This window comes from Lactuca serriola, chromosome 1, assembly GCF_051521515.1.
Source record: "Lactuca serriola cultivar US96UC23 chromosome 1, Lser_US96UC23_V15, whole genome shotgun sequence".
In the NCBI taxonomy this organism is placed as follows: Eukaryota; Viridiplantae; Streptophyta; class Magnoliopsida; order Asterales; family Asteraceae; genus Lactuca; species Lactuca serriola.
In genome coordinates, this window is record NC_136408.1 from 12,419,490 (window position 1) to 12,491,578 (window position 72,089).

The 72,089-nt window shown below is 35.8% G+C and overlaps 3 protein-coding genes and 1 pseudogene across 3 annotated transcripts; 3 read left to right on the top strand and 1 right to left on the bottom strand.

Moving 5' to 3' along the window:
* Positions 1-14,008: 14,008 nt before the first annotated feature.
* On the top strand, positions 14,009-17,344 carry LOC145102120 (Pentatricopeptide repeat (PPR) superfamily protein). Its single transcript, XM_079039513.1, has one exon. It carries the CDS (start codon positions 14,119-14,121, stop codon positions 17,161-17,163), a length of 3,045 nt encoding a protein of 1,014 aa, XP_078895639.1. The 5' UTR covers positions 14,009-14,118; the 3' UTR covers positions 17,164-17,344.
* A 125-nt stretch (positions 17,345-17,469) lies between these two features.
* On the top strand, positions 17,470-18,585 carry LOC145102205 (uncharacterized). Its single transcript, XM_079039616.1, has one exon. It carries the CDS (start codon positions 17,572-17,574, stop codon positions 18,286-18,288), a length of 717 nt encoding a protein of 238 aa, XP_078895742.1. The 5' UTR covers positions 17,470-17,571; the 3' UTR covers positions 18,289-18,585.
* Positions 18,586-22,832: 4,247 nt separating this feature from the next.
* Positions 22,833-23,425, top strand: LOC145051663 (uncharacterized; annotated as a pseudogene).
* A 358-nt stretch (positions 23,426-23,783) lies between these two features.
* On the bottom strand, positions 23,784-25,903 carry LOC145102297 (Pentatricopeptide repeat (PPR-like) superfamily protein). The gene has a single exon (XM_079039713.1). It carries the CDS (start codon positions 25,726-25,728, stop codon positions 24,079-24,081), a length of 1,650 nt encoding a protein of 549 aa, XP_078895839.1. The 5' UTR covers positions 25,729-25,903; the 3' UTR covers positions 23,784-24,078.
* Between the last annotated feature and the right edge of the window lie 46,186 nt (positions 25,904-72,089).

Here is a 72,089-nt window from a genome sequence, read left to right on the forward strand (position 1 = left end):
TTTTGACTTTTCTAGAGTCACTTTACGATTAATCTTTATATTAAATATTACAGTTTAATGACCTTTGTCTATTTATTCACATGTTTTTACATTTTGATTTTTGAATATATGTTCGTCAAAAGCTTTTAAAAATGAAGTTGGAAGCTTGAAATTTTTAAAAATTAAATTGGTTTTAATTCTAATTAAATCAGTTTAATCCTATTTTTTTTTAACTTGAGAGTGGTAGTTTAGTAATATCATATGATATTTTGGATTTTAGATAATTTTTCAATATTAAATTAGTTTAATCTTTAATTAATTCATATATAAGTTTAAATTTTTAGGGAATTAAAAATAATATTTAAAGATTGCAAAATATTAATGAAATTCTGCTATTTTTTATCTAAAGATATGAATGAAAAGAAATGCGTCCTTATCTGCTACAAAGATCTACAAAGATGAGGATGCATAAACATTTTAGGTTTGCGCTCTTTAAAAAAAGACAAACAACAACTTAGAGGGTTAGATACATCAAAAATACATAAAAGAAATGTTACTTGCCGTCAAACTATATATATATATATATATATATATATATATATATATATATATATATATATATATATATATATATATATATATATATATATATATATATATATATACTAGCCATTTACCTGCGCCAAGCGCCGGGTGCAGATATTTTATTCAAAAATTAAATCGTAGAGACGATTAATTCTTTTGCACAAATAGTTTACTACATATAAACAATTATAAGTATAATTAAAATAATAATATATAAATTTACACTCTTGATTACAAATCCGATTATGTCAAGCTGTGCAAATGTTAAAATAATAATATATAAATGTACACTCTTGATTACAAACCCGATTAAATATTTGTTTTTTTTAGTATAATTATGATTTATGTTTTTTTTTTTTTTTTGTCACAACAGATAGGTAACAGATAAATCGAAATTTAGGTAACAGATAAATCGACACTTAGGTAGCTAATATATAACTCACAGGAGCTCCATCCACTTTCTCTTACCTTTGACTTTGACTCTGACTCATTAACAACCCCTAAAATCCCCCTTTGTCTCAAACTCTCCTAAGAAACAACTGCTTTTCATGAAGTGCGATTTGGGTCGTATTCGATTCGTTCAACTACACCTACTGATGAAGTGTTGCGTTTTAGGTCAATTGTTCTTTGTGACCGTTTTGCCCCTCTCCCTTTGTGGAAAATTGTGATACGACCCTTTGAATTTCTACCTGTTGACTTGTCTTTACCTGTAACGAATTACCTAAGTGTCCTTTCAGAGCTCACATTTTGAGCACCTGTAGGAATATGATAAAGTCAGTAAAACTGTTTTTTGTTTGGATAAATTATAGATGAATTTCAGATAACAATATAATAAGTAATGTTCAAATCCTAAGCACCACATCTCTATAATCAAATTAAGAAAGCTGGAAATGACATCTCTCTGGTACCGATTATCCATCTTGAATTGAAAATATGCAGCTTTAAATACCAATTTCTTTTTACTTTATCAACATATGATTCATTCTTTCAATATATTTGCATTTTTACATGCACAAATAAGTGTTTACTAAAATGTACATGAACAAAATCAACTCTTTTTATTTAAAAGAGTATACCAGGGTCTAGGAATGCCAAAGAAAGTTTCACTTCTGATGTCAAAAAGGTTGTTTCTTATTGTAAAATTGAAGTTAGGGTTCAACAAGAAGAGCAACAAGCAAACAAATTCAAAAAGTCACATGTTTCATCAGCAATTCATAAAACACGTGTTTTCGACATTACTATTACCAAATTAACACTCTGAGAGAACCAATATCCCAGCAAAGCTGAAACCTCAAAAATAGAACTTTGCCTTGGGTGACTACCGATACCCTTAAGCATTTTGACCTTATACAGGCGTGGGTTTTGAGGATAGAGACACACAGACGACACTCAAACATGTAATAATTTGAAAGAGCTAGGTTTGACATCAAAATTGGAACAAAGATCTGTATTTGCACATTAATTTCGACATCAAATTCAATTTTCATTGAGCCCTTTTTTCAGATTCATTTATCTTAAACATGACAATTTCAACTTCGAATTTGCATTTAAAAAAAAAAACTTACGGCTGATAGAGTGCTTGGATCTCATCTGAAAGCTGCTAATCCTCGAAGTAATCTCAAGCGAGTGGTGTGAGTGTAGAGGACAGAGGAGATAAAGAGAGAGCGTGGTGGCTTCCTGTCACTGAAAAAGTGTTGCGAGAGCACAATAGGTGGCGACGACGGCAATCAGATACAGATACAAATACAGTGAGAGGTGCGAGGTTGGAGAGTGGGTGTTGATTCACTACCGATGGTGATGATGACGATGAGTTAGGTGGATGAGGTGCGATGTCGGCTTTTCAAAATAGGGTTTTTGCTATTTGTTTGTGGGAAAATGCGAGTGTAGAAGACAGAGGAGAAAAATAGTATGTTTACTTTTTTGATTCAATTTATGAAATGTCAATGTTAATGCTATTAATTTGTCAAACGAAAATGTGAATATTTAATGCAAATAATTTGTAAAACGGAAATGTGATAGCAGTATTAAAAGGTATGAATAAATTGATTGTATATTATGCAGTAGGTGTAGTACCTCTTAAATTTCAAGAAATGAGCAATATCCTTAATAATATAGTAAAGATATATATATATATATATATATATATATATATATATATATATATATATATATATATATATATATATATATATATAATCTGAGAAATGTGTATCTAGCGGGTCCAAGGGGCGGCAGCCCCTGGTGGTTATATTGTTGTCTTGAAAATGCATCAGAAATCCAAATTTAGAATATTTGACCTGTTTTTGGCGTGGTATTAATCCTTATAGAAAACCTAGATTTATGACAGTTTTTGACTGTTGCCAAACTGTTTTATGACAGTTTTGACAGTTTTCAGACAAAGGAGGTATTTAACCAATTTTGGTCAGTTTTTTCTGGTACTCACGAAATTCATATCTCATTCTCTGTCTTTTTTCTTCTGAATCTTATCCAATCAAAGATTAGGGAGTACCACCCAATACTTTGATTTGATAGTGAAGTCACAATTATCAGAATTTCCAAGGCTATTATTATCCTATTTTCTAACAGCTAGTTGAATATGTTACTTTCATTTATTGTGTGCTAGAATGCACCAATAGGAATGTAGTAAAATTAAATGATTATTTAATTAAAAAAGATGGATATTAAACGATTTCCATAATTATAATCCTCTGAAACTAATTAAAATAATTCATTAATGTCAGCAATAATATTTTTTTCAGAATGAATTCGTATCTAGGTTTTTATGTATGAGTTCGTTTTTTTGTTTCAAGACTCACTCATTTAAAATACAATAAAGTTGAATGAAATATAAAGAATGAGAGTGTATTCTACTAGAATATACTTTCATTCTGCTAGAATACACTCTCATTTTTTTAGATACAAATTCATTCTGAAAAAATATTATTGTTGACATTAATGACGAATTTAATTAGTTTCCATAAAAAATACTTATAATTATGGACATCATTTAATATACATATTACTTTTTCTAAAATCTTATTGGTGCTTTCCAGCACACAATAGAAGTGAGAAACATTTGAATCTACCTCTTTCTTTCTCTCTCTCTCTCTCTCTCTCTTTATATATATATATATACATATATATATATATATATATATATATATATATATATATATATATATAGGGAAGAGTTATATGGAAAATGAATCATTAGGGCAACACATATTTGAACCAATGAAAACATGACAACACATCATTTCTACAATAACTTCCACAATACATTACTTGTGAAGAAAGAAATGGACACGTGTCATTTGATTATTGGTTCCAGTAGATGTTGCCCTAGTTATTTGTTTTCCATAGAACTCATTCCTATATATATATATATATATATATATATATATATATATATATATATATATATATATATATATATATATATATAGGGTATGGTTATTTGGAAAACAAAAAAACCCTAAAAATCATAAAAATGTATAAAAAATACTTAGAGATTACAATTTTTTTTTAAAAATTCTTTTATTAAAAAGTCGCAGATTTTTTAATAAATTCGCTGAAAAAAATAAAAAATCAATTTTTTTAAAATTAAAAAAAATATATTTTTTTCAAAAGAAAATCAACGAATTTATTTAAAAACCTGCGGTTTTTTCATAAAAAAATTAAAAAAAAGTTTTGTGATCTCTAAGTATTTTTTATGTATTTTTATGATTTTTAGGGTTTTTTGTTTTCCACAGAACCTAAACCTCTATTTTATATATATATATATATATATATATATATATATATATATAAAGAAAATAGTTATATTATTGATAAGTAGCTGGCTTTTTGAAAAATCTTAAACAAACACTTGTAGATATTTGTTATATGTTTTATGCAAAATAAGGTATCCATCGTTTTTTAGGTTTGTTATTTGTTTTTTCAAAACATTAAAAAAGAAATTAAGTATTAATTTTTAAATTGTATTCAAAAACACTTATAGTATTTTAAACTTGTAAACTATGATTGGTCATCTTGTTTATTTTATAGCTATGGAAATGACTTATGTTTTTTTTTGCCGAACAAAAAGGATACCTAAATCGTTGGCAACATCATTTAATGAATACCATAGTTGGAGGGATGTAGTTTCCAACAATATATATATATATATATATATATATATATATATATATATATATATATATATATATATATATATATATATATATATATAGAGAGAGAGAGAGAGAGAGAGAGAGAGAGAGGGCAACCCGGGCGACCGCCCAGGGCCCACGTCTCTAGGAGGCCCAAAATTTCTAGGCTATGTAGTGTATATATATAAAAAATGTATTACCTAAATGATTTTTAAGGCCTAAAGTTTGTTCAAATTCAAAGCATCACAAAAGATAAACAATTTGGTTTGCTTGTTATTGCTAATTAAACAAGTCTATAGTGAATAATAAATGGTATTTTTTTTAATCTTTATTATATTTGTCTTTGAGGGACATTTTTTTTTGCCCCGGGCCCCATATACGTTTGGACCGGCCCAGAGAGAGAGAGAGAGAGAGAGAGAGAGAGAGAGAGAGAGAGAGAGAGAGAGTATTTCAATTTATTTTATTAAGAAATATAAAACCAATAATAAAAATAAATACAAATAAAATTATAAAATATAAAAGAAATTTAATATTGGTTAGAGACGAAAAACACAACAGAAAAATTAATTCAAAGTAAAAGTTAAAAGAGTAATTTAGCCTCAGGCAAGATGAATTCAATAATCTTCTTTAAACTGTTAGGGGGTGTTTGGTACAGGGAAATAAAAATAGAGAAAATGAATTAATTCCTTTTCCCATGTTTGGTTAATAAAAAAATAAGGAATTGGAAAATAAATCAATTCCTTTTCCATCCAAATAATTCTCTATTTTTAAAAGAGAAAAGGGGAGAAATAGGATCGCTACTCATATCGTGCGTGGATAGAGAATAAAAAAAAAGCGGAGAATTCATCGTGTCCCCCATTCGATCCCCGGTCCATGCAATTTCTGAATTTTTTCAACGATCGCTACTGGATATCATGGAATCGGCCCACGTAAGTGATCATAAGAATTCCCGTTTGCCCTACATATTCCTTGCTCCTCTCTGTTTTCGAAACTTCCAAGTCACGACTTCACTTTTCTTGGTCGATTTTGGCATCATCGATCCTCTTCTAGTTGAAGGTATGAGTTCATGTTTCTTTGTTATTCTACTTGTTGGTTGATTCTGTGTTAATTTGCTATGAATTTTGATTTTGAACTCCAATTCAAGAATATGTTAATCTTGCTAGGAGTTGTTTCTTTTTACATGTTTGAATCTTCTTATGTTGAAATCGATCTTGGTGGTTAAATCATGTAGATAAGTGTTCAATGATGATCAATTGCTATTTGTTCATTGTTTATGATTGAGTTGAATGAACAAAAGCAATTTTTTTTTTACAATTTCAGATTTTTTTTATTTTTTTCTCCAATTTGAACCATCATAAAAGCTTCATACCATGATCGGATTGATGCGATTTTTTTTCCAGATTGCACTCCTCTGTCTTGTCTACGTTTTAGTATAAAACAACAGCTTAACTGATTATGTTTTGGTTGAGTTATACAGCCCCAAACAGGGGCTGTTATGATTGTTTCATAATAATTCTGCACTTTTTATAAATTTTGAAAAACTTTGAACCCTCATAAAAGATTCATGCCTAATCGGAATGATGCGATTTTTTTTTCCAGATTGCATTCCTCTGTCTTGTCTATGTTTTAGTATAAAAAAACAGCTTAATTGGTTATGTTTTAGTTGAGTTATACAGCCCCAAACAGGGGCTGTTATGATTGTTGCCTAATAATTCTGCACTTTTATAAATTTTGACAAACTTTGAACCCTCATAAAAGCTTCATACCTGATCGGAATGATGCGATTTTTTTTTCCAAATTGCACTCCTCTGTCTTGTCTACGTTTTAGTATCAAACAACATCTTAATTGGTAATGTTTTGGTTGAGTTATACAGCCCCAAACAGGGGCTGTTATGATTGTTGCATAATAATTCTGCAGTTTTTATAAATTTTGTCAAACTTTGAACCATCATAAAAGCTTCATACCTGATCGAAATGATGCGATTTTTTTTCCAAATTGCACTCCTCTGTCTTGTCTATGTTGTAGCATCAAACAACATCTTAATTGGTTATGTTTTTGTTGAGTTATACAGCCCCAAAGAAGCTCACATGTTGATGTGGAAGGGTTGGAAGATATTGTTGAAGAGACGCAACAAATTGCTCGTGGCAATAGTAAACGCAAAAGACCTCCAACAGATGACACCGAAAGCTCTTATAAGGAAGCTGCAAAAGAAATGAAAGAGACTTTCAAGGAGGTTGGTGAAAAACTCAATGAAACAATATACAATATAGGAATGCATGAAAATAAAGAAGCATGTGATATGATAGATAAAGTTATCGAATATATACAACACATGCCAAATATCAATGTCAAACAGCGAATTAAGGCGATTGACATGTTTAGCAAAGATCAATTTCGTGCCCGGGCATTTTTTAAGATGACAAAAGAAGAAAAGATTTGTTATATGGAAATGATTGGGGATGGCTCAATATCATGATTAGGTTATTTTAAGTTATGTTTTTTTTTTTTTTTTTTTTTTACGAATATTGAAGTTGACTCTTTGCACATTCTGTATTAGACATAGTTATGTTTTTTTAGTTGTTCGGAATATTGAATTATATTTTTTGCATATGCTACATTGGATATAGTTTTTGAATAGTATGATTGTCATATTTCTTTAAAATCTATTTGTATGTTATTCTTTCATATTAGAAATATGTTTTCCAATACAAGATATATAAAAAATAATATTAATTAATTAGAAAATGAATTACTTAGTAACAATTAATATTAAAATAAAAAAAATAAAATACATAAAAGATGTATATTTTGATTAATTAAGATATACATCATAATGCATTTTTATAAAAGAATGTTGTTTGAAAATGAATAAACAAGGTAAAAAAAACTCATTTTCATTTTACTGATTAATACAACCAAACAAGAGAAATGATTCTCAAAAATATTTCTCTAGGGAATTCTCAGTTCTACCAAACAGGGGAGTCAATTCTCTTTCTCCAGCTTAATTCTCTTTCTCTGCATTTCCATTCTCTGCAACAATTCCATTTCTCTGTACCAAACGCACCCTTAGAGTAAATCACTAATTTCTTTTTCTTAATTCCCTCGTGTAATCAAGCGGACTCTATTAATTTTCTTTTCTATTCATCGTTTTTAATTTTGAGACTTTTAATCTCTTGAATTGAAAGATGGATAGTAAAAAAGGCGGGACTTCTTATATTATATATTACAATATTATATGTTACAAAACATAATATAGAGATGATCGTTTAAAAGGGTAAGTAATTATATCTTTTGAATATATACCTGTTAACTCTTAAAAAAATTTTGTTAAAAATATACCAATATTACGTGCAATAGCAGGTAAAACTTGTTTTGGGGATTTGAGTTCAACCTCCGATAACATTTCCGACGAACGTAAGCTTCGACGGACGCCTAAAATGGGTTTCGTTCAAAGACAAAGGTCTTTCACAGCCTCCACTCACCGACACCTTTCTCCTCCTTCATATCCCCTCTCCACCCTTTGAACAGTTGCCATGCCCTGTGGATGCGATGCAATCATGCCAGACTCTTCCCCTTGGAACCCGAAGAACCTGAAATACTTAAATCATAAAACTGTAATTATAAAGTTTAGTGAGTTCCCCGAAATACCCATACGTAACGTGTCTATTTCAACCCAAAAAGGTGTTATGGGCTGAATCATAGTCTTACCCCTACCATGGGCCAAATCATGGTCTTTACTTATATAAGTGTTAGGGGCTAAATCATGGTCTTCCGTACAATTGCTAGATGCCAAACCCCGGTCTTTCATGCAAATGCTAGGGGCCAAACCCTTGTCTTTCATAAAATGTCAGGAGCCAAACCTTGGTCTTTCATACAAATGCCAAGGGCCAAACCCTGTTCTTCAATGCAAGTATCACAAAGACAACTAACAACATACATAGTATAGTGAGAAAACTCAGCTTACAACAAAGTAGTCAACTAGTAAGCTCACACAGCTGAAAATCGGGTGCTACATACCTCCTACGGAATCATAAAAGGTATACCTTCAGTCCACCCTCCAAAAAATATCAATTTCACTAAAAGTCAAACCCAGTTAAAAGTCAACGTCATTTGACTTCCACGTTGTGGTCATCCCTTGGCCATGTCGTGGGAACTTCTCGACAAAACAGTTGTGATCTCCATTTTCGCCATGTCGTGACACCCAATTTGTCATGTCGTGGCAATAAGCTGAAAACAACTTATTTCCTCAAGCTCTTAATCGGTTAAGTCGTTAGCCCATACTCTCTAGATGGCTTCTAGGGGCTCAAATAGGTCATAAAATTAAACTTTATGGACATGCATGCCCCATGCATGTTCTTCCCCAAACTAGGTCAAAAATATGAGAAAAGGGACCTAAAGCTCATACATGATTACCAAAACTACACCAAATTCTAGATCCAAAAGGTATAATGACCTAGGGACCAAGGTAACCCATAAAGTTGCAAACTTTATCACTTTCGTCCATTAAAAACTCAATTATGGTGTAACACTCGATTTGTCACGTAAACCCTTAGTAATTATTGTAAATTTTCTTCCTTGGACCTTAGTATGTTAGGCATACGTAAGGTACGCCGGGCGTACTAGTGAGCGTGCATGAGCCGAGACAGTTCCCCTAGTACGCTAGGCGTATCCATGCGTACACAGGGCATGCGTGAGTTAGGGGCAAACCCTAATTTTTAGGGTTTGCACCCTATTTAAGCTCATTAAGTCCCTCAAGTCCTTCACCCTATCAACATCTATTGCCTTTTTGAGCTAATATTAAAACCCTAGCCATCTTGAGAGTGTTCTTGAGCTTATTAAGAGTTTTTGGGTGTTCTTTTGTGATCTTGAAGAAGAAGGACTTGGTGGTGGAATATTGTTGGAGTTGGAGCTTCAAGATCTAGGGTTATCTTCTTCATTGCAAGCTTTTGGAGGTAAAAAGTTCTTAACTTGATGGTTCCTTGCTTAGATCTCTTTTGGTGGGTAGATTTAGAAGTTTTGGTCCCATAATTTTGGTCTTATGGAGTATGGACTACTCCAGACCATTTGAGTTGTCCTTTTGAACACTTAGGAGTGCATGAAGTCATAAAAATTGGATATTAGAGGTTAGAACTCAACCATGCATGAGTTGGGGACCACTTAAGGAAGATAAAAGGATACATCCATGATTTGAGTCCCATTAAGATATGCAAAAGCATAAAGTTTGCAACGTTATGGCTTTATATGTTTTAATAAACTTAGATCTAAAATTAGACATTAGGTCTTAATTGATTAAGACCTTAAAAGGAGGAATTGGACAACTGGGACGTACGTCGAGCGTACGTAGCTGTACGTTGAGCGTACGGACCTGGGGTCTCGATATGGTGAAGCGTCCGAGTACGCCGGGTGTACCGAGGGTACGCCGAGCGTACTCATTTTTGGGCTTCTAGTTTCGGGTCATCTTGGGCTTTAGGGTTTTGGGCCCTTGTTGTACCATAAGTTTTCTAAGCCGAGCCTTTATGGATTTAGGCCCATATTGGACTTGGAATGTCTTTTGGACTTTTGGGCTAGTTTGGATTTGGGCCTTGGTATGTTAGGCCCAATAAGGGAAGGGTAAAACAACCTTTTACCCTTACAGTCAGGATTTAGGGTTTGGATTCTCGGATTGGGTTATTAACCTAATTTCTAATTAGGGTTTTATCACTTGTGATTTAGTAAGAGGATTTCACTAATCAATAGCTCGAGTGTGATTTGATATCTTCAGTCTGAGGCGAGTTTCTTCACTGTATTCATGGGTCGAAGGCACCAATGCCAACCCACTAGACTATGTATGTAGGATGATGATTATCTTCGTGACAATTACCTGTTATGCATGTATATGCTTGATGTCTCTGTGACTCTTACTGTTATGGTTATATGTGTTAGTTGTAGGGGTGAACTAGACCCAATACCGGTTGAAAGAGACCGAATGGGTTGAAACATACCCAATACCGTTTGAAAGAGGCCGAAAGGGGTTGAAATAGACCCAATATTGCTTTGATTGTTATGTATGTATGGTATGAGGTTTTTTTGGGGGAGCTCGCTAAGCTTTGTGCTTACGGTTTTTAGTTTATTTTCAGGTATTTCCAGCTCAAAAGGGAAGGGTCCGACTTGATCGCTCAACATCTGCCCATGTTTTCTGCAATTACGTGATTGTGAGATTTGTACTATGATATTATTTTTGTATGATACACTTTTGGTTGTTTTTTTCATGACTATTGGATGTTTGAAATAAAATTTTTTATCTGTAATTTTTTTAGGATGTTACATATGGACCAAAACATGTCAAATAACCTAGATCTAAAAGGATGACATCATTAAGAAGAGAACTTGAGAACTCACAAGTGGTCCATAAGATGCACACAAGGAGTAGGGCTGAGTAGCTTGCTTGATCTATGCACAAGAGATCCTTTTTCTTCCTTCTAAGGCCAAACAAACACCAAAATAAGCTCTAAAACTTGCAAGGAGGATAGGATTGCTCAAGAACACTATAGGAGGTGATGGAGGCTGAGAGTGGAGGAAACCCTAACCATCACATCCTTTAAATAGGGCCTTGAGCCCGGAAAATTAGGGTTTATGTAACGACCCATTTTTCACGTCCAAAAATTTCATTTTTCAATTAATAATTGATAAAATCATTTTCAAATACACATTGTCTGATCAAACCATTTCATAACATATACTATGTTTGAAAACCAAAACATGTGATCTATCAAAATGTCAGAGTACGAATCCCAGAACAATCCCATGAATGCGGAAAAACAGTGTGTGTGTATGATGTGCCGCTACCGCGCCAGTTCCTTCCCCTTCGACGAAGAGGTACCTGAAACCAAAACTGTAAACTGTAAGCACGAAGCTTAGTGAGTTCCCCCACTGTACCACATACCATATAACCACATAGCATACTTATATTGTCAGACATATCTGGGTGCCCGACCTACCCCTTCGGTCCTCTCGACCGGATACTGACTAGCATATCTGGGTGCTGGCCTCCCCTTCGGTCATCTCGATCGGATACTGACTAGCATATCTGGGTGCTGGTCTCCCCCTTCGGTCCTCTCGACCGGATGCTGGGGACTATTTCACCCCTACTACTACCACATAACACATATCACATAATCTATCTAGCATGGATGGGCATGACCGCCCCTTCGGCCCTATCGACCGGTAATCTGGGGACTATCTCCCCTACTGTCACTAGCACATAAACATATCACAGGTAGTAGAAACCCTAGATGAATATCACAGAGACAATCATCTAACATACAACTCCTACTGGTGGGCCGGCATTGTGGCCGTAGACCCACCACTACTAGAAGGTAACTCACCTCGAAGTAGCTGCTGATTTGAGCTGGAACTGACTGTCTACTGTTGCTGCTGCTGTTCCGGGGGTCCTCCGGCTATAATTCCCACAAAACGTTCAGTCAAACACTGCTAGTCGTACTTAGGGTAAAATGACCATTTTACCCTTGACCAAGTCAAAGTCCAAGTCAAAGTCAACTTCCAGTTGACCCGACTCGCCGAGTTGGCTTGCTAACTCGTCGAGTCCCTACCCATTCGATTGTCCTTAATCCCTTCTCTACTCATCGAGTTAGGCATTGACTCGACGAGTTCTCCTTCTAATTGATGTCAAAAGTCCTTCATCCTACTCGCCGAGTTGTATGAACAACTCGTCGAGTTCATCTTCATCCGACGAACACTCTATGCTTCGACTCGCCGAGTTGTATGAACAACTCGCCGAGTCTGTTCTTGAGGTAGGAAGATTGCCTTGGACTTCCAACTCACTGAGTCCACCCATGACTCACAACTCCACTCAGCAAACACGAAAAAGGGGAAAACTCGGGGACTCGCGACTCGACTCGCCGATTCGTTCACATGCAATTACTATATACTCGATTTTGCTTGAATCCAGCTCATGCTATACATAGATCTGGGCTCTTAGGGTAGGTTTTACACGTAAAGTTTCCAACTTTACGTGTACACATGCATAGGATAGGGATTTAAGGCTTAATAAAGGCTAAAATGGTAGATCTAGGTCATTCAAGCAATTTACTTCCATAAAGGCCATGTATCTGAGCTTCTGGAGCTCAAACATGCCTAGATCTAGAGGTTAATCAACTCATTACAACCCCTAATCCATAATCAAGCTTGGAAATGGTTCAAGAAGGACTTTAATGGTGCCCTAAGGGACTTTAAGCATAAAAAGGGAGGAAACTGAGTTATACCTCAATGAATCTATGAAATATCACCAAGATATCGGGCCTCCTTCTTCTCCTCTTGATCTACTCTCCTTCTTCTCTCAAAATCTTCAAGAAATCACACCAAAACACTTCAATCTCACAAGAAGAGGGGTTAGGTCGATATAAGGAGCTCTGAGGGTGAAGGAGTCGGGCTTAGGGCGCATAAGGTTGCTTTCAATAGTGTGCAAACCCTTGAAATTAGGGTTTCATCCAGACAGCGGGGACTCGCCGAGTCCAGAATATGGACTCGCTGAGTCGCCAACTTAAGTGTGCTCAATATCCCGGCTCTACTCGGCGAGTCGGGCCTACAACTCGCCGAGTCCAAGGCTAAAAATGTAAATTACTTAGATAGGTCCTACGTACCAGGAACCAGTTGCTACAGTTTAACCTCGACCCGTCATCGCGTCGTGGCCACTAAGTGCCCATGTCGTGATGGTATAAATGAGATATGTGTCTCATGCAGGTCATGCCACGTCGAAGCCATCCAAAGCTTATAAACTACTTTAAAATTCATACCTTAAAGGTCTGAATGTTACAAATGATGATGGAGGTTTAGAGGTGGCAAGACTGTGGACGTCCGACGAAGGATATATTGTAGAAGGAGTTGCGATAGAGAATATGATTTGGAAGATGTAGTTTTCATGGTTAAGAGCATCCACGACTTCCAAAGCCTTTGCAAGTGTGTTCAAGATCTGATGTGGTAGGAGAAGATGACCAGAGATGTCGCCAGAGGTAAAGAATGTCGGAAATGTCGCCGGAGGTGGAACTAAAACTCTCGCAAAATAGATTTTATCTACTATTGCAGGTAATAATGATATATTTTAAACAAAAAACAAGTTTAAAAGTTACCAATGCATTAAAAAAAATATTAAATGACAAATTTATATAAAGGAAAAAATTAAATTATAAACATGTATGAAGAATATAGTTGATTAGCTTTCAAGTTATTATCCGTATAATATATTGTCAAATGACATACAAAGGATAAAAGACATTTTTATTTTAAGCAGTTTGTCGGCGTCTATAGTTTATATCACCATAAGATTGTAGGTTGACAAATGAATCGCACCTTTTTATAGTTTATACTCGGTAGTGCCTTACAGAGTCATGTCCAACTCGCCCGAAGATGCGTCACAAAAGAACATATATCAAGTTAACGAAACGAACTTTTTGCAGCCCCGGTGTTCCAAGTTTGCAACAGTTAACCTATCGGCGGAGATTCTGCCAACCCATTTTGAACCTCGAAGATGAGGCATACACCCGTCTTCTAAGAATATGTCTACAGAACTGCAAACAAATTCAATCCCGCAGGCTGTTCGACGAATTGCCTCAAAGACTCGAACACGCCTCCAAAGCCGTTAAACTCATCCATGCCCAAAGTTTGCTACTTGGTTTCGATTCACAAGGGAAACTTGGCAATGCCATTGTCGATTTGCATTCAAAATGCGGCAACATGGCCTTTGCTCAGAAAGCTTTCGAGAGGTTGGAACGAAAAGATACACTGTCTTGGAACCCAATTTTATCAATGTACTCGAGGCGCGGAATGTTAGAAAAAGTCGGACAACTATTTTGCGATATGCAGGTTTCTGGGGTGTATCCAAATCAGTTCACTTATGCGATTGTTTTATCGGTTTGTGCTAGATTGACGGACATCGTGTTTGGGAAAACAGTACACGCACACGTTATCAAAACAGGGTTCATGTGTGACTCCTTTTGTGAAGGATCACTTATCGACATGTATTCAAAATGTGGCCTTGTTCATGATGCATGTGAGATATTTGATGGGTCTGTATGCCCTGACACCGTTTCTTGGACAGCGATGATTGCTGGTTATGTTCAAGTTGGTTTTCCTGAAAAGGCACTAAGATTATTCCACGATATGTTGAAACTGGGCCATATACCAGACCAAGTAGCATTCGTAACTGTCATAAGCGCATGTGTTGAATCAGGACATCTTGATGATGCACGCCATCTGTTCGACAAAATGCCCAATCCAAATGATGTAGCATGGAATGTCATGATTTCAGGGCATGCCCGTGAAGGGTATTACGATTTAGCTATTGATTATTTTCAAAACATGACTAGATTTGATCTGAAACCCACAAGGTCCACTCTAGGAAGTGTTTTGAGTGCCATTGCAAATACATATGATCTTGACTGTGGTTCACAAGTTCATGCTCAAGCAACCAAACGAGGGTTATCTTCCAGTGTTTACGTGGGAAGTGCCTTAATCAATATGTATGCAAAATGTCAAGAAATGGGCTCAGCTAGGAATGTCTTTGATGCATTAGATGAGAAAAATATCGTTTTATGGAACACAATGCTTGGAGGTTATGCCCAGAATAAAGATTCTGATCAAGTGATTAGTCTATTCATAAACATGAGACATTCTGGTTTCCAACCTGATGAATTCACTTACACCAGCGTTCTAAGTGCATCTTCTTCTCTAAAAAATCCTGAAATTGGGAAACAATTTCATTCCCTTGTCATCAAGAACAAGTTGCATATGAACTTATTTGTGGGAAATGCATTAGTAGACATGTATGCGAAGTCTAACTCTTTACACGATGCTATAAAACAGTTTAACATGATCAAGAACCGAGATAACGTTTCTTGGAATGCAATTATTGTTGGGTTCGTTCAGGAAGAAGAAGAAGAGTTGGCTTTCAGTATGTTTCAGAGAATGCGAAATGACGGGTTTGCCCCTGATGAATACTGCTTTGCAAGCATACTCAGTGCTTCTGCAAACATTCAATCTTTAAACAAAGGCAAACAGTTGCATTCCCTATTAGTCAAATATAATATGGAAACCAGTCTTTATGCTGGAAGCTCTCTTCTTGATATGTATTCCAAGTGTGGGGTTGTTTCCGATGCTCAAAAAGTTTTCGATTCCATTCCGGTGAAAAGTGTAGCTTCTATAAACGCTTTAATTTCTGGATATGCTCACAGTAACATCGAGGTATCTGTAAATCTTTTTAGGAACATGCAGTTTCAAGGATTGATTCCATCAGAAGTTACATTAGCAAGCATATTAGATGGATGCAACGAGCCTTCCAAATTAAATCTCGGTAGACAAATTCACAATTTAGCGATAAAATACGGTTTTGAAAATGAATTCTTTTCAGTATCTCTTCTCGGAATGTATTTCAAATCCCGGGCGGAATCAGATTCCATGGTGGTGCTCTCGGAATTATCAATTCCCAAGAGCACGGTTTTATGGACCGTTGCAATATCCGGATTTGCCCAAAACGATTCCGGTGACGAGGCGCTCGCGATATACCAACAAATGAGAAGACACAATTCAATGCCGGATCAAGCAACTTTTGTCAGTGTCCTGAAAGCATGTGCCACGTCAGCGTCTCTACCGGATGGGCGCGGGGTCCACTCACTTGTTTTCCACACGGGTTTTGACTCGGATGAGTTGACCGGGAGTGGATTAGTCGACATGTATGCTAAATGCGGAGATATCACAAGCTCTTCACAAGTGTTTAAAGAAATGGTCACGAAAAAAGATGTCATCACATGGAACTCGATGATTGGCGCGTACGCGAAAAACGGGTACGTGGAAAACGCATTGGAAGTGTTTGACCAAATGAGAAAGTCAACCGTGAAGCCCGATGATGTCACCTTTCTTGAAGTGCTCATGGCGTGTAGTCACGCGGGAAAGGTGTCAGAAGGGCGTGAAGTATTTGATACAATGACAAGTTTTTATAAGATTAAACCGCGTATGGATCATGTTTCTTGTTTGATTGATCTTTATGGGAGATGGGGTTATTTGAAAGAGGCCGAGGAGATAATCGATGAACTTGAGTTTAAACCGAATGCGGTTGTTTGGGCTACGTTTCTTGGTGCGTGTAGGATTCATGGGGATAAAAGAAGGGGGAAAAGGGCGAGTGAAGAGTTGTTGAGTTTGGAGCCTGAAAGTTCGGCTTCTTATGTGTTGCTTTCGAATATATATGCGGCTTCTGGGAATTGGGAGGAGGTGAATTTAGTGAGGAGGGAGATGAAAGAGAAGGGGGTTAAGAAGCATCCTGGATGTAGTTGGATTAAATTGGGAGGAGAGACTCATTTATTTGTTTCGGGAGATGAGTTGCATTCTAGTTCAGGGGAAATATATGGGGTTTTGAAGGAATTGAAAGGAGTGATGAAGGATGAAATCTGGTGTTCTTGATGCTATGGCAGATTAAGGAGTTGAAGATCACTATTTTATGTAAAAGACTGGAGATGAGGGTGTGATGGGTTTATCAATCCAATCCAACCCAACTTGATCCATGTTAACCCTGTATTATTTTATTATTTTCAACATTTTAGTTTAATTACTTAAAAGAAATAGAAGACTAGAGTTTCCCTTAGGGTGTCATTGTTCCAAGATTTAAAATATTCAAACCTTAAAATATGGAGAAGTGTTTTGCAAAATAAGCGAAGCTTAAAATGTGCACCAAGTCTTTTGATACTTGCAAGTAATAATCTCCTCGATCGTCTACTACAAATACCAACCACTCTACCCTTTGCTACACATCAATTCAATTAATCCATTATCCATTTCACTCATCTCTTTTTCAAATTGACGAATTACAAAATGGCTTCTTATCAAACTCAATATTACTTCCCTCATTTTCCTCCACCGCCATCTCCTCATTTTGCATCACCACCACCTCCTGCAACCCCTACACCTTCTGCACCGCCTCCACATACTATCCCACCACCACCACCACATGCTGTGCCACCAACACCACCGCATGTCATCCCACCACCACCATCTCCTCCACATAAGATCCCTCCACCACCACCACATGCCATCCCACCACCACCTCCTCCACATAAAATCCCTCCACCGCCACCACATGCCATCCCACCACCGCCTCCACATAGGATCCCTCCACCACCACCACATACCATCCCACCACCACCTCCACCTGCTCCGGGGAACCATACCACAATCATTGTGGTGGTGTTTGTCTCGTGTGGTGGCGTTTTCTTCTTGGCATTTGTTGTGGCGGCATTGTGGTGTTTTCTCAAGAAGAAGAAGAAGATGGTTCGCAAGGCGGAAAATGTGCACATTGATGAACACCGACATGTGGCAGAGAGAATGGTACAAGGACCAAATGGGACTGAAAGTGTGATACTTTCTGTGGAAGATGATATACACATTGAAGAAGATATAAGGAAGAGTGAGTTGGAGAATTTCAGAAAAGGGTTGCATTTGAATTCCGGCAATATTGCTGCAGGTGTGGTTGATGCTGGAGAACCATCCTCTAGTTCCGGCCATCACCTCCTACCTGGTCAGAAGTCTTGAAATCGGATTACAAAAGTTTCTATGGCAGCGCAAGCTATAATTAACTCAAAACAAATTTGTAAAAAATTGAAATAAAACTTTGTATTAATGTTGTGTGAGATTCTTTTTATTGTTATGTACATGTGTATATGAATTTGCGGTTGACTTTCTTTGGCAATTGACAACGAGGTTGACTAGTTGAGGGTTTCAAAGAAACGTGTATTTGAGTTTGCCCGAGTATTGTTGGTATCTGGTCCTTCGGGGTCGAGCATAATATTTCAAGAATTTCGTTTTAATGAATCTACGGTTTCTTGAAAACATTCTTTTAATTAACATAAAATTGTGATTTTTTTAGAATTAAGAAATAAAATAAGTTATATGGAGTATATCTTTTTATTTATCATGTATTTCTTAGTAGCCTATGGCAGGATATATATCACAAACCAGGATACATGATCAACCACGAGGTGGCACTTCATGTTCTTAGGCACAAAAAGTTATGCAATAAACTAAAACAATGCATGCAACGTTCAAATTCCTAAGAGACCAAATGTCTAGTATGTAATTATGACATCCACAATACATTAAAAATGGGTCGTCCGACCACCCACAACGACATTCCTGATTTGTGGGGTTATGGACGGGGGGCTCGCCATGGAGAACTGCTACACAAAAAATTGCTTCACACCCTTCTTCTAGCCGTCTATGATTGCAACCCCATGATTTGGACTTGGGTCACTTATTGGGAGGTGCTTACAAAGTTTTACTCCAGTTTAGTCATCGTTATCAGGTGGGGTTAAGACATCCAAAATACATTAAACTCTATAAAGTTAATAAATTACCATATTAGCATTCTATTTTTCATACACCCTTATCAATTAATTCCTAAAAAACTTTTAACTTAAAAAAATTCAATGAAAAAATATTTAGAAAAAAACTAAACAATTTTACCATTAAATGTTAACTTGGCATCTCACTAACGTCCGGTAAAATCATTGGATACCAAGTAAACTTTCTATCTCATTCAACCATTCCGTTAAATCATAATTATGAATGTCCTTAGTATACATACATGCATGACCCATAAAATGGTATAAGGATAATAAAATTATGGTGATTTGAAAGCAGTGACAGATCCAGCCTGGAAGTCAAGTGGTGTGCACAATTGACCAATTGAACATTGACATCCCAAAATGGTTTGATAATGATTACCCCAAAATCGATTTCGAAAACATCTATTACAATTACCCCGGAATGCACAAACGGAGTACATTTCATGTTGAAGTGAAGAAACTTTTCTCTTTAACCATTCTAGCATACACAATATCTATGCAACAATTTTGTTATAATCTTGATTTGACAAAACACCACAAAAGATTGGATCCTACAAAATGATCTTGAGAATTAAAAAGCACTTACTTTTAATAAACAATAAATCCAAAATAAATATGCAGATATATATGCAACCACCATATTTTCTAGTAGAGGAGAGACAGTTGCTTAACTTGTTCAACTTGCACAGAAGACTAACTATTAAGGTTTCTCCCAACCCATATCCTACATTTATCATTTCAAACCCATTTAATACAAATTACCCAGTCGAGAGTATCAAATCAAAGAAAAATCATTTTACTGTTAGATTTTGGAGTCTTAAGAATATCAATTTACTTGGATATTTCTAGGATCGTGATTGCAATTATTTTTCAAAAATCTATGATTTCAACCCTATTGGGGTATCACGAAATCAGATTTAGGATAATCCAAAGAATGACCATTTAGAAGTCAAACTACTTCTAAATTCGAAATACAGAAAAATACCTTATTTTTGGTGTTCTTGAAGAGATAGATAAAATCATAAAAATGATTTTCGAGAGTATCTATGTTCCAACCGAATTTGGAACTTCAATCATCCTTAAATAGATGATAAAAAATCGGTTGAAAGTTAGTTGATAGAAGTTACATGCATTTGGCACGAAAATGAGTTGGTTATTATGACATAGCCAACTAATGACATCATCATGATATCACTACTAGTTTTGGCGGGAATTTACATGACATAACCAACTAATGACATCATCATGATATCACTACTAGTTGGTTATTATGACACCACCACCAGGGGCTCTGCCCTTTGGACCCTGCAAGGGGCGCTGTCCCTAGACCTTGGGCGCAACCCTTTGGAACACTACACCCATGGGCTCTGCCTTTGGACCCCCGTATTCATAAGTTCATATTTATCACTCCGCGTATGCACCCCGCACCTCATGTCTCGATTAGTAAATGGAGTTTAATCTATCTCAATATTATTAATAATAATTACACTAAAATATGACACTAAAATCACCAGCATTTACAAAGCAAAAACTAGTTTAGAAATAAAAAAAGCAGAACATTTCAGTTTAAAAATGGAACTAACATCAAATTTCAAAGTATTAAACCCATTTCTGAAAATTGAACACAAAATAAAATAAAATAAGGGAAATAAAATTACAAAATTTCCAGAGACAATAGTGGATCGTGTGCGGAGACAAATGGTGTTAGTCAGCCAATGGTGAGCGTGAGCAACGTCAGGACTTAGTCCGTCAAGCCTCAGCAGTGTTGCCGTCGAGTTGTGCAGATGTGCTAAGTTTCCAACGACCGTGGTCGATGGTTGTGGAGTGATAACTTTCGACTGTTTCTAGTTCTTGTGGATTAGTATACTAGGTCAATACTCAAAAGAAAAAACGGGAGAGAAGAATAAAAAAAAAGATGAGATGTTGGAAGTGGGGACCAATGCTTAAAATTAATCTTTTTTTTTTTTTTATATTTATATTTATTCTTGATAGGACCCATTTTTACGTGGGGACCATGCACCCCACTCATCCGGAACAAGATATGCCACTGTTTGAAAGTAACAAATACTTATTCAACAGTTAACATCGAACCAATTTGACCATTTTCTAAAATTAACATCGAACCAATCAGACCAACTTTTAAAGTTTTCAAAAGACACCTAAACATCAAAAGTTAAGAAGTCTACTAGGCACTACGGTTCACAAGTCCTCAAGTCCACAAGATGAAGTTAAACTTAACTTCGGATGTTGAAAAGATGAAGATGTTTATCAAGAGTTTGACTTAGTTTGATTTTATACCGCTCAACCTCTCCATTTGACCGTTCGGTGGGACCACCATAGAGGCTCTACCCTTTAGCCCCCACCATTCATCGTCTCCAATACTAATATAACTGTATAAATTATGAACCATTAGATAATAAGTTAAGACTTCTTTGACAATTATATAAATTTCAATTTAAGTCTACTTTGATACTGGTATACATTTCAATTACACAAAATGATGTAAAATCAATTACACAAAATGATATAAAGCACTATCACGGGGAAGAAACAAGACAACACTAGTCACTAGTAACACCTTCTTTTCTTCTTCTTTTTTTTTTTTTTTTTGATAATGAGACCATCGAAACCCTTTTTGATCTAGGTTACGTTGTAACCACTAGGTAGCTTCTAAACAAAGCCGTGCTATTTTTTGAACAAAAAATAATTATAGATAGAAAAATCAACTTATAATATATCATTAATCTTAAATTAAATGTTAGCAACAATATCTTTTAGCTACGATACATTGTCGTTGTACCTCCGGGGTCTGGAAATTTTATGTTAACAGAAACTGGAAGGTAAAAATTCCCGCCTATACCACGCCATGTTGCGCGTCCATGAAAGTTCAAAATAATTCAAAATCTTTTAGAAACACCACAGGGAAAACATGTGTTCATTGCAAATCATATATACATTGACGACTCGTCCCTAAAGATCTTGTCAGTAAAACAACATTTTCTTGTAGTGTGTTTAACATATTGATCGATCAAACGGTAGTTTAAAGGTTTGGGGATTAATCAAAAGAACCAAAAATGTTATAAATCCATGAAATAAAGATAAAAGTTACAAAAAAGATTCTTTTCGATCGTCGACTGTAAAATAATATTAATCTTAATATTCACAACAAAACGCATATTCATCTCCACTAAAAAAATGCAAGATTATATTCTGAAAACAGGAGTAAGCTCCAAATCTAAAAACAAATTAAAGGGAATAAAAGACAAAAACATTAACAATGTCAACAGAACTGAACAGGTCCTAGGTCCTTCCTATATATATGTTCTGCATGTCATTATGTATCATTGATGTATGCTATCTGCCAAATTATTATATCGTTTCCATATTTTATCAAAGATATTAATGGTGTAATTCAATTAGAGTCTGAAGGGTATGAATGAAGGAGTAACACCCAAAGGACGAATCATGCATGCATATAGCATAAATGGCACTTGATCTCTACAAATGACATTTTATAGGTGCATCCAAATGTCCAATGGGTTTTGCTGATGAAATGTTGTCCTGTCCTTCCTTCTGGCAAGATGTATGTCTCTTTGACAGACATATTGCATGGTACCTAGCTAGCTACTTATAATATTGTCCATTATTGTGATACTTAATTTGGACAAGTGTTTTGCAATACATTCAAAGCTTAAAATGTGCAGCAAGTCTCATGATACTTGCAAGTAATATTTCTTCCCACATTTTCCTCCACCGCCATCTTCCACCCCAACACCACCATCTCCACCTCATTTTGTATCATCACCACCCCCTACCATCCGTAGAACTTCTCCACCGCCTCCACATACCATCCCTTTCCCACCACCGCAGCACATTACCATCGCCTTCACATATGATTCTCCCACCGCCACCCCATACAATTCCACCACCACCACCACCACCACCTCCATCTGCTCCAGGTAAGGGCACCACAATCATTGTGGTGGTGTTTGTCTCATGTACTGGTGTTTTCTTTGTGGCGATTGTTATGGCGGCACTGTGGTGTTTTCTCAAGAAAAAGAAGAAGATGGTTCGCAAGGCAGAAAATGTGCACATCGATGAGCACAGAAAGGTGATAGAGAGTAAAGTACAAGGATCACATGGGACTGAAACTGAGATACTTTCTGTGTAAGACGATATAGGTACACAATGAAGAAGATATAAGGAAAAGAATTTCAGAAAAGGGTTACGTTGCATTTGAATTCTGGTGACAACTACATTGTTGATCACGGCAAGAAATTAACCCTGAAATTGCATTTTTGAAGTTTCTATGGTGGCGCAAGATATTGGTGAAATGAATAAAATAAGTTTGTACTAATTAATGTTGTGTGTAATCTCTTTTCATTTTTATGTACTGATTTATATATGAAGGTGCGTTGACTTTCTATGCCAAATGATGACTTCACTGGTCGGTGATTCGGGGATTTCAAAGAAGTGTGTAGCTTAAAAAAGTTTGCCGGATTATTGTCACTTCAGTAAATCGTGTTGCCGTATCTACCATTTCTCTTCCTTGATCACATTCTTTAAATATGAAATCGTATTTTTTATTTTAAAAAAAAGGTATGTATCTTAAAATGTTATTATTATTACATATTGTCTCAATCCAATGCACATACGCTAAATGCAACACAACTCAAGGAAACAGACATGGAAAACCAAAAATATTAGAGAAAATAATAAGCACGTATACTGTATACATGTTGTAGCCAGTTGCTCCTGTAGTAGAATATGAATTTCGGTAATTAAAGACTATCCATATATATAACATATGGAAGGCATCTTGCCTTACGAAACGCCATACCTTCTAATCATATAGCATCATGACCAAAAAAAATAAAAAAATAAAAACTTTAACAAGGCCAAAGCCCAAATGCCACAAATATAACTCACCTGAAGCCATATCTATAATCAACTTATAGATTTCACTTCCCATGATTTTCTAGCTCCGGTTCCCATCATAATCATTCAAGTGAACTGAACTACACCCGACTGTTTTCTGAACCCTTTCACGAAACATCAAATCCCTCAAACTTTCTGCCTTTTCCCATCTTTCTGAAGCAGCATACATATTCGACATAACCACATAACCACACCGAGTTAACTCAGCATTCACTTTCTCAACCACCCGGTTTGCCATTTCCATATCCGAGTGAACTCGACATGCACCAAGCAAAGCCCCCCAAACCAACTCATTCGGTCTCACGGGCATCTCGGTCACTACCCGATACGCATCTTTCAACCTGCCCACCCTGCCCAAAATGTCAACCAAACACCCGTAATGCTTCACATTAGCCACCAAACCATATTTCCCCATCTTATCAAATATTTCCAATCCCTCTTCAACAAATCCTGCATGTGCACAAGCCGATAAAACTGATAAAAAAGTTATTTCATTTGGTGTCACTTTCGATTTCTCCATTCTATCAAAAAACTCAAGAGCTTCTCTACAATGACCATGGATTGAAAATCCCGAAATCATCGCGTTCCAACAAGAATCGTTTCTTTCAGATTCCATCATGTCTTCAAATATTAATCTTGCATTCATCAAATCCCCACATTTTGCATACATATCGACTAAACTATTCAAAATAAAGATATTCACTTTGATTCTTTTTTGAATAATCATATCGTGAAGATCTTTACCTGTTTTTAATGACCCCAATTGGGCACAAGCCGATAAAGCGCTTGCAAACGAGACTTCATCTGGTTCAAACCCATCGGATTCCATTTTGGCAAATGCTTCTAGAGCTTTCTCACAAAGACCATTTTGAGAGTACCCGGAAATCAACGAATTCCAGTTCACAAGATTCCGGAATGGAATCTGATTGAAGATGGTCTCCCCGGATTCCACATCACCTTTCTTGAAATACCCTGAAACCATTGATGACCAAACGAAGAAGTTTCTTTCTGGCATGGCCTCAAATACTTTTTTAGCAGCTTTCATGTCCCCATTACTTGCGTACCCATCAACCATAACAGTCCAAGTCATCACATTTTTCAGTGGGAATGGAACTTGATCGAAGAAAGACCTTGCCATCATTGTATCCCCTGTTCTTGCATACCCTGTGATCATTTCGATCCAAGAAACTGATGTCCTGTCAGACATCTTGTTAAATAACCGTAAGGCAGGTTGTGTTTCTCTATTCTTCATGTATCCACCTATCATGGCATTCCATGTGACGACGTTCTTCACAGGCATTTCATCAAACACTTTGCGGGCGTCGATCGCGTTACAGCATTTAGCATACATGTCCACCATTGAGGTTCCCACCACTACATCAGACAGCAGTCCAGCTTTGATTGATTCGGAATGCAGCGACTTTCCGTAGTTAGTCAGGGAAAGAATTGCACAAGCTTTGAAAACCAAAGGGAGTGCACTCAGTAGATTAAGTGGGTTTCGACGATTTTGGGTGTAAATTAAAAGGGCTTCTTTTGGTGCACCATTAGAGATGTGATCTCTAATGGATGAATACAAGTTTGATGATGGGTTTGGGTGATAGATCCTGTTGCAGAAAACTGATGTTTTTTCGACTAACTGGGAGTCCGTTTGGATATTAATTTTCAAATCTAAGCAGGTTTCACTGCACATTTTGCTACGTCATTCCTTGATCGCATCGGAGTCTCTTACCAGCTCCTCAATGGAAGCGTCATCACCTTCAAGCTGTTCAGATGTAATTTTCACACATTTTGTTTGGTTGTATTTTACGTTCAACTGGGTCATGAACCATTGGTTTTGAAGGAGCAAGTCCTTGGGAGTGCGAGTAGATTAGTTAAAAAAAAAAAAAACCTTCTAAATCACGGTTGTGCTGTAAGTACCCTTAAACCATCTCCGACCAATCTTATTTTTTTTCTCCATCGTAAATAAAGTAAAAAATAGAGTAAATAGTGTTTCATCTCCGACTCTACTTTATTTTCTACCCTATTTTTTATTTCAAAAAGTATATTCCTAGAATATTTCATTTTTATAACTTCTATATATTGTCAAATACACCCATCTACTAACTAAACTTTATATTTATGATTAATTAATATAAATTAGTATATAACATGATATTATAAATATTAAATATTGCATTTAAATTATAATTAGTAGATAAAATAAACTAAAAATGTATAAAATAAAAATGAGAGAGACTAAAGTTGACAATCAAACTTCACCTCCATTTTTGGAGATATGAATAATATTTCACCATATATGGGGGAATACTATTCATATCTCCAAAAATAGAGGTGAAAATGGGATAGGGTTGGAGAAGATTAAAGAAAGAAATAGAGGAAAAAAATGGAGTTGGGGGTAGGTTGGAGATGCCCTTAGCTGATTTTACCCTCTTACATCATCAATCTAATCAAACTTTTACATTTGATTTGACATCATTTTTTTCCCTTTTGTTTTTTTGTTATTTTTTCTTTTAATAATAATAATAATAATCAAACTTTTACTTTCATGTTTAATACAATTTTTTTTACGTTAATAAAAAGTACATGGTTATAATAATAATGATAATAATAATAATAATAATATAAATTAAAAAAGAACTAACAAATAAAAATATCGTCCGAATTTTAAAATTTTATACGAAATTTATAATAATAATAATATAAATTAAAAAAGAATTAAAAACAACTAAAAAACAAAATAGAAAAAAAAACAAAAAAAAATAACAAAAAGACAAAAGATCAAATCAGGAGATGAGATTGGAAAAGGAGTGGATACTTATAGAAAAACCCCTAAATAATCGTGGTAAGGCACAAAAAGGCGTGCTTTTTTGTGTAACACTTCGGTGGTTCTGACATGCTTTGTTCGATGACGGGTGAAGCTCTCTGGCAACAAAGAGGCTTTTGTTCCTTCGTGGATTTGATCTAAGCACGTCACATGTTTTTGTAATGTTCATTGACTTTTCGAAAGATGATATTTTTGCAAACTTTTAGTATGATTATACATCGGTGACTATATATGTTAGACTAAATGTATATTGAAATATGAAAATATTAGTTTTTGTTAATATACAACTTGTTTATATAATTGGATGGTGTGTGTATAATGTTATTCTGTGAGAATTATAAAGAAAATATGTTGTTTGATAATATGAATACGTTCAATCTTATATAATTATTTTAATTATTAAGCATTTTCACTAATTAAATCGTCTATAAGGTTATTATATATTTTTTTTTAATTATTCTCATTCTGCCATAATGTTATCAGGATGTTTATTGAATCGTATGATGTAAGAATTAAAATAAATAAAAAACGATGAGTGAGAACAAAAATGAATTAGAATTGGTGAGAATCTATTAAAATAACAATAGTTCTGTGAGATTAAACGTATTCACATTACTAAACAACATATTCTCTTAGTAATTTTCATAAAATAACATTATTCACACGTCCACACAATTGTTCTTCATCCATATTATAACCTAGCCTTATATAAATAGTATACAAATATATTAAAACAATGCCTTATTCATACAAAAATGGACTAATTCATTCACTGATCATATATAACAAAAAATACTCAATTAGATAATCAAAATGCTTTGTGAAAAGAAGATCGACTGCAACATCGTACGAAGGTGATAATTTAAATAGCGAATATGAAGAATGTGAATGTTTTTTCGATCTTAACTCATTTCTTGATATCAGCTTAGATTATTCGCACTTCTATTGTGATTGATCATATTAACCTAAGATGACTTATACATTTGAAACAATTGAAGGCATTAAAAAAACCAAGGGACTCATAAAAGATTTGGGATAGTTAATGCAAGTAAGGTTGCAAAGGAATAGAACGTTCAACGAATTATTCGTAAACCATTCGGCGGGAAGTTCATGTGTATGTTGATGATTTGTTTCACTAATTGTATTTAAGTGTAATGGGTTGACTTGTTGACCAAAATCAATCTTGATGAATACTAAACAAGTAAGGAAGGTGCAGAGTGCACACTTGTTTAAGTTTATTCAAGATTAAAACTAGACTGTCATTTAGGGGCGAAACTCCTGAACGAACAGGGGTCCGGGTTCAGGGCCCCTGGGAGCGGGGTCCAAGGGGCAGAGCCCCTGGCTCGGGTCTATTTTTGACTTTGTTGCTATATAAAAAATGCATTATAAATATGAATTTTTGGAAATAAACCCGATTTTTTACTTTGTTTTGACCATTACAGAAAAAACCTGGATTAGTAATAGTTTTTAGACATCAAACTGTTTTTTGTAACAGTTTTCAGACATACAACTGTCTGGTGACAGTTTTCTAATGGAGAAGGTACTTAGCTAATGTTGGTCTTTATTTGATGGTACACACGAAATTCATAACAACCAGATTTTCTGTTCTTGCTCTCATTTTCTGAGTCGTATTCGATTAAAGATTGGGAGTACTATCAAAATATTTTAATCTGAAAGTGATACCACAATTCTTAGAATTGCTAAGCCTTTCTATAACCCAAATTTTTAACAGTATATTCGTTTATTTAATAAATGAGCGAACATGAACATAAATTCTCATTCATTTAGTTAAATCACGAACATGAACAATGATATGTTCGTTCAGTTATGTTCATGAACATTTGTTACTATATTATATGTTTGTTTTTATTCAAATATATTTAGTTATGTTTGTTTATCTCCGTTCGTTTATATCTGTTTAGCATGTTCATGAACTTAGACGAACGAAATTGAACAATGTAATTTTTTAAATGAATGAACATAAACAAGAAAATTCGTTCCTTTATGCGTTCAATTTCGTTTGTTTGTTTGACTAACTTAAACAAACGAACATGAACAACCCTCATTCATGTTCGTTCGGTTCGTTTAGAGACCTAAATACAAAGTAGATTTAAAAGAAAAGATGAAATGAATTATTAAATATTAAGTAAAATTGATTGTAGGTGAGGATAAGGAGATTGACGAGCTTATGACGGAACAATATTGTCTTGAAGGTGTTATTAAAGTTTCATTGATCGTGAAAAAACAATGTATCTATTCTAATTTCCGAATGTATGGCAGAAATATAGCTATTTTTTAGTTAATGAACAACCTAAAACACAGAGATAAAAAATTTTATTTTTAAAACCAATAGCTTCATTCACCGTGTATCTCCAGCTCAATCACAAAATACAATGTCAAAACAACATAGTACAAATATCCAAAAAGTGTGGAAATCACGAAGGAAGGAGGTTGTGCCATCACGTCGGGCCCTTCTTTTTCGTACCGAAAGTACTTGAAACCATAATGTAACGCCCCGATTCTCATGTATTGTTTAAATAAGATTTATTGGGTTAAGCTCTACTCGACGAGTTGGTTGCCCTACTCGTCGAATAGCAGGGGGTGGGATTGCGTGTTAAGTGACCTACTCGACGAGTCCATATTGGGACTCGGCGAGTAGGAGCTGGTAGATGAAACCCTAAATCTCAGGGTTTGCACCCCTATTTAAAGGAGCCTCAGCCTCCTTCGGCCTCTTTATAGTCTTTGAGAGCTCCTTAAAACCCTAATTCATGTGGTATTCCATTTTGGTGTGTCTTAAGCTTGGAAAGAAGGTTGGCTAGAAGGGAAAATCTAGAAGTGCAAAGGAATTGAAGCTAGGAAGGTGTGGGAAGCAGAATTTACCTCAGCTAGCATCCCTTGGAGGTATCAAGTTGCCATCCTTACTTCCCTTTTTCATTTTGTTGAGTTTTTGGGGGGGTTTTATGGATTTTGAGGTTGATAAGGTGGGCTATGGGCTAGATATGAAGTTGTAACTTCAGATCTGGGCCCTCTTTAAGTTTTAGAATCATAAAGTAGTTGTATTGGTCGTGAATGAGGCCCTCCTTGGGCATGAGACCCCATTGAGAGCTTAGATTTGGCATTTAAAACCTTTGTAGCTATGCATGCATGTAAAGTTTGCAACTTTACGTGAAAAGCATCCCCTAGAAGCTTGGATCTGTGATTTGGAGCCACTGCATGGCTCAAAATAGGTCTGTATGGAAAAAGGACTGAATGGACTCGGCGAGTCGCAAGGTTGACTCCGCGAGTCACATGAAGATGGCCATATACTCGACGAGTTGGAGGAACAACTCGGCGAGTTCGATGATGATTGCCATAGACTCGACGAGTTGAAGAACAACTCAACGAGTCGGATGAGTTTTCTCCAGGACATGTATGCGTGTGTATCCGTCGAGTTGCAAGGAGGAAACTCGACGGGTGGCCTTAAAGTCTGATCGAGAATCGAAGGAACTCAACGAGTCACCCAATGACTCAGCGAGTTGGAGTGCGCTTCAAGGAACTCGGCGAGTAGCCGAGGGTACTCGGCGAGTCGAGGTCAACATGGACTGTTGACCTTGACTGAGGACTTTGACTTTGATCAGGGGTTGACTAGTGGGTTATGGAGTACCTTATAAGGTTAAGGACTTACGAGTATATTGTACCATGATAATAGGTGGTGGAGCCTGTGTTAAGTGATCCGAGAGTTGGAGTTTAACTTTCGAGTCGACATCTGCGAGGTGAGTTATCCTCACTATATCGATAGGGTCTACGGTCTTGGTTGATATTGTTATGGTATGCTACATGTGGTTATGATCTATTAGATCGGAATCAGGGTAGACAGTATGTTATGCTCTTATGATCCGTAGGGATTTGTATGTTAGTGACCTGCTAGTTGGGGATCTAGTTACTACAGAATTCTATGGCTGATGATCAGTGAGATAGACATGTTTGGTGTTTGTATATGCCAGTATATGATAGTTATGCGCACATGGTTATTTGCTTGATTGGTTTGGTTGAGGCGGTCCTGCTTTGTGCTGAAGGCCAACATACCCTATGAGCAGTCCGGGGAGACTATAGGCCCACGTGGCGGACCAGTCATGCCGAAGGCCCGGGATAGATCCAGATAGACTGTAGGCCTTGTAGGGCGGCCCAGTCAGGCCGATGGCCCAGTATGCATGTTGATTGATTGATTATTATTGATATGGTATTGTCAGTGTGGTATTGGTATTTTGGGGTTAGCTCACTAAGCCCTCGGGCTTACAGTTTTCAGTTTATTGTTTCAGGTACTTCAGGAGATCATGGCAAGGCGAAGGCGTGACCGTACCGCTCCTCATCCTTATGATATGATTTTGGGACACTCTGATGGATAATGATTTGAAAACATTTTTGTAAACAATGCTATTTGATTTTTATTTATGATTGAGAAAGTTTAAATTTGGCGTAAAATTTATGGTTGTTATACATAACATAAACTGTAAGCACCGGTCTTAGTGAGTTCCTCAAAGTACAACCTACCAAACATACAATTGGGCCTATCCCTTGGATATATCCCAACCTAATACACAAATATAGGCATGGCCTGGGGTTTCTTCGAACTCATCATATACTCATAAGCTCATCCCTAGGGTCTATTTCAACCCAATCATACAATAATGGGCCCAACCCTAGGGTGTATTTCAACCCAATCATACAAACGTGTAATATTCATAAAACAACTAGCATTCTATATAAATAATTTGGTGGGATGACATTGGTGCCTCCGACCCAAAAACACAGTGAGAAGACTCACCTCTAACTAAAGTGTAACGTCCCAAAAATTATAAGGTAAAAATTTCATTTTGGATTTAACCGTAAACACCATTTATCCTTTTCAACCATTCAAAAATATATTAGAGTAAAAATAGTTATCGGAATACATTCTCAAAATCATAAAGTTGCAGAAACATGGGTGGATGTGTTGCGATCAGGCCGGGCCCTTCCCTTTCGAACCAGAATTATCTGAAACCATAACCATAAAATTGTAAGCACAAAGCTTACTGAGTTCCCGAAAGTACCACATACCAAAACATACAACTGGGCTTAACCATGTGGTATAACCAACCCGATATACATATATGGGCCTCGCCCTGGTGTGTATTTCAACTCGATCAACACATATGGGACCCGCCTTAGGGTACCTTTCAACCCAATCATACAATAGTGGGACCCGCCCTAGGGTCTATTTCAACCCAAACATATGTCAGTGGGCCCCTCCCTGGGGTTTATTTCAACCCATCATACAAACTCATGTAAGCCACACAACAACTATCATCCTAAATAACACAATAATGGACCGACATTGGTGCATTCGATCCATGGATACAGTGAGAAAACTCACCTTAATCCAAGATAATCGAAACATACGCACTGCCGCTACCAGAATCCTCACACTGAACATAACCAAATTATCCCTAATCAATAATTAAGGTAATTTCCCCAAAATCAAAGGTCTAATCTATATCCTATCCTTCTAGTGGGTAAAAGACCATTTTACCCTTCCTATATCTGACCCAATATCTCATGGTCCAATTCCTAAAAGAGCCTTTCAAGAGTACGCCTTGCGTACCAAATTTGTACGCCCTATGTACTGCCTACCACTGCACTATTTACAACTCGCCAAAGCTTAAAACATGGATTCCTTTCGTTAGGTTGAGTGTACACATACGTACGCCTAACATACTCATCAGAGGGCTAAAACTCACATTAAGCACTTAATGCTTAAGACCAAAACATCTAAACTCAGATCTAACCTCTAAATAAGGTCTTGATCCATAAATTTGCCAACTTTACTCCTTTACTTGTCTTAATGGGACCTAATAACCCATTTTTATCCATCTAAGCCGATAATATGAACACCATCTCTAGCATGATTCATTAAAACCCATCAATATGACATTTTTATACACTAACAACCTTAGAAATGCTAAGATCTAACATTCTAAGCTCCTGAAGTATCTCATACTCACAAGGATGACTCTAGGGACCATATTAAACCCAAAACAAGCCCTAGACTAGATCTAACAGATAGAGTCATCAAGTTAGAAGCTTTATACCTCCTGGAAGTTAATGAAGATGATTAGAGCTTGGATCCATAATCTCCAAACCAAGCAATGCTTCTTACAATATCTCTTCTTTTCAAAGGCCCACCAAAAGATCACACTTCACACAAGAGAGGCTAGGGTTTCGAATTTAGGGTTAGAGGGGATGAAGGTTGAAGATAAGGAACATTAGAAATGAGTTAAGGACTTTAAATATGGTCCAAGATACTAAATTGTGGTTTGAGACTGATTCACATATGCCCAACGTACATGTGGTACGCCCATCATATGCGAAGGAGCCTTTGTGATCACTCCATCCAAGTACGCCTATCATACAATCCTTGTATGCCCATGATACTCGACAAGCCCCTTACCATTCTATTTTCCGAAGGCCAAAACTTTTGCGTCCCAAATCCAATTTCGATGATCTTTATATCCACGGAAAGGTAATAAGGAGCTATACAACCTTATCTAATTAATTTTGACTTAAATTACCTCAAACTAAGATACTTAATTCATGAAAGGCCCAAACTATCACTTTTACTATTATAACCCTTAGGATCCAAAGCACAACCCAAACTCTTGGATCACTTAATCTACGTTAGCCACATCCAAAATGGGTCCAAACCTCTTTTTCCCTAAGGCTTGAAGTCTTATGATAGTTGATCTTCGGGTCACGGCCTCAAATTATGATTCAAATTGAAACAAGGTGTTACAACTCTCCCCTACTTAAACTATATTTCGTCCTTGAAATCACTCTTTAATACCTTCTAGGTTGCCAAACTACCCGACCAATTCCTCTCGAACCCCGCCTCGACGAAAAGGTTGACTCCAGTTCACGATGACCTTTGAACGCTACCATCGAAACCCAAACATAGCTGGACCCACACGCCCTAATGGAGATCAAGTTATTGATCCACTAACTGACATCATACGGGAAACAAGTATTCCTATTCTATAAGCCTGGGACCTAAAACTTTACCTGACCTCCTCACAGGCAGAACCATACCAAAATACAATCAATAGGGCCACTTTCTACAATCTATACTGAAAGACATCCTTCCAATCCTAAATTATCCAACTGATACCCTTGGCAGGTAGAATCCATGGCCATACCTTTGTGTCATCCCTTTCGTATAAACAAATGCGACTTCCAATGCAAGTCTCATCCCTTTGTGTCAACCTGAAACATAACTCACATCTCGAAATCCAAAGACTCACACTTGTATTTACGATCCCAAGGTGACCTTCCACCAAAAGAGATACAAAATCCCCCGATCCACTGTGGAGACTGACAGTCTCACACCTAGTCCCACCACAAGGCTCCGACTAACTGTTTAACTATTAAGGGCCACCCCAACCTAACCACCACACGAATACGAACCACTGACTACAAAGTCATCACACTCTAAATATGATCCAATACCTTGTTCAAGCCAATTTCCACCAGGTCTGACCCACTCTTATCGCAACCAAGTGGGCCTCGCCCACATGTCTCACCCATTCTGCAAAATCAAACGGGCCTTGTCCATAGGTCCCACACAATCTAGTTCTGCATAGGCCTAACAGTGTCTCAAATCCAATGATCCTCATAATAAACAAGGAGAAATCCACCGATAATACTGTCTACCTCAACCCAGGCATGCGTTGATCCTCCTTCAGCCCAAAGACCACCTCTACCATGGCTTATCTCATTCTGGTGAATGATATGAATACATTGCAGAACGGCCCCAACCCTGATGGCCTCCTAGATCTGAATCCTGAGACTTAGGCCTCTTCTCCTGGCCCACTATGATCTGAATCTGCTCTAGTTTCCTCTTCTCGAGGTGCTCCAAATCAATCTCCCGTTCCCGTGCTCTAGAAATTATATTGTTCAGGGTCTTACACTTTGACAAGCTCATAAACTCCATGATAACATCCCTCAGCATATCATTATACCTTACCTTCATCATCTCCTCGTCCGCTGCATACTAGAGCACCAACAAAGCTCTTTCCCGATACTTGGCAGTGATCTTTGCCATAGTCTCAATAGTCCGACGAAGGTCCTGAAACTCCCTCGCCAGGTGCTACACCTAAATCTCTGATGCAAACTCCTCCTGGAATCTCATGACAAACTCTTCCCAAATCATGGCCACTACACCACAGCCATAGATCCCAAAGCCATACCGACCTCTTCCCATCAATCTCGGGATTGGTCCCTCAAAAGACAAGATACAAATCCCTCCTTCATCCCCTCAGGGCAAAAAATCGTTCCTTGATCATTCTCCATGTCAGCGATCCATCAGCGGCTAGCAGTAGGGTCCTTTGCTCCAAAGAACTTTGGAACTCCACAAGACTTGAACTCCCAAAATGTGGGAGTCCACGCACCCAAATGTCCTACCGAGACCTCGGCCTGAAAAGCCCCAGCTCTCTCATCCAGCAAGTCCATAACCCTAGTGTGATATGCATCCAGAAGCTCCTGCATAATCTCCATGATCCCCTCCTTAATCGTACCAAAGATCACAAGAGTCTGCTCCAAAATACTACAGGTGATCTCCGACGAGATGAACTCTTGCATCTGCTCATCAATCGGCTTAGTGCCAGCACCTGAGCCCGAACCAAATCCTCTACCACGAGTACTCATCACCATATTGGAAAGCAACCATAAAATAATCAGAACATACCCAAAAATCATCATCCACAAGATTCCTAGATTCTTCGTGACTCCCATTGATTCGAGTATGGATCTTGTGCTTTCAGTACTACGAGCCCAATACTACCTTCCACACCTATCCATACTTTCCTCAAGAGATATCCCGAATCCTCTATGTCACTTTCTCAAATCAGTACTCCAAGCACTCGCTAAACAACGCAATCAAACCCACTAAACACTTCCTAGGCTCTCCTAAGTTCTGACCTCACCCTGTTATCAACTACAGAAGAACTCCCACTAATTTCAGCTAACTACTTCACAAATACAATCACATGCCATAAAACTTAGATAATCCTTCGATTAACAAAGTCAACCCTACAACGGTTGGACTCAGACAAGAGCTATGCAATAGGGTCAAATCTATTACTCTGAGATTATTTAACCTTTGAAGCATGAAACTTAACATCTTCATGAAATAATTAGCTTACATTAATACGAGTCCCACAAATTGATGGGTTTTATACAAACAATCCTATGTGTACATGCAACCCTAGCATTGGATCTATGTTTTCACTATTAGATACACAACATTATGAACACATAATTAAAACCCTAATCATGATTGCTATTTTCGAAATTAACCAAGAAGGTTAGATTACATACCTCTTGTTGTTATATTGTAATAACAACTTAAATCTTCAAACCCAAAGTCTTGAAAGCAAGCACCACAAGTGTAGTGCCTCTAATGGCTCACAAACACCAAGAGCAAATGGAGAAGATATAAAGATAGAGGAGAGGTATAAGAATTCGTCTCTAGGACCTCTTGGGAAGGCATGGACGAATTCATGAGCCTTAGGGGTCTTTATATAGGTGTAGAGATTAGGGTTTTAGTCCTTATCCTTATCTAGTTGCTTGCCCACCAAGTAACCATAAGATAAGCCTTGAAAACCCTTATCCTTTATCCTTTGGACGATTTCAAGGATCCTTATCTCCTTGAATTCGTTCAACCCATATTTAGGATAACCATTACCATATTTTGTAACTAACACATAATTACAATTCAGCCCCTCTAGTTTAATTAATTACACTTGATCACAAAATTAATTCTTAATTAATTATTGACCAATATTAATTAAACAAATATGATTTCTCCTTTAATATATTATTCTTATAACATATTAATAAATCATAATAACCTCTTTCTCTATTATTTCTCCAGTCAAGTTGCTTTGGTGAAGGCAACCCAAAAGGACCATGCACCATCGGGTCAAGTACATACCAAAATAGTTATGGACTTAGACACTAATCCAACAGTCTCCCACTTGGATAAGTCTAACAACTATTCTGCGTATGACTTTAGATCCTGATCTGCAATCGTAGCTTTCCAAAACCGCTGTCAACTCTGATCCTATCAGATACACGTGTCCTTAGATAAGGGATCATATATTCCTCCATTCTAGATATCATATGAGATATGATTTCAAATCATTCTCTTTGTACTATATCTCGATTCCCAATTTATGACGACTGACTAATTGAACAAATCGAATTAGCCCTAGCCCGGCCGAGCATTTACGTTTGTCATCACTAAACCATCGAGGGGCCCAAAGATATCGCTTTTATCCTTCTTTGAATAAAAGGAACGGATAAACTTTGATACAATGCTCACTTGCACTCACTCACCGAATCACACACAATAATATGTTTTATAACACCAAGTTACTAGTGCGTTTACATATTATCAATGTGCAACCGATTCGCAAGATACAACTCACACATCTCGGTTTCAAGAATATAAGATGTTATCGTCTCACCAATCACTCGTGATACAATCCATGGAGTGATCCAAGTGAGCGTGGGTTTAATCCAATGCTCAAATTCATATTCATAAGCACTCATGAACGTTGCAGCAAACATTTGCTTATGTCTAATACTCTTTTAGACAATCCACACACCAATTCACGACAGTCTTCATTCATATCTACTTCCAACATATGAACGACTGTGGCCCATTCGAATAATTCGATTATTCTTAATAAACTCAATTATCCTGGAAGTCAAAACATGCAAATGTGAAACACAAGAATAATACTAATCCCATATGGCCTCAAACCTTTGAGTATAAATAAAACACCTTTTATTTATCACCGTACCGATTACTCATTATTTGTCGTTTCGGGTAATCAACTTCTTACTTGAATTATTACACTTGTCCCATGCTCCTAGCATGCACACAATGTTTACCTATGGTTCTCACTTTGTGAAATAGATCAAATTGAACACATTTCCAATCATTCTCATTTCACAACTCCAAATCCGTTTTTCATAAGTTAAAGAATATCAAATTCTTGCTACTTATAGAATATGCTAGATTCTAACATTCTATGCAACGATCCTTTCGTAATGTCACTGCACAAAAGTCACAAAGACTATTGTCAATGATATTACAAAGTCCTCTATCGGAGATTGTTACAAGACAATTCCATAGACGTGATGTCTCTCACTCAAAGTACATTCTTTGAACATCCTTTTGCATAAAAGTTTCTAATCTAGACATAGATTTTCAATATTCAATTCCCAATATGGATACATTTCCATATTTTCCATATGACAACTTATTCTTAATAGAATCTTGTCTATTCATAATAATGTCGATATGGTCCATCCAATATGGAAACATTTCCATATTTTCCAATACTATACTTCCAACTACTCACAAGCGACCAATCTTCGTCGAACTTTGGATTGTCCTTTGATAGTTGTTTAATTATTTTAGTCAAAACCAATTCTAGTCCTTTTTCCCTCTAAATGCGCTCGACATTTGGAAAATTTTAGAATGGTCAAACATTAAAGCATTTGCAATCGATCCTATACCCGAAGCGTATGGGACACGACACATAATGTTTTATTTTCTATGTTCTCAAAATTCGAATTGTGAAGAGGAACGCCGTAATCATAATCGAAATTTTAAGAACACACTATGTACCCTTGACTAAATTTATTAACATTTCTCAACCTAAACCTTTAGATTTGAAATGAAGCATAATATTCTCTCCCTTAATTATAGCAAAACAACTATTCCATCCTTGCAACTTTGCAAAGAATGACTCTTGTTTTCTATAATTAATATTGCCAACTTGCAATACTTTCCTTAATAATCATACAATCATAACATTTATGCTCCCACTATCATGATGATTATTATAAAACATAACACTTATGCTCCCACTAGCTTCGACATGTATTCATAAACATCTTAACTTTCAGAAAACAATACTTATTGAATTTCTTAAGTTCATGTTTCTAATACTTAGTGCTTTGATAATCCTTTATCAAGGCTTCTTGAACTTATACACCTTAGCCTTCGATAGTTCATATGTGTGTCTAAACAATTAAGACTAATTGCCAAACCTCACAATTCAAATTATGGAAAGGGATACCGTAACCATGATTGAATTCGAGAATGCAATTTTACAATTACCATCTTCTTAAAATCTTTCTTAGTGAAAGCATTTCCTCACAATCATTTTCATGAAGGAGGAAATCTTATGACACTTAGATTTAAACGGTGTATGTGTTACTATCCATGTGAATTTGTTAAAACCAAGGTTTACGACAAATTCAAACTTATATGGATCGAACTTTCTTAATCTTGATTTATTGCCTTATGGTAGCACAGCTGCCCACCACGTCTTCCAAGTAGTTAAGCAGCTCACCTATCGATGTACCTTTCATTGATTATGGTGCTTTGCCTTTTATGCGTTCAAAATGAGAACTCATAGAACTCACATGCATAATTAACTCGATTGGATTGGCACAGAAACAAAATAATGTCATCACGATAGGTTGTAAACCTCAACTCGTGTGCTAGTGATGATCGATAAGGTTTATTTGACTTGTTCTTGAAACCTTTCAAGACCATTAAGACTCCCACTAACTCCTTGATATATAAGATTCTCTTGTTAATAACCATTTCTTGACAAATATTCAAGAGTTAGTGTAGTTTTTATCAAAACACTTCATAAATTGATCCTAGTTGGTCTTTGTCTTATTCAAGACATCACAACTTTCCACATTTGATGAATGTTATAAACCTTTAATACTTTTCACTCATTGTCACAATCTTAACTTTAAGACTTGTTATTTGAACGAAGTATGATTGACTTCTTGATTTAACCATTTCTTCAATTCTTGATTCCTCTTCTTAGACATACAATTGTACTAAGACTCATTTAGAGGATCAATTGAGATATGGTTCTTAATCATTAAGACCTATCATAAAGCATAAAAGGCACTCTCCCATCTTCTTAGAATGGAGAAACTTTTATCTTTCTGCCTACTTGATTCTTGTTATTCGTTCTGCTATTGATCTAAACCCTTTAATCAATTCAAAATTACACTTAATCTTGTAAGTATAATCATATTTACTAAACCTTTAGTAAATCTTGACGAATATCTTTGTTACTCTTATGGTGGACTTGATCAACACGCAACTTTGTGTATTCGATCTCCAAGTCCTTCACTTGACACTTTGTCAATGAATTAGTCTAATTTCCAAATATGAAATTTCTCATTCATCGTGCAACCAAGTTGCATGATTCCAAATTTCTATCCAATTGAAACTTGGGCGATGAGAAACTCTCCCTATTTGGTAAATTCTCGACTTTTCCATAAACACCATAAATAAGAATCATATCCATTCGTTGTAGAAATATGCAAACATCAATTTTCATAACGATTTCATTGCAAGGAAATAAAAAAAATAAATAAATAAGTCAAACAAAATTTATTTTATTTATAAAAGCAGCGGAAAACATTTGTCCTTACAATGCAAAAATCCATTGAAAACTATGTATCTCATAAAGAAAATTTCTAACAACTCTTTCATAACTATCTAAGCTCAAAATCTAATCTTCAAGTCCATGTGATCAAGATCCATTTTTGTGATTAGATTCATCTTGCTCTCTCATCAAGCTTCCTTTCTTTTCACCGATCCTGCGAAACATTCAAATGTAATCTTATCACAGCATGTATTAAGAATCAATGAATAGGAACTTAACGGAGTTAGATAGTGGATTTTACCTAAAGTAGAGCCATACATTCTGACTCTCCCATATCTTAGATCTCTTAGGTAAATATGGCAACTTCGTCTCCAATGCCCCTTCACTTGGCAATAAAAGCAAATTGACTCTCTTGGAATAGGACATGGAACTACTTCAGACATTGCCTTTCTCTTATGATTGGACTTTTCGATCATAGCATGCCTTTCGTTGCCATTGTCTATATCCATGAAGGCAGATTCACCAATCAACTTTGCTTTTTCTATTGCGCCAAACCATTGCTGATTCAGCAGCAATAAGCATATAAGTGAGATCTATAAGGGTCACGTCGTGGTTCATCATATAGTACTCTCTTACGAACTCACTATACGAGTTAGGAAGTGACTGAAGAACCCAATCAACAGCCATCTCCTCACCGACAACGGATCCCATCATTCTTAACCTATCAATGTGTGACTTCATCCCTAGGACGTGTGCACACACTGACTTTCCGTCTTTACGTTTACTTGCCAAAAGGGCTTGAGTGATATTGAACCTTTCAATATTTCGATCTTGTGGGTTAGGGAGAACGATTTGAGGAGGAGGAGGAAGCGAAGCATGATTTCTTGTTCCTCGATCGAATCGTGGAATATCATCTTCATGTGGAATGCTTGTTCCACGGGATTTGGGAAGACCATAGTTGTCGAAATTTGACATCTACAAAACGAGAGCAAACGAATTCAAGTTAGTTGATAGATTGAGTCCTTAGCAAATCACCCAAATGAGATACTAAGGCTAGGACCCAACACAATATTCTACAACTCGGGAGAGGGATGTCTTAACCCTAATTGCAGAATATTTGAAGGTAAGTGAATGACGATTCACTAATTTCTACCATGAAAAACGAAAAAGAATTTAAGTTTTAAATCTATGAAAACTCCTAGATCCTTTGAGATTCATTGAACTTTCAATGGCATGTTTAAATCTCGATATGCCCCTCTTGTTTGTGACTGGGATGCCGAGGATCACAAAGCGGGTGTGAATAACCATGCAAACTTACATGGTGCCCTCACATGTTACAGTCATCTATTCGATGTGCCGGTGAACCACACACGCTCCACCGAACTATGACAAACATTGAGTCACCCTTTGCTACCTTCGCTTAGAACCATCTAGTGTGCCGGTAAACCACACACGCTCCACTAACGTCTTCACAAGGGTACAAAGTGTAATTTCATGGAATTGCATCAATTCACTTTTGCCTAAGTAACTAAGATTGGGAATTTTATGAAAACATTTAGTTACTTTTATACTTCATTATACTTATAATGGAAGGTTTCGTCCTATCCTACCCGTTCGGCTAACGACCCTCCACCAGTCAAGAGTGCAGTGGGTAAGAGTGGATACCCATTCAATCGCCATTTTATAGGCAATTTCCTTAAACACCCCTTATAGACCAGCTTCGTGAATGAGGCCTACTAACGGTAAGACTAGCATTTAGTTATACATATATAATATTAAACTTTCAATGTTATACATAGTATAAGGGTGTATTTTATACTTTTAAAATACTAGGTGGTCAAATATAACAATTATACTTTTAATTGTAAACCAAAACTTTTATGGATTTATTAAACTTCTTTTAATTATACACCTTAGTTAATTAATAAAACCATAAGGGTGTGATTTGAACTTTTCAAAACAATACTAGAGTTTTAGAATTTAACATTCCTAAATTAAACTTTTAATCAACTTTTAAATTCCAAAACTTGAGGGCAAGTTTTGAAACATTTCAAAACATTAGGGTTTAGAATTTAAATATGCATCAAAATTAAACTTTTAATCAAAATTTAAATTCCAAAACTTGAGGAAAAGTTTTGAAACTTTTCAAAACAATTTAGTTTTAATTTATCTTAAAATTTTCGAATTTATGACATATAAATTAAAATTTTAAATATTAAAAACCTTGATTTAATAATTATCTTGAATTAGACTATTAATTTAATTATTAAATCATAAGGGATTATCTAAATCATGAGGATAATTACCATTTATACATTTAAGATATCCTAATCCCTTAATTATCTCCCTAGATCTCGAAAATAAGGATAGGATAATGCAAAATCTATAATTACCATATATAACAATTAGAGGATAATTACAAGATATGGGATAATCCAAATCCCTAAAATTTAGGATCTTATCTTGGGGAGGAGGCTAATTTCGAAAATCAAGGGATTAAAACAAACCCTAGATTTCGAAATTTAAGGGTTTAAGGAAAGGATTTGAAGATCTTATTCAAACTCTTGCAAATTAGGGTTTGCAAACCCTAATTTCGAAAATCCTAGCCACCTAGGGTTTATTGGCCATAAACCCTAATATGTCAAGTTCATACAATTGAATAAACTAATTGAAAACAAGTTAACCAAAGGCTCTGATACCACTGATGGGTTTTATACAAATAATCCTATGTGTACATGCAACCCTAGCATTGGATCTATGTTTTCACTATTAGATACACAACATTATGAACACATAATTAAAACCCTAATCATGATTGCTATTTTCGAAATTAACCAAGAAGGTTAGATTACATACCTCTTGTTGTTATATTGTAATAACAACTTAAATCTTCAAACCCAAAGTCTTGAAAGCAAGCACCACAAGTGTAGTGCCTCTAATGGCTCACAAACACCAAGAGCAAATGGAGAAGATATAAAGATAGAGGAGAGGTATAAGAATTCGTCTCTAGGACCTCTTGGGAAGGCATGGACGAATTCATGAGTCTTAGGGGTCTTTATATAGGTGTAGAGATTAGGGTTTTAGTCCTTATCCTTATCTAGTTGCTTGCCCACCAAGTAACCATAAGATAAGCCTTGAAAACCCTTATCCTTTATCCTTTGGACGATTTCAAGGATCCTTATCTCCTTGAATTCGTTCAACCCATATTTAGGATAACCATTACCATATTTTGTAACTAACACATAATTACAATTCAGCCCCTCTAGTTTAATTAATTACACTTGATCACAAAATTAATTCTTAATTAATTATTGACCAATATTAATTAAACAAATATGATTTCTCCTTTAATATATTATTCTTATAACATATTAATAAATTATAATAACCTCTTTCTCTATTATTTCTCCAGTCAAGTTGCTTTGGTGAAGGCAACCCAAAAGGACCATGCACCATCGGGTCAAGTACATACCAAAATAGTTATGGACTTAGACACTAATCCAACACAAATCACAAAGCAAGCAGAATTCATGAAGTAACACTCCAAGACACAAAACAGACAAAGAACGTTCCAAGCTCATTTATTACAACCCATGCTAGGAACTTCCACTCTTATTCTCAGTTGCCTTATGCATGCAAATTATACACAATATAGGATCAAACAGACTGTCAAATGAAAGGCTCTACCCTAGGACCACAACCAGACAAGGAACAGGAAATAATGCCAAATTAATCAGTCATTATAGGGCTATATGATCCTAACCGTATACAATTTTTAAAGCATGCACTTAGCAATTGTTGCTATCAACACATATTCTCAGTCTAGCATAGCCTCAAATGATTCCTAGGCTTTAAGGCATCATATATCATGCCAATCTATCATGCAATTTCTGAAATTATCCCTAGCCTTATCCTAGCATGCAAAATTCATATCATATAACATATTTACATGAATGGGTATTCTGGGAATCACTTACTTGAGCTCGGCTGATTGCACGCGCCACACCCCTTTTTCTGTATAAAAGTCTTTTTAGAAATTGATTTTCTTTTAAAAGATTACCAATTCCTTAATTTAAGTTTAGTCACACCTGAGAGTGTGTCTGAATCCCTTAAACAAAGGCTTTGATACCAACTTCTAACGTCCCAAAAATTATAAGGTAAAATTTTCATTTTTAGTTCAACTGTAAACACCATTTATCCTTTTCAACCATTCAAAAGTATACTAGAGTAAAAATAGTTATCAGAATACAATCTCAAATTCATCAAGTTGTGGAAACCTGGTTGGATGCGCTGCGATCAAGTTGGACCCTTCCTTTTTCGAACTAGAATTACCTGAAACAACAACCACAAAAATGTAAGCACAAAGCTTACTGAGTTACCCAAAGTACCACATACCAAAACATACAACTCAGCTTAACCCTGGGGCATAACTAGCCCGATATACATATATGGGCCCCGCCCTGGGGTGTATTTAAACCCGATAAGCACATATGAGCCCGACCCAGGGGTACCTTTCAACCCAATCATACAACAGTGGGTCCCGCTCTAGGGTTTATTTCAACCCAAATATACGATAGTGGGCCGTGGCTTGGGGTTTATTTCAACCCATCATACAAACTCATGTAGTCCACACAACAACTATCATCCTAAATAACACAATAATAGCTCGGCAATGGGGCCTTCAACCCATGGATACAGTGAGAAAACTCACCTCAATCCGAGATAACCGAAATACACGCACTGTTGCTATCAGAATCCTCACATTCAAGATCAATGTCTGCTGGTAATATTTTAGTCTATTCAAGTTTGGTACACCAGTTTTGACTTAAAATATGAAGATCAACAAAGTATTCAACAAAATATTTAAGTAAAATAAAGTGAGTATGAACAAATTAAAGATAAGTTAAGAACAAGAAGAATGATGGAGAAAGATATTTGACTTGTAAGATATTGTGTATTTGACATGAATAGAATATTGCTTCTTCAAGGTTACAATGCATGGATAAATCATCTCCTTAAATAGGAAAGGAGAGACAATAAGACAAAATACAAGACATGCATAGAGAATGTAAATTTGATAAGTCAGAAAAGCTGACACGCACGATTTACTCGATTTTGTCCCATGAACTCCACTATCAACAAAAACGACAAGGAGCATTAAATGCTTGTATGGATTCTATAACATCAAATACTTGGAATGTCTCGAATAAGTCTTCATTTCGGAAGAAGCTTAACTTCGGAATTCTGCACATCTCGGAATGCACTGGACTTTGGTTATGGTTTGGCTTTGGATTTCTAGAAGTTCACTTTTATGTATCAACAATCTCCCCCTATCTGAACTTAGAAATCAATCAACGCCTTAGTTGGCTTCATCAAACATAAAGAGATAGGTAGTTTCGGACTTCCAAATACCATTTGAGATGTTAAATGAACTTGTTCTTGACATACTCATGAGAATCACCTTTTGCAGCATTGGAAATGAATTTCTGAAGGATATTTGTCGGAACAAGATGTTTGTCAAGAACTCTAAGGAATTCTTTTCGGTTAGTCTTCTTTTTGAGATAGACATATCCGAGTTCCGGTTCTTCAACAAGGCCTTCTACCAAGATCCGTGCTTCAGGCAGTTTGAAAGTGATTTTTTCCAAAATGTTCTCGGTTCCGAACAAATGAGCAAATTCAATGTCGAACCTGCAGAACTTTACAAAGTAGTCCAAGAAATTGATTGCAACAGTGTAAGCTCCGATGATCGAGTGAACTGATTGGCAATCTCAGAAGTGAGCAGCAAGGAAAGTCAGCATTTGTGAAGGTGATGGTTGATTCTTTGTTCCGAGAGACATAATATATGTACATCATACAATTGAGATCAAACTTGCTTTGAACCTTGTTACTGTAACGATATTGGTAATCCGCTTCTAAGATTATTTGAGGATCATCATTCGGATGAAGAGGAGTGTACTTGATGCGGAAGTGACCATGAGGAGAGATTGGCAGATAAAGTTGATTGACATCATGTGTTGGAAGATCATAATACATGAAGGGCACAAAGTGTATATCGTGAACAACTCTTTCTAGGAAAAGAGGAGATATGCCCAACATCAGATTCAGATTGTCTTTCAGCGTTTGAATCCCATTTCTTTTTTCCAAAGCTTGATCGATTTGTTCTTGAGACCAGCCCTCAAACTTTTTCAACATCTTCACCGGGTTGTCTGATTCAGTAGTAATCTACTTTCCTTTGTCTTTTGGAGGTACATTCAAGTCAGATATGATTCGTTTATCGGATTCTGTGATAATGATTTATGATGGAGGAGGAAATAGAGGCTCTTTGGGGAGATCATCAAGTTTTCGAGTGGGAGAACCTTCATTAATTTGAGCGATCCTTGGAGCAGGGATTAGTGGAAGCATATATTGAGTAACTCGGAATACATCGATGGTTATCTTGGTCTTGATATTTTTCCATATCTCGGCTTTGTCTTAACGTTTCGACTAATGATGATGGCCACATCTTTGAGGACCATTTCAACTTATCTGCATTCCAAAGGACCTTCATAGGTTTTTCCCTGATAGCTTGAAGTCCTAAAATAATATTTTAACTTGATATTCACCCTCTTCATCATCGGACTCAAGAGGTTCAAGAGTTTCAACCACCAGTAATTCTACATCAGACGACTCACTTCAGAGCACAAATTCCAAGACAAGTTTCCATTGAATCCATTTTCTATTTCACTAGCTCTTACCCCTCTTGCATTGGAAAGGCCCTGCATCCGATGCAAGTCTATTTTCTTGTTGAAGTTCACTCAATCGCTAGAACACTCTTTAAAAGCTCATATTGACCTGTTTGGAGAGAGTATCGTATGCTTCAGCTGTGGGATTTTGAGCTTTAAGATGGGAAAATGTTTCATCAATATTGACAATAATCTCATTGAATTTATAATTCGAACATCAACAATATTCCAGGTGGATCGGATCAGCTTGATGAGAATTTGTTGCATAATCATATTCATTTCATCCTTTTTCTGAATCTCCTTTTCTAGTCTTTGAATTTGTTTCTTGTGCCGAACATGAGTCTGCTTGATAAGCTTGTTGGTAGCACTAATCATGTCGTCATGAATCATGAGCATAGTAGTGGTGGTAGAGATGTGATGATCGAGGCTATCGTTATACTTTTGTTCGACTTCTTCCAGAGGGTGCTTAAAATGGAGGGAAATGAGTTGGTCGAATTGATTTGCTTGATCGAGTTCGGAGGGGGTAGCATCTTTGATCTCGGAGAGAGATTTGAGAACAAGTTCTAGCTTGGAGTCGAGACTTGCAAACTTCTAATCAATATTGGAATCAAGTTGTGCAACAGCCTTGTCGAGAGAGTCAACTTTGGAAACAACAGATGCAACATTGTCTCGGAGTTCTAACAAGGCAAAAGAATCTGCAATGTTTTCATCCGAAGATCATGTGTCTGATGTCGAACTCTCAAACTTCTTATCATCTTCATCATTATTAGCATTATCTCGAGGTTCAGAAGGCTTGGGATTATCATCTAGATTGGCTTAATCTTTGTTGCCTTGATTTCCTTGTGTGTTGGCATCAACATTAACTTCTTTTTCTTCTTTGGATTCTTCCGAGCAGGAGAAAAGACCGAAATCATATGATGGTTTGGAGGAGGAAGGCTTTGTAAAGTTTTGAAAAATGTGAGGATAGGAATGACACCAATAGATGTGTTGTCATCGTTAATCATTAAATTATCTAAATGATCTTTGTCGAAGGTAGGCTTGGGAGTTTCTTCACTTGTGAACGTCGGAGGAGGATCATCCGAAATAATTGTGGGATCGGGAACATCTCCTATTGCGGTTTGTTGAGCTTCTTTGTAAGGATGGAACACTCGATCATTCTCTTCATTGGATGGAAAAGCAAGGGAAGACGAGTTTGAAGAGCTCTTTGACGCATGGAAATAAGAGTATACTCCACTTGTGCTCTCGTTAACTCCGAATGTCTAGAGTGAGCCCTGTTAACAAAATTAGATCAGTATTTGTAAAAAATACTCGATCGTCCTTTACCTGAAGCAGGTATCAGACCGGTTGGGGATTTCGAAGTAGGAGGGACTGCTCCAGCTTCGGAAAGCTTAGAATTAAAGGCAGGGGCCGCTGATAGTGCATGTGTAGAATCGAGAGCGATTTCCAAAAAGACTCGTGGGTATGTCCGAGGGGGGGGGGGGTTCAAGGGACTATTTTCAATACCAACACCATCTTTTTAAGAAGATGGGGGAAGATTATGTGCTGAATCCCTGTGACTGTGTGCATGTGCTATTGAAACTCCGAAGGGTACTTCAGAAGAGTGGACGGGAGAGGTATGTAGTGATGTAGAGTCAAATCGAATGCCAATTTGTGAATGCTGTTGATAGGATCCACTGGATTTGGTTCTTTTTATGGTTCTAACTTTTGAGGGAGAGCCTTTTCATTTAACCATTTTCTTCTTGCGGCCACTAGTAAAAGTTGGTTTGTTCACATCTGAAGGTTGATCATCCGAAACTAGGGTAGATTGTGTAGGGTCATACACAAATGAAGTCTCTAGATGGTGTTTGAGATATAGTGATTCGGATGGAACTACAACCAACATATATTCTGGAAAACGACAGATATATCCGAAAATAGATTGGTTTGGTAATATGTAGGTTTTTATAGCCTTAAAGGAACATTATACCTCTTGGAGATCCGAATTGGAAGGAATGACTTCTAATCTTTCATCGTACAACTGTTGAAGAATCAGAGCCCAAAATCACGGACTTGAGATCTCTTTAGGCTTCCTTTTGATGGCAAACTTTCATAAGTCCTACGAGAGCACCTCGGTCAAATCAATAGCATTGTTTCTTCTGGAATAGATATTATACACTATGTACAACCAGTCCTTGCTCATGATGTTAGTAACATCATGCTTGCCGGGAAATACTCGAAGGATTAGGTGCATTAGAACGATCGAAAGGCCAGGAACAACAAACTTCTTAAACTCCTTGGCCTTAAATTCCCCATTATACCCGATTTAATAGAGAAACGTCTGAAACTCTTCATTCATGGGTTCTTGAACATGAAAAAGCCTTGGGGTTCTATGGAATGACGATTTCCTTGAGGAAGGTGTTCTTGTGGAGAGGAATGATTTTGTCGTCGATGATTTTCACTTCCAGTACGTCGTTTTCGATCTTGATCCATTCAAAGGCTTTGTGAAGCATGCGAAGAGGAAGTTTAAGGTTAGGGATTTTGGTGAGAGGAACTTTTATAGGATTATAGGTAATGAAATTGATGATGATGTGGATGGATTCATAATAATCCATGGGGTCTAGAGATAACAGTTGAGTGGTTTCCCTTAGGATAAACTCATTTGATGAAGATGAGGCGCAACCCTTTGAAGATTTGTTCTTTGATGCAGGTTTGGAAACTTGAGGAATAGTTTGGGAAGATGCCATTGATGAATGTTTGAGAGCTTGAAGAACCGAGTACTGAGAGAAAGGCAATAGAAAGACTATAGAAAAAGTGAAAAATGGGAACAATTAGGATTCAAAATCCTTTTATAAGTTGGATATTATGTGTCAGGTCGAAGAAACTAATGATGAGACCCAAGCACGAAATGGGTTGCGTTTAATGAATTAACGAAGATGACATCCTAAACAAGTGTAGCACACAAAAGATGGGACTTTCGTTTGTTCCAAACGAGATAACCGTCGTTTCAGTTCTGATTTGTAAAGCACTTTATTGGAACGTGTGTCAAAGCATGTTTATTGAGAATTAAAGGATAATAATTAAGAAAAAATATCGTTAATATATAAATGAGAAAACGCTCGGATTAAAAACTTTAATGAAAACCTAAAAATTCTTTTAGAGCTGAGGATCTTGGAAAAGTTGGATTCCGAGATGGGATGTCATAAGATATTGCAGAAAGAATATGAACACATTATTAGTACATAGTATAGAGTTCAAGATGGCACAGTCTCAAACTAAATATCAGAGGTAAAATGCATGAAGATCTTAGAGGACCAGTTTCAAAATATTGAGATTCCGAGAATTGAAGGCATAGAGCTCAGAAGAAGATAAGAGATGGGCTCACATTACCGTTTCGGATTTGAATTCCAAGGTGAACTTCCTAACACACTTGATTTTGACATAAACTCCAAGATGAGATGATTGCAAGTACACCGATGTAACTATATCAGTCAGAAGCTTCAAGAGATGAAGAAATTTGAAAAACTTAAAAACTAGAAGAATAGGTTAGACAAAAAGAGACATATGATGATCCTATATTTTCTGAGGATAAATGAATTTGACTTTAGAATTATTTTACTTTCTAATGTTTTCATCAGACAGTACAATCCTCTTAGAAGAATTGTGGATCTGGCATCATCATTCCCATTTTGTTTAGAAGCCCATTAAATTTGGTTTCTTCTAATGCCTTAGTAAAGACATAAGCAATTTCATCATCTGATGGAACAAAAATGAGTTCGATGTTTCCTTTTAAAACATGATCTTTAATGAAATGGTACCGAATATCAATGTCCTTGGTCATGGAGTGCTGAATTGGATTATGAGATATTGTAATTGCACTTTGAGATTCATAGTAGATTGGAATTTGTTAAAATCGATAACCATAGTCCAGAAGCTAAGATTTCATCCAAAGAACTTGCGAAGTGCAGCTTGGAGTAATGATGTATTCTCCTTCGACTGCTGAGAGAGCAATATAGTTTTGTTTCTTGGATGACCAGTTAACCAATCTTCAACCCAAAAAATGAAAACCTCCGGAAGTGCTTTTTATATCCAATTAAAGCCCTCGATAGTTTGAGTCGGAATATACCTGAAGAAGGAAATTTTCATTTGCCGGATACCAAATTCTGAAGTTCTTTGTTCCTTTGAGATATCAAAATATTTGCTTGACAGCCAGAAGATAAGACATCTTCAGATTGACCTAAAATATAGTACACAACCATGTAGAGAACATGATGTCCGAACGACTTGCAGTAAGGTAGAGTTGCAATCCAATCATTCCCCTACACTTCTTCGGATCAACAGTAACACACCAGAAGGGTCCGAGAAGATCTTGTGTCTGAAACCCATTGGAACCTTTGCAGAGGCACAGGTGTGCATTGAATATTTGTTCAGAAGTTTGGAAATGTATTTCTCTTGATTAATAAATATTCCTCTATAGGTTTGATTGACTTGGAGTCCGAGGAAAAAGCTTAATTCACGATTCATGCTCATTTGGAATCGACTAACCATTAACTTTTCGAAATCAGTAACCATCGTTGAATCTGTGGATACAAAGATGATGTGATTAGCATATATTTGGACTAACATGATATGGTTTCCATTTGATCTTCAGAATTAGGTAGGATCAAGAATTCCTCTTTAAAAACCAAAACGCTTCATAAAATCTGTGAGAGTCTCGTACTAGGGGCGTGGAGCTTGCTTGAGACCATAAACAACTTTTTGAAGTTTGTAACAATAGTTTGGATATGAAAGATTTACAAAAACAACGGTCTGGAATCCAATTCACCATTGTGAAATGCATTTTTAACGTCCATTTGGTAAACTTTAAAGACTTTGTGAGCTGCATAAGCGAGAAACATTAGGATGGATTCAAGACAAGCAATAGGAGCAAAAGTGTCGTCGTAATCGAGTCATTCGATCTGAGTAAATCCTTTGGCCACCAATCTCGCTTTGTTTATGATTATAACTCCATCGTTGTCGAGCTTGTTTAGGAAGACCCATTTTGTGCCAACAATAGGGTGATCTTGAGGAGGAGGTACAAGAGTCCACACTTGATTTCTGTCAAATTATGCTAACTCTTCTTGCATGGCTATATTCCAATTAACATGTTCTAAAGCTTCCTTGATGGATTTTGGTTCAACCATTAATATGAATGCTGAGAAGTAACACTCATTTTGTATGTTGGTAGCAGAACAAGTTTAAACACCAGCGATAAGATTTCCAATGACTTGATTTGGAGGATGATCCTTTGTCCATATATGTAATCTTGGAAGTTCTTGTGCAGCGGATGCTCTGATATCAACAATGGGGTTGTGTTGCTCCCCATGAACAAATTGAATTTAAGGATGATGCTCCCCTTAAACTTCTGAACCGGATATGTCGACGTTTTCATCATTCGAAAAGTCAAAGAAGTTAGCATCATCTTCATTGTTGTTCGGAATGGGATAAAATTCAACGCATTGGTCTGCTGCATCTTGAAATCCATCAACATTTGATTCTAGGGATGGATGACTATTCTCCCCTCAACCTGATAAGGTTGAAACGGATCAGAATCAAATGGAGGAAAGGTTGGTGTCAGACCAAAGACATTTTGAGAAATTGGAGCTTCAGCTAATGAGGACGATCTTAATCAAGATTCCGAGGCAAGAGAATTTTATAATGGTTCAAATAGGCTTTCAAAGTCGACTTCATGGATGATTTAGGAATTCGAGGACCCAGGAGATGGAGCATCAGACTCCATGATGTGAGTTGTGACATGAATTGGACATGAATTCCAAACAAAATTATCATCAAAAGTGACATCAAAACTTTCTTTAAGTACACGAGTTCGACGATTCAGAAATCTATAGGCTTTAGATTTGGCTGAGTATCCCAAATGGATTGCTTCATCTACTTTGGGTTAAAACTTGGTGAGTCGGTCACAATTGTTTTTGATAAAGCATTTGCAACCGAAAAAAATTTAATAACAAGATACTCAGCTTGCGACCATTCATGGCTTCATATGGTGTCATGTTGAGACAACGATTAATGATGCTTTGGTTTTGTGTGAAGCAGGCAGTGGACACAACTTCAGCCCAAAGATAGAGATGAAGGTTTGCAAAGTTCAGCATTGATCGAGCAGCTTCAATGAAAGTTTGGTTTCTTCTTTCAACCAAACTGTTTTGTTGAGGAGTTTAGGGAGCAAAGAAATTATGGTCGATTCCTTTGTTGGAGAGGAATTTTTCAATAGTGACATTGGTGAATTCAAAGCCATTGTCACTCCGGATTCTTCTAACAAGGATTCTGACAAGAACTTCAATTCCTTTAATGAGGTTAATAAGTTTAGAGGATGTTTCAGATTTTAGCCCAAGGAAGAAGACTAGGTGAACCTTCTATAATCGTCAACAATCACAAAAATGTACTTTTTGTGATGTAGACTTTCTACGGTCGATGGTCCACATAGATCAATGTGAAGAAGTTATGATGGTTCTGAAATTGAATTTTCAATGATTATAGGATGACCTTTCTTGGATTGATTCCCACATTCACACGCAACACTGAGATGTTCATTTTCGAATTTGAGGAATGACAGACCTTAAACCATTTCACCAGAAAGAAGATCATTCATGTATCAGAAATTTAGAGGAGCGAACCTTCGATGCCATAGCCAACTAACGTCAGGAACAACCTTTAAAAGAAGACAAAGTTGAAGCTTTACGATGATCATGTTAATGTCTAATGGATACATGTTCTTGATTCAATATGATTTGATTAGACATTCTTTTCGGTATTCTGTCGTAACGTTGCTATGCTTTTTGCAGAATTTAACTCTTCGGTTTGCATCAGTGAGTTGAGCCACACGAATCAGGTTATGCTTGAGATCAACCACATATGCCACATTGGAGATAGAGAAATTGCCATTGGTCAAGACGTTGTATCCTCTAATTTGTGAATTTGAATTGTGGCCATATGTCACGTAACCAACGTTAGGAGTGAGCTTTAGATCACGCAGAAAGTCTTTATGCCCAATCATGTACATGAAACAAGCACTATCAATATACCATATTGTATCCTATTCCGAAGCACAGAGTGCCTGCAAAATTAGTGAGTTTTGGAATTATTAGGCTCCGAGTTAGACTTAGGGACTTTAGCACGGGCTTTGGACTTAGATTGTGACTTTGGAGCAAATGGCATCTCGAAGGGCTTGTTCCGAGATTATTTCGGAAAGAAGAAGAGTAAAGGTCTTTTCATTTATCCAAAAATCGTATCAACCAAAGGTTGTTTGGATACTGCTTTTCTCGGACCAACAGTTTTTCAAGATGTTGTAGGAATCACTGTGTTGACAGATATTATAGATTTGTTTTCAGAATTTTTTACTTTCCAATCAAACTTTTGTTTGGAATCTTTTGAGGATTAATGAACAATAGTGTTCTTAGCAACATGCTCTTTGCTTGTTGCTTTCAAAAGCACATTTGGTTTCAGAAATTGTTTCTGTTTGAAAATCGTGCCATCGGATTTAACAATAAACACAAAAGAAACTGTCCAAGGAGAGTCGGTTTTCACAGAAGGGGTCTTAACAGTGAAATTGTTTGGATTATTATATCCAGATTTGTTTTGAATAACCGAACAAGGAGGATTAGATGGCCTCTTAAGAATCTTAACATGCATAAAGGTATTGTTGTTCCTAGTGGCTGGACAAATTGTTCGATACATTTTCTTTTCGGACTTCTCAATGAATCTGGAATCTTGCCTAGACCTAATTTCTTTCTTAAGGGAAATATTAGCTTCGGTCTTTGGGTGAACAATGTCTTTCTTATTCAGCCAAGGTTTCTTTCGTAAGTCAGATGATGACTTGGAAGTTTGTCCAGACGATTGTTTGGAGGGACGAAGTTCGGAATTTGAACTCGAGTACAGTTAGTGTCAGGGAATGAATCTAAAGACTGATTCAGGACCTGGGATATCAGAGGCGTGGAATCAGGACATTTAAAAATGATAGGTTGGAACTCAGGAATCAGAGATTGGAACTAGTCTGAAGTCTCGGGAAGGGGCGACAATGGTGAGATAGGGGTATACGAATGTGTATGGTTTGGAACATCTCCCATAAACGTTAGATTTTGAAGTTCCTTCAAGATATGAGCAACATGTTTTGGAAACTTTCTTCCAAGGCTTGGTGATTTGGACCATGGGTGTCAAAAATTATGTGTCAAGCATTCGTTTGCTTCAAGAATATCAATAGAGTTATGCAAAACATCAATTTTGGCATTAAGACATTTGGTATTAGAAATTAAGATATTCCTTTCACAAAAAGTGATCTCACATCTGTCTTGTAAAATGATACATTCCTTTTTAGACATTACAAGCTCTCTCTCTCTCTCTCTCTCTAGTGATTCTATCTTATGCTTGACATCTTCAAAGCATAATCTAAGACGAGTTAGCTCACTATCCAGCTTCTCATTAACTTCTACGGTAGACTCATAGGCTTTATGAATAACTATCATATCTGATTGGATCTCAAATAAATTAAAATTATTGTCAGTGATCATGGATTTTACCTGCTGGATGATGCTTTTGTCGGGTGGATCGTTTGTTGCCATGTAGAAAAAGTTCAGCTCATCATCGTCATTGTCTTCTTCTGAACCTGAAAACCAGTTGCCTTCATCACACTCGATCGATTGTCTTGCCATAAGACACATGTTCCTTCCATATCTCACATCATCCTCATCTCTAGAAGACCAATACCCATCAACATTTCTTGACACTGTAGTAACAAAAGATTTTTCACTTTCTTCCAGCTCTTGGGCTCTAAGAGCATAGTATGCATAATCATTTACCTTTGGTTTTTGAGAGGTTTCTGCCAAGAAAGTCTTTTGCAAAGTGGTTACCAAGACCACATTTATGACAAACAATCTTGGGTTTGACTGATTTCGGAATTTCTTAGGATTCCAAGGAGAGATTTGGGATGCTGGGTCAGTATGCAGGTGGGTTTTCTAAAGGTTTAGGAAATGGTTGAGGATTACTTTGATGAGGGACTTGAAATCAGTTTTGATAAAGTTTATGTCTGGGATTCTAGGGATGTTTGTACTTCATGGACAATAGTGTGAATTCTTTTGGAAATGAAGTTCGGACTCCGCTGGATCGAGATCAAGATTTTCTTCAAATGCATGGTTCGGAACAGGAGTAGTATGTGGGGTAGGAATTGTTTGTTGAATAGGCAAAATAGGTGGGGTAGTTCCAAAAGGATCTAACAATGATGGGCTTGGAATTAGTGGGTTAACACAACTAACTAAGGCAAGAGGACCTCCTGACCGTTCTCTTAACCTTTGAGCAACGTTAGATTCATGGCCTTGTAGTTCGTCAAAGAGTTGATAAAGATTCAGTTTCTTCAGAGATTCTTTACTCTAAAGACATGATTTGACGTTCCCTAGCCTTTTCTGATGTTGTTGATGAACTTTAGATTGTACTCGAGAGGAGTTCTGGCTATACCATGTGCAGTCATATTGTTCACAAAAATTTTATACCTATTTGAAGCAGAAGCTACAGATTCACCGGGAGTTGTGGTGAAGGTATCAAAATTATTTCCGACAGAAGTCAGATGCTTATCCTTCATGTTCTCGGACCCTTTGAACGATTCTTGAAGAGTGTCCCAGATCTCTTTGGCAAATTTGCACAACTTGATGTGCTCAAAATGAGGCATGGGAACACCAAATACCATCTCTGAAAATGCAATAAGGTCTGCATGAAGCTTTTTGATGTCTGATGCAGTAAAAGATATTGGACGTTGTTCTTCTTGGCCCATTAGAGTAGCAACAACATCTCCGACCATTTGTTTTACTGGAACATGAGGTACTTCTTTCACAAATCTCCATATTTCTTCACATTTCCTTACCAAGTAAAAATCATTCCATTCTAACTTTCCAATGATCGTACTCTTCAACAACTACACGAGATGGGCAAACCACGCTGTTTGCTGCTTGCATTGACTATATTTGTTGAGTTTGATTAGGAGCAGCCATTGAAGTTAAAGTATTGGAGCAGAAGTGGTACGTAGACGAAATTTTATCTTGAACACAGAAATAATTGAGACACCAGGGTAATCTCAGATCAATTATAATTTGTTCTTATGGATTCAAAGGACAACCACTCAAGCTCTGATACCAATTAAAAGTGCAAGACTTAGTGCACGGACAAGGTTTTGAAAACTCAAACCTTGAATTAACTTAAGATCAATGTCTGCTACTAATATTTTGGTCCAGTCAAGTCTGGTAAACCATTCTTGTCTTATAATATGAAGATCAACAAAGTATTCAACAAAATATTTAAGTAAAATAAAGTGAGTATGGACAAAGTAAAGTGATACTGCCATATTTATACATATATTTAGGCAATATTTTAATATATTTTAAGTAATATTTTAGTTAATTGCAAAGATATGTGATACTTATTGAATTAATTTACATTTTGCAGTCAATTAGGACACTCATGAAGAATAAGGTCCAAAAGTGACAAACATTGGAACTTTGGAGGATTGGAGCTTAAAAGAAGAAGATTTTTGCGAAAACCCAAACTCACGACGTGAGGATCCAATCTCACGACGTGAGGAGCCAGATTCTAGAAGATAGACATATGAAAGGCAAAATTCTTGCATGATACGAATTTCTACCAATCTCACGACGTGAGACATTAATTCTCGCAATGCGAGCCACGTTTTATGGAAGCTATATATATATATATATATATATATATATATATATATATATATATATATATATATATATATATATATCCCCTTGTATTTACGATTGGGGGAGGGGGTAGAGGAGGGATATTCTTAGATACTTGAGTTTGGAGGTTAGAAACCTGTGAAAAACATCTTTGGACAGGAGAGCTTCTTAGAAGATCGAGGATATGAAGATAAATTCATTACATTCAGTTTGCATTTACTTAATCATGTCAATTTCTTATGAACTTATGTGTTTACTTTCAGCTATGAGTAACTAATCTAGTTTACTTTCATTTAGCTAAATGAAACCTTGAAACTATGAGTTAGTTTAGTATTTATGGGATTTTATAAAGTTGGTTTGGTGCTTATGTTTGATTATCATTACCTAGCATGTTAAAGTTTGTATCTTTGTTGCTTAAATTCAAGTTTAGTGTTACTTAGTGACCATTAAATTACATTAACTTATTTACCTACTAGTTTAGTGACCATTAAATTGCTAGAGCTAGGAGTGACCACATCTTAGATAAGTGATAAAAGTAACAACTTTAGCTGTGTTGGAGAACATAATTGTGATCATAATTTTGTTTCCTTAATTGTCTTAGATAAATCTTACATAGCCTAATTATCATTAATAACTAACTCAGTGTGGGAACATTACATAGTAGTATATGAATTGATAAAAATATTAGTAGATTGGACCAAGATTGCTAATTACATAATAACTGATAACCAACTTTATTGATTCATAAATAGTAACTAACTATAGGAAAAAGGTGGATCCGAAACTAAATGAATGTGTTATTAATATATTGATTACAATCATTTTTAGTTGAGTGTTTAAGTTTATCTGAACTTGAAAAACCAGATAAAAACACTTTTTAATTATTGTTTGCTTTTAGATTAATTTTTAGTAGTTATTTTAATATATTGAATCTGTTCCCTGTGTTCAATACCCAATTACTTTACTATACTATAAACTGACTAGGTACACTGGCTATAGGTGCATTAGTAGATAAGTAGTTATGTTATAAATTTAAAGCTAGATATGTAATATATTTTGCACACATCATAAAGATAACTTAAGAATAAGAAGAATGATGGAGAAAGAGATTTAACTTGCAAGATATTATGCATTTTATGTGAAGATAATATTGATTCTTCAAGGTTACAATGCATGGATAAATCATGTCCTTAAATAGGAAAGGAGAGACAATAAGACAAAATACAAGACTTGCATAGAGAATGTAAATCTGATAAGTTAGAAAAGCTGACACACATGATTTACTCAATTTTGTCCCATGAAACTATCAACAAAAATGACAAGGAGCATTAAATGCTTGTACAGTCTCTATAACATAAAAACCTAGTAATGTATTGGATAATTCTTCATCTCGGAAGAGGCTTGACTTTGAAACTCTTCACATCTCGGAATGCACAGGACTTCAGTTTTGGTTTGGCTTCAGATTGCTAGAGGTTAACTTTTATGTATCAACATGAACATAACCAAATTATCCTTAATCAATAATTAAGGTAATTTCCTCAAAATCCAAGGTCCAATCCATATCTTATCCTTTGAAAGGGTAAAAGACCATTTTACCCTTCCCATATCTGACTCAACATCTCATAGCCCAATTCCCAAAAGTCCCAAAAGTCCCAAAAGAACCTTTTCTAGGCTCATGGAGTAGCTCATACTCACAAGGATGACCCTAGAGACCATATTAAACCCAAAACAAGCCTTATACTAGATCAAACACATAGAGTCATCAAGTTAAAAGCTATATACATCATGGAAGTTGATGAAGACGATTAGATATTGGATCCACAAGCTCCAAGCCAAGCAATGCTTCTTACAATATCTCTTCTTCTCCTAGACACTCCAAAAGAACACACTAAGGCTTGAAATTATCACAAGAGAGGCTAGGGCTTCAAATTTAGGGTTAAGGGGATGGAGACAGAAGATAAGGAGGGATGGAAATGAGTTAAGGACTTTAAATAAGGTCTAAGACCCTAATTAAGGTTTGGGACTAGTTGTGTACGCCGAACATACATATGGTATGTCCAATGTGTGCGAAAGAGCCTTCGCGATCACTCCAGCCAAGTGCGACCAGCGTACATTCCTTGTACGCCCAACGTACTCGGCAAGCCCCTTACCATTCTATCTTCTAAAGGTCATAATTTTGCGTCCCAACTCCAATTTCAATGATCTTTATATCCTCGGAAAGGTAATGAGGAGCTCTACAACCCTATCTAATTACTATTGACTTAAAACACCTTGAACTAAAATCCTTAATTCATGAAAGGCCTGAACCATCACTTTTACCATTATACCCTTGGGATCCAAAGCAAAACCCAAACTCTTAGATCACATAATCTACATTACCCACATCCAAATGGGCCCAACGTTCTATTTACCCAAGGCTTGAAGTCTTATGATAGTTGATTTTAAGGCCACGACCCCGAATTATGATTCGACTTGAAACGGGGTGTTACATGAAGATGACTGAATCACACACTCGAGCTGCTGCTAACACGACTCCTCATACTAATCAAAACCTAAAGACAACCATAATTAATAATCAAGGTTTTAATGCATAATCAATGATCCAAAAGCTATTTAATCTTACCAAGGGAAAAAATCCATTTTGCCTTTCCCATGCATTACACAAAATGCAAGGCCCAAAACCCCTAATGACCCATGCCCCCAATATTGCCCAAGTGGGTTTTCTAGGAGTACGCCCTATGTATTGCCTTTACGCCCAACATACAACTTCGACTTGGAGGCCTTACGTGGCTGCAACCCAATACACCCTGTTTCCTCAGGGTTACGCCCCGTGTACCCTTCAGACATCCAAATTCTCTATTAAGGTCTTAGTACATTAAGACTTAACGTCCAAACTTCATATCTAACCCTAATAAATTCTCTATTAAGGTCTTAGTACATTAAGACTTAACGTCCAAAATTCATATTTAACCCTAATAAACGTCTAAAATCATAAAGTTGCAACCTTTATGCCTTTACATGGCTACAAGGAACTCAAAACCAAAACCCTAACTCTTATACCTATTTAACAACCCGTCACTTTTGCATGGAAGAAAATTGTGATATCCCCAATTATACAGCCAAAAAAGGCCGATTTGTTTATGATTATTTAAAATCAGAGTATCATTTTTGAGGAATAATGTTGCGGAATTTGTTCCTAAAAACATGATAATGACATTATCAAAGAATTTCCAAAGAAATATATTTTATTTATATTGAAACATTGGGATGTCATCTTCAATACATAAACATAAGCATAATGAAATATTACAAGCCTTACAGTAATTAAACTAGTGGCCTAATACTTCTCAAATCTCTCAGCAAAATGTATCTTTTATATCGTTACCTGTGATATAATAAACTGAGTGGTCCGGGTTGGGAAACCTGGTGAGTACATAGGGTTTTCAAACCGCAACAATATAGTTAATATGTTTAATCATCAAAAAATTAACCCAATTTCCCATCCTCAATATCTTCTTTATTCTTAATGATCCACCCTAAGGATTATCTTTGCTGATAGTACTAGTTCATGGATTCCTCCATGATACTTGTCAGTAAGTTTTCTTCTATATTTATTCCTAATGATTTATCCTAAGGAATAGGCATGAAGTCCATTGCTATGGGGGTTTATCTAGTAGGCACTAAGTCCATAGCTGCTAGTGTTTATCTATTAGACACTAAGTCCATAGCTACCAGTGTTTATCTAATAGGCACCAAGTCTATAGCTGCCAATGTTTATCTATTAGGTACTAAGTCTATAGCTTCCCTTGTTTATCTAATAGGCACTAAGTACATAGCTTCTAGTGTTTATCTATTAGGCACTAAGTCCATAGCTGAAAGTGTTTATTTATTAGGCACTAAGTTCAAAGCGACCAGTGTTCTACGAGACTGTCATCAATTAGTCTGGTAATTGTCACCTATGTATTGTTTAGTGACTACATCGTTGGTACACTAGTACCATTCCTAAAGTTGAGGCATCCTATCTTTTCCTGCATACTATGACTTCCTATCTTTCATTATACTATGACATCTTTCACTACCCTTCGTTACCCAATGTATTATATCTATAAAAATACATATGCGGTATAAATCATATAAGTTATCTTTATAACATTTCATCTAACACATAACATCTTTGCACATAAACATGTATACCAATTTATTAATTAGATACTTCATATCTATGTGTAAGATGAAAGTAACTATGCACTCACTTGTTAAAGTGATGACTCGAAACTCGGACAGTGTTTGGCTTCTAGCAATTAAATTTTCTTTTGATGTAACCTAGTATCATTATCACTAAGTGTTATTCTAATATTTCTTGCGACTAATTATTAGTCTAGATTCATTATTAATTCAAAGTCTACTCATCTATAGCTGATAAGGGACAATACAATGTATGTTGTTTGGAAAGTCTACTTGAAACACTTCACTAAATCTAGCCTTGTCATCATCATTGTAACTAGATCAATCCACATAACGACTTGGAATCATTGATAAGTCTTGTTTATTGGATCATAATAATGATAATGAACTTAAAATAAGTTATACTTAAAGAATGGTAAGCATAACTCACTTACAAGTGGTTTAGTGAAAAACCGGACTTTACACGGGAAAAACTTCTAACCTAAAAGCTCTATTTCTTGCGGCTTTCTGATGCACCGAAGCTTCGCTACTAACCCTTAATAATTGCTAGAACAAGGCCTAGCCACCGTGTGTGTGTGTGTGTGGGGGGGGGGGGGGGGGGTTAGGAGAGATTGGAATGTAGATGTGTGAAGAAATGAGTGAAATTCAACTTATTTATAGGTTGCTCAGGGTGATTTCACATCATGAGACAAGCCTCTCACGCTATGAGCTTGTGTAGGCACCAAGGCTTCGCATGTGGTGTTGATACATCGCACCGGACGCAGGTAAAACTACAGATCTTCAAAAATACATAACTTTCGCATACGAGCTCCGTTTTTTTTTTTTTGACATTCTTTATATCCACATGTAGGTATTTTCGAGTACTATAACTTTCGTTTTGATCCCATCAGCTAATTCTTGACTAGTCTTAAATTTTAATAGTCTGAGAAGATTACACTGTATTTTTATCATTGAACTCCTATTAATGAGATCTTTAATTATCATTTAGATCATTTTGGCTCAAAATTGACCAATCTAACATTTGATTTCTGTGCCCTCACTGATGCGTTGAAACTTCGAAAAATCATAACTTCCTCAACTGAAGTCATATTTAAACGTTCTCTATTTGCATACTCTCGGTTTAACGAATACTATGACGTTCATTTAGATTACTAAGGCTAAAAATTAATTTATCAAAAATTCACTTTTAACAATACGCAGAGTCATGCTGGTTTATTCGCAAAACTTCGAAGAAACATAACTTTTTCATTCGAAGTCGGATTTTAGTGTTCTTTATATGTACAGAATCCTTGCGACATGTACTATAGCTTTTGTTAAGATTATTTGTCCTAAATAACTTCTATAAAAAAAGTTATTTTTAACGCTTATTATCTCTAAATTGACTAGCAAAAAAATGAAAGGTACCTAAAACACGGGTGTTACAGTTAATTGGTAGTCAATATAACATCTATTATGATATTTGAACCGGCTTTCCTATATATAATATGTGAATATTTGTTTTTCAAATATTTTGAAGTAGCATAATACATTATGAAGTCCAAAATTTACATTTTGGACAAGATTTTACATAAACTACAACTTGGTACAAACAATCGCCACAACTTATTCAAAAACATTGTGGCTATGCACTCTCGTTTGAGGATCAAACTGCTACAGCAATGTTCGCAAACAAATAAGTTATTACTTTTGTGGACTCAAATGTGATATTCAACCTAAGTTTTCATTTAATGAAGTGAAAAAAAACTCATGTATACTTGGTTGCTAATATATTATGGATAAAAATATAGAATATAAGTATTTTCAGTAGTACAAAGTACCTAACATATATCATTTTATTGTATTTGATTATGTAATTTAATAAATGTGTATTTTTACTAGTTTTTGATTGTTGTTCTATTGTATTGGATGTTTTGATTAATTTCAGAGTTTATATTTGGATTTTTACTAGTTTTTGTTTGTTGTTCTATTGTATTTGATGTTTTGATTAATATAAGAGTCTATAATAGATATAACTGTGTGACTTTGATTTTTTTTGAACAGCTGAGTTAGTGGTTAGAAGTTAGTATCACGAAATCATCAACGCTTGGATTAGAACTCGAGACCTACAATCTAAAAGAAAAAGTCTCTACCAAATGGACTAGTCTCACTCTACAATTATGTGACTTTAATTATATTTGGTTTATGAGAATTTCTTTGTTATTCCTATGATAAAATATTAGGTGCGAGAGTCATGTATTACATGAGTTTATTTATAAGAAAAATTAAATATGAAATTTTAAACATTGAGAAGTTTGAATTTATAAGAAAAATGAGAAAGATATTGAATTATTAAAATTAAAGTGTTTTTTCTCTTTTAAATTAAAAAAAATAATTTAGATAAATAAATAAAAAAAAACTAATAAGGCTTTAATTTAGTAATTTTGAAATTAGAATGAAAGTCCATTAAAACAATTGATATGCATTTATTACTATATTTAAATATTATATTAAATTTAATAAAATAGAAAAACCATAAAATGATATGTTGAATAAAAATAAATTTAAAATAACAACAAAATGAATGAAAATATGACATGTGCCTAAAAGATTTTTATTTATTAGAACAACTAATTAAATTTTAACATAGTCTAAATAAATTTATAAGTGGAACCCTATAAATTTGATATTAATAATAAAAATAAGATTATAGAATAAAAGGATTTAAGAGGCATGATAGCACACGTTTTTTGACCTTGGTCCATCAAAAACGAATAAATCCTTAAGAATCTACAAGACATCTAAATTGCATTTTCTCTAATAAAATGACAATGTTTGGTAAGAATCATAATCGATCTACAAGGTTGAGCAACTTTTGGGTCACACTTGCATTCACATAACTACCTTATCATGTCACATATAGAGATCGACAAATCAAATTAAATGGATGTTCCTTTCAATTGATAATTGAACCTAATAAAGTGCAACAAAAGTAATGTGATTCGGTTCTTAAATACAATCATTGAATATGAGTATTGGATTCTAATTTGAGTTTATGACTTTGCAAACATAACTTACCACAAGGGAGCAAACTATTTTCAACATAGTATTTTCAACATAAAAGTACAACCAAACCAATTTAATGTAATTTATCATATATTAGATATTAGCTTAAAATAGATTACAATTACTAGTTAAAAAAAATCCTTTTGCAAAAATAATTATATTTTCGTTGACCGTTCAAAAATCAAAATTAATTGTTTTTATTTTTCTGTTGAGGTTGTTTTTTTTTTTTTTTTTTTTTGTAACATTAGAGTTTCATTAAAACCTAACAAAAAGCTACAAAAAAAAAAGAATCACATAAGTTTTATGTTGTTATACGGGGTTTTTAAGTCAACCCACCGAAATGACTTATAGTTTCGTATTCCTAGGGGTTTTTTTAAAGTCAGCCCACTCAAATGACTTATAGTTTCATATTCCTATAATCCTATTATAAAACTATAAAATCAATAGGAGCCACATTTTTGGTTTCTTTGTTCCAAAATTGTAGTGTTGCGAAACCGAAATCACCCAAAAGGTGGTCATCGTCACAAATTCGAGACATTTTTTTGCAAAGAGTTTATCTTTAACAAATTCAACCACTCCAAATATTTTGTGTAATTGACAAAGTACAACCCACCAAAACCCCACCAATTCGCCAAATGATTACGAATCTCAACTGCAAGGGCATGTAAAGAACATATGATTTAACATACAAATGTCAGAGTCGCAAGTAGCACATCGTATCGTGTCCAAGTCAATATTGTGTATGTCAAGGGTACCCCTGACTAGAGGTTTATATAGCTTTATTCGCCAAGCTAAAATCTTAACCTTTATGTGAATAAGTTTATTCAATTTTGTTAGGGAATCATCAGGTATAAGCATATTTTTATTAATTACTTGTCTCGTAGAGGAAACTATATACTCAACAATAGCTTCCAACTCCTACTTTCACCTATCGTCTCGAGGTAGATAAGACCATTGCTTGTAAAAAAATCAACATATCATTGCATTGATCAATCCTCCCCCCCCCCCTACAAGGTCAACGCAATTGAGGTTCACTCAGCCATTGAAACTCAATTAGCAACAAGGGCATTATCCAAATTATCCAACCTAAAAACTCTAATAGACCGGGTTTTTAGAGGTTTATCCCACAACAAAATGTCTTCTCACAAAATGAGTTCTTCTTCCATTACCCACTTTACACAAATAAAAAGTGTGTAGATCAATACCTTTGTCTTAAAATTGCTTTTTGGCTCACAATATACCAACTCTTAGCCCTCCTAAGTGATAGACGAGGTTGTTGGAGTTCTAATTCTCGTTCGTACCATAAATGCTTTTAATGACTTGTACCTAAAGAACATTAAAGTTGTTTAAAATCTCCAATTCCAAGTTAGTTTACGTTCTTAGAAACTAGGAACCCATGAAGAAATTGTTTTGCGTCGAATCTAGTTGATTAATGATATTTTTTGGGGCATGAAAAAGATTCATAAAGCAAGTCTCTATACTAATACTGAGAAAGGATTTAATAACCGTGAGACAACCACCACTTGAAAGTAATTTTACTATCCAATTTGTGCCTCTAGATTTAAATTTATCAATCATAACTTTCCAACTTGTAATTTTTAGCATGATTGAACTGACGGGAAGATCAATATATGTGAACAGGAGATTTAATGTGGAACACCTAATAAATTCCAAACCGAGAGGCAAAGAAAACACATCATGAAAGTCTCATAATATTCCTTGCATGTTGACCAAATTTCCATGAAAATGACACCACCCACATAAAAATGAGAATATCGATGTCATATCTATCGATGCAAGCTCCACAAAACAAGGTAACATTGTTTTGCTTAGTTGGCTGATTATGTGGGCTAATTTAAATGGAATCTGCATCCTCCACCTTACGGTCCTTGAAATGACCTTAAGTAATTGATGACCCCATGAATTAATTATATCATGACGCACCCTTAAAAAGTGTTTAGCAACTTTCATCTACCTTTTTACTTACGTATCCATCAACCATAACCATCTGTGTAATAACCCACCTATTTCATCCCTAATTTGGTACATATTGAAAATAGTCACACACACATTCTGATTGTGAATGGGAATGGGAGCGATCAAAATTATTTTGGTTCAAGTGAAAATGGTCGCTAACACTTATGTCGAATATTCGACATGAATTTTGTGTTGACTTGACAAATCCATAAATAATGATCCAAAACAAACTTGAGAAAACCAAACAAATACAATACATACTACATAGGGTGTTACAGTCCAAGTAATAATAATTTTCAATATGAAAGGAACATAAACAAATAAACTTGCAGCCATGATCATACCATATATTTTAGCCTACCCATTAAGCATTTCAATAAAAAATGATTTCGGATCAAACCTCTTGTTAAAGAGGTGTGGACTAATTGTGTTGCTTTATTGCTAATATACCTACCTATCGTGGTATTCCATGTAATGATGCTTCTTCATTGGCATTTCATCAAATATTTTGTGTCTGTCAATAGTTGTTTTTTTATCATTTACCATACATGTTGATTACTACAATTCCCAAACACTAAACAAAAGTGTAATCCAATTTTGATTAATTTAGAATGCAATACCTTCACGGTGGTAATCATGGAAAGAAATGCACAATCTTAAAGAACCAATGTTATACATTTTAGTGGCATCCACTCATTTTAAGTAACTGGAATTTACATGGGAGTAAAATGAAATTTTACATTATGATCTTCTACAAGTTCATATTATGCATAATGCAAACATGTATAAGGCTAGCTTGATCCTAAATATGGCGAATGTAAGGGGTCAAGTTAGTTATGATTCATTATGGGATTAATGGGTAAATTGTAAGGTAGGGTTGAAGGGCATTGACTTAAAATCTAAAATAAAATGTAAAATTCATGTGTAATAGGAAACCTAATATAGAACTAGGAAGTAGTCAATTTATGAGGTCATGTTAGGATATCAATTTAGGCCAAGTTTAGGCTATGTTAGGTTATGTTGACATTCTTGGAACTAACTAAGTGTAAAGAATTATATTGAAACCGACCAATTAAGTTTGGGTTAGACATGGCCTCAAGGAACTTACCAAGTCAGTTATTCCACCTAGTTTCAATGAAGATATTTAATTTGATAGGAACCTAATTATTCCACCTAGTTTCCATCTTACGTGTACCCAATATAACGTTGTCCAAGAACACAAGAGAAAAAGACACTGAAAAAGAATCTGAGACATCCAACAACCAACCCAGCTTATCATCCTTTTCTACAAGAGACACGCCTTGCATCAAAGACAAAAACATGCCCCACTAGATATAAAGAGCTACTTAATAACCATATTTTCAATCATGATACAAGGTTCAGACTAACCAATCTAATATACTATTTTTTAACAGACTATAAAGTTAGGAATTTATTATAACATTGAATTCAGTTCTAGCTTATGTTTATTGAAATCATGGTTTTATTATTCATTTTTTGTAACATTTCAAGATTCATATTTTTTTTGAAATATTTTAGGGTTCATATTTTCATTATTATCTTTTTTATGTCAAGTTGTCAACAGTCAACGTAAATTTACTCTTAATTAAGGCTATTGGTATTGTCCATAAGGTCTTTACTCTAAATTTATGTCATTTGAGCATCACCTGATTGTCACTACATCACATCTACCATATCACAAATTGCAAAAAAAAATAAAAAAATAAATAAACACTACTCCACATCATCAATATATATTTTCTATTATTTACTTTAGGATAATCTTCACAATTGGTCCATGTGGTTTCCACAAATATCAAGTTTAGTCCCTAACTTTTCCAGTCTCATGGATGGTCCCCGTGGTTTTATTTGTCATCATGGTTGGTCCTTCACCCATATAAAATAAAACTTTTATACAATCTTAATTTTCTTTTATATTTTTCTTTCTGGTAAATTTAGAACTTATATAAATATTTATATGAATGTGAAATCAGAAAGGGCTTCTACCATCACCCCCACCACGAAGTACCACCATTACCAACACCCCTACTATCCACAACCCTAATTGTAGTTGTCGAAACCTTTGAAGCACCATAGGAAAAAATGAGAGGAAAACGAGTAAATCATTTGGGGAAAAGGACATCCATCACTTACTTTTGTCCCTATCCTGTCATATAAAAGCCTCTTCACACACACCTATTTCAACATGTGAACAACCCAAGTCCTCCTACGTCAGCTGCTAACACTTCCCTCTCAACCAATTATAATGGCTTTCTACAAACTTTCTGAGGCAGTTGTGTGAGATCACCACCACCTTCACCTTTAGAATCTTTTTTAGTTTTTCACTACATCATCAAAATTCAATGGTAGAGTCATTACCTTGTGTGGACATGAAAAAACATCTCAATCGGAGCTCTACTCTATATCCTGTTATTCCTCCTCCGATCTCGACATGCATAGTACCAAAAATGTTGTCATCCCTAACATTGAGTTTGACCACCTGCCTACAAACTCAATCACCATTGCCACCACAATCCCTCCTAGTAAAATTAATGCATTCTCACACCAACGGGGTCATCATCTTCGTATTTCCGCTTCTTCAACAAAGACGTTGACCCATATCTAACGGAAAATAAGTTCATCCTAAATTTCCTAGAGAAATTAGTTCTGGATGTAGAGATTAATGATTCAAATGCTAGCATATACATCATGGCAATGACGGATAAGAAAGGGGAGTTCAAAAGAGGAAGAATTCAAGGGGTGGGGTTTTGATTGCACCCTATAAGGGTTCAATTGGTAGGTGAAACTGAATTGTAATTGATTTGGGAAAAATGTAAATAAGCATTAAGGAATGAGAGTTGTAGTAGGGAAGAAGGGTGGTGGTGGTAGCTAATGACATAGCAGAGGGAAGGTTTGATGAAGGCTTAATTGAGTGATATTTGGAGGAGGAAGAGCAAGGGTAGAAGGGTAATGACCTTCCGATAGGGAAGGCAGGATAAAGGTTTTTTTATTTTTTATATTAAAATCATTTATGGAAAACATATAATAAAGGGTAAATTACATGAATCATCCCTCGTGCAGGTGCCAAAACGCACTTTCAGTCCCTATTTTTAAAAATGAACTCGAACCATCCCTCATTTTGTTTATAACTTGCACACTTTGTCCATGATATGTGGTTTTATAGTTCAAACTACATAATTTGTTGCAAACTGCTAAAGTGGGAATGCAAAAGTTTCATCCCACTAGTGTCGCTACTACTCCTGTCATAGCCATTCATCAAGGTAAGGGGAATAAAAGCAAGGTTGTCGCCCAACCCAATTGGAAATGGAAAGCACACATTGGATAGTCTAGCGGTGGGTTAAAGGGTAAAACCAATTATGAAGTTCTTCATATCAATGATCCGAATGAGGCCATTTGTTTTCACTATAGCCAAAAGGGGCATTGGAAGAAAAGTTGCCCAAAATACCTACAAGAAATGAAAGAAGGGAAAGGCAAAGTTTTTGGTTCTTCATCAGGTATGTATACGATCGAAATGAATAATACATAAATTTCTAATTATTGGGTCCTTGATAAAGGATGTTGTTTTCATATTTGTTCTGATATGCAGGGACTAAGGAAAAGTGAGAAATACTTGTAATCACATGTATGAAACTATTGTGTGTTTGAATAATTTGGGCAATGGTCTATATAATATTCATTCTTCTAATAGTTTAGACAAAGCATTCTTATGGCATTGTCGTTTTAAGGTCCCATTTTGCATAACAAAATTTTCATTTTTAATTAAAATGGTAATGTCCTAAATATACTAATAAATTTCCATTTTCAAACCATCAACTCCGTACAGCCATATTTTCAAAACCAATAAGAGTAAATTGTATTTTCCAAACATCAGAGTAAAAAAAGATATAATTAGTGTGGAAAAGCCACCAGGGGATGACGTGCAGTCAAGATGGGCCCTTCCTTTTGGATGTAGAACTACTTGAAAATGTTAAACCAAAAAACTGTAAGCAAAAAAGCTTAGTGAGTTCTAGAAATTACCACATACAACACATATACCACAAAAATGGTTGTAACTGGTCTAAATTAACCCTGAGTCTGCATTGACTCGGAGCCCGGATCGACTCTATCGGGTCCATATCCACCCCGGGTCCATATCAACTTCGAGTCTGTATCGACTCTATCGGGTCCATATCAACCCACATTCATATAACATACATGCATAAACCAAGAGTAACATGCATACAACAAGAGTAATGAAGAAAACATGCACAAAACGACACCTAATGTCCTATAGTATAGTGAAAAGACACACTTTTCTGATGAAATCAATAGCTAACATCTTTCACGGCCAACGAATGTATGATAAACACCTGTTATTAAAACCATACAAGGCAAACCCTTAGTTTACCTGCTAAAACTAGAAATTTGACCAAAAGTCAACGGTCAAGGTCAAAGTCAATAGTCAACATCACCAACATCTGACACTCATGTCATAACCAGCCCATCTCACGTTGTGAGAACACACTTAGCCTGATCCCAAACTCAATCATGCTTGAATTCATCCAACTCAGTTACAGACAACTAAATCCGCAAACACCACGATGTGGACCTTCCTTGGTCACATCATGAACACATCAATATAAAATAGTCAAGGATTCCTCCATCATTACCTCGTGGGACACTCCATACCACGTCGTGACCACCAACAGGAGACGCATCTTAATGGATTTAGTTCATAATCCATTAAGCCTTATACTCCAATTTTTCAGAAAGCTTTTAAGGACTCGAAAGGCTCATAAATTGTCAACTTTATGGAAATGTATGAACCATGCATGTCCTTTACCCAAACTAGGTCAAAAGGCAAGAATATGACCTAAAACTCATGCAAATCTCCCAAAAGTCAACCACATTCTAGATCTAAAATGTAACGTCCGGTCTTCAGGTAAATTTCCTTGAACTCTAAGTGGATATTGATTTTGTGCATGGGCCTAGTACGCTGGGCGTAAGCATGGTATGTTGGGTGTACCATGGCAAAAATTGGACACAGGATTTTCCCCCTAGTACAATGGGCGTATATATGG

Excerpts from the sequence above, each read along its gene's own strand:
- LOC145102297 (XM_079039713.1), bottom strand. The coding sequence starts at position 25,728 with ATGTGCAGTGAAACCTGCTTAGATTTGAAAATTAATATCCAAACGGAC.
- LOC145102205 (XM_079039616.1), top strand. The coding sequence starts at position 17,572 with ATGGCTTCTTATCAAACTCAATATTACTTCCCTCATTTTCCTCCACCG.
- LOC145102120 (XM_079039513.1), top strand. The coding sequence starts at position 14,119 with ATGCGTCACAAAAGAACATATATCAAGTTAACGAAACGAACTTTTTGC.